Source organism: Carcharhinus amblyrhynchos, chromosome 21 (genome assembly GCF_965287045.1).
Source record: "Carcharhinus amblyrhynchos chromosome 21, sCarAmb.v2.hapA, whole genome shotgun sequence".
In the NCBI taxonomy this organism is placed as follows: domain Eukaryota; kingdom Metazoa; phylum Chordata; class Chondrichthyes; order Carcharhiniformes; family Carcharhinidae; genus Carcharhinus; species Carcharhinus amblyrhynchos.
In genome coordinates, this window is record NC_137344.1 from 35,086,313 (window position 1) to 35,158,401 (window position 72,089).

Sequence of the window (72,089 nt, forward strand, 5' to 3'; positions counted from 1 at the left end):
TGTATAGTGAAATTTTATTTCTTTCTTTCCCAGGACAAGAAAATGTGTAATTCCTTGGCCATGGTATTTATGAGGCAGGAGGGAGGGATCGGGACGTTTGAGGTATCTGGGTTCTAAGGGAAGCATGGAAATCCCAGGAATGGAGAGGTCATGTTGATACCAAGCTGGATGGGAAGGTAAGCTGTGGGGAGAACACAGGGACAAAGGCTACAAAGGAACATAAATTAAGTGAATGGGCAACAAGATGATAGATGGGGTACAATGTGGGGAAATGTGATGTCATTCACTTAGATAATGAAAATCGAAAGGCAGAATACTTTTAAAAGATGGTAACTGGATTGGAATAGATAGATGCTTGATGGCTAGCACAGATACAATGGGTCGAAGGGCCTCCTTCTGTGCAGTATGACATGACTCTAAATATTGATACTCGTTTTAAATAGGATTTTTAAAAAAGAGTCAATAAAATGAATGTTGGTCCTATAGAAAGTGAGTCTGGGGTGTTGATAGTGGAAAGTAGGGAGATGGCAGATGCATTGAATCAATAGTTTGCCTCAGCCTTCACCACAGAGGATACAAGAAAAATCCCAGAAATGGCTGAAAATCAGGAATTGGAGAGGAACTCAAGAAAATTACAATAACCAGGGAAGTGGTTCTGAGCAAATTGTTGAAGCAGAGGGTTGACGAGAACCCGGATCCAGATCAATTTCATATCCTCGAGTTGTAAAGTAAGTGGCTAGAGGGGGTCATGTGATGTGAGCGCTGGAATGGCTGCGTTTCCATGAGCTCTGTTGCTGATCATCTTCTAATCCTTTCATTTATCCTGATGTCTAGACCATAAACAGCTAATCTTAGAGGGAAAACTCTGTACTATGTCCCCAGAAGACTTTGGTTATCTTGGAACAAAGTGCTGACTAAATGATTGCAATACATTTAAATACATTTGAATATAATTTTAAAAACCCTTCTTCACATGCTCCCCTATTGTTGTATTTTCAAACCTTGCCAACGTTGGCATGGTTTGCAACAGCTTCATCCAGATGTAAACCTGTTGTGGGGGTCCCCCAGGGCATAAAGGTAAGCATAGCCTCTGGGGCACTATGCCAGGGGGCACTGCAAAGGGTGGACCTTTGCAGGAGCCTCATGGGGAGAGGTCAGGGGACATGTGTGTAAAGGGGGGGCGGAGAGAGTGTGATGCCAGTGATAACTACTTGGAGGGTGTGGAAAAAGAATGAGTGGGGAGGGGGGGAATGTCAGAGATTTTAATTCATTTGTGGGACATGGGCATCACTGGCTGGCCAGCATTCATTGCCCATCCCTTATTGCTTTTGGGTCGGCCATTTCAGTTGACTATCAATCACATTGCTGTGGCTCTGGAGTCACATGTAGGCCAGATCAGGTAAGGATGGCAGATTTCCTTCCCTAAAGGACATTAGTGAATCAGATGAGTTTTTCTGACGATGGACAATGGCTTTATGATTATAAGTGGATTCTTTATTCCCAATATTTTTCATTGAATTCAAATTCCACCATTTGCTGTGGCAGGATGTATTTTGGTGGAAGGTGGCAGGAGGGGGGGCGGGGCGGGGGGGGGGGAGGTGGGGAGATTACAACAATGACTGTTGGCGGGGGGGGGGTGACTGTTTGTAGGGGGTGATGCCACCTTTGATGGATGGTGAGGAGGAGGAGCAGATGTCAGTTTTGTTCGCGGAGGGGTAGGAGTTTGGGGAGCCCCTGAAACCTCTGTGGTGGGGTAGGAGGGGGAAGTTTTATTTTGCTCTGATCTTTAGAAATGGCAGTCTGATCCTGCCGCAACCAGCACGTTTAGGCCCCACCCCTCAATATGATGGCTTGAAACACACCCTCTGTTTTTATTTTGCCAAAATGCAACTAGATCTGATGAGAAAACCTGGTCAGAATTTTCCGGCTGTTTACAGGCCACGGTTACAAGCGAGGCTGTAAAATTTGGCACTCAGCCAAATTGCCAGTGGCAAATCCCACTGATGTGAACGGCTGTAAAATTGCGGAGCCTGTCTGTATCTCTGGAGAGAAACACGTCAGCTTTCAGTCAGATCCTGACACTTTGATAAGATTCTCCCCAACATTTTTTGGTTCTGACAACTCGCACTCGACAATAAGCTCCAGATTTCTGCTGTCAATGAGTTCGTCTTCAGGGTATATGTATTTTGAAAAATGATTCTGTTCAACCACAACATTGTTCCTTAAAATAGAAAAAGTACAAAATATGTTTCATAATCTCTCATAATAATACCATGGACATGTTTAATGTCTATTAGCTCTGCACGATGTAAACATGATTTTCAGGAGTTAAGACTGTGACTGCTCACATTTCACTTCGGGTTAATAAATTCTTTGGAACTATCTCTATTTTTTTATTCAGGATATGGAGTTTCCATACCTGACCCAAGCACAGTGATACACACTGAGCACTTGGCCCAATACTGCGTAAAAGTAGGCTCACAAAACAGAACAGAAAATGCTGGAAAATCTCAGCGGGTCTGACGGCATCTGAGGACAGAACACAGAGTCAATGTTTCGGGTCTGGATGAGTCTTTGGCAGGACTCTGTACTGATTTGTCTGTACTCATATCGAGGATCAGAGCAACTGGTGGACGCCACAAGGGCTGGAGTGCTTCATCAACCCCCCAAAACACATGTTGATTGCGTTAGATAAGTTTCTTGGAGTTTGGAGTGATGTCATGTTGGCGAGATATCTCTCCTGGGGGCACAAAGATGAATATAGCCCCTGGGTGGGAGAGGGAGATGTTCGGGCAGTGGAGGGATGGGGTGCTGGCATTGACTGTGGATGGGGAGGTTGAGGGGTGGGGGGGGTCCGCTGTTCAGCGGGAAGGGGGAGGAATGCCAGCACGGATTGCTAAGATCTGTCAGCATTGTCTATGTGGCTGGGGAGAGTTAGGGGTGAAGTCGTTCAATGTTTGGAGGGAAAGGGGAGGTGTGCTGTGTATTGGGGGAAGGGGGCATAGGCAGTACATTGCCGACTCTGATCATCTGGGGTGAATGTGGCTCTGATGGGGGTGATGGTGGGCATTGGGGGTAGGTGGGTTTCGGAAGTGAGCCCCTGAGATCTCTGTGGTTGCGTGGAGAGGACTGTTTCTCTTTGGTCTGATCAGGCCGCCCTTCAAACGTGGTGTCCCGATCTCAGTGCTGCCTGGCTCTGCCATGTGTTGAGACCATCTCTTGTTTCGTAATCTCTCATAATAATACCACAGACATGTTTAATGTCTATTAGCTCTGCATGATGTAAACATGATTTTCAGGAGTTAAGACTGTGACTGCTCACATTTCACTGCGGGATAACAAATTCTCTGGAAATACCTCTTTTTTTACTTCAGGAATTAAGACTGTGACTGCTCACATTTCACTGCGGGATAACAAATTCTCTGGAAATACCTCTTTTTTTAATTTCAGGAATTAAGGCTGTGACTGCTCACATTTCACTGCGGGATAACAAATTCTCTGGAAATATCTCTCTTTTTTTTATTTATTCAGAACATGGAGTTTCCATACCTGACCCAAGCACGGTGTATTGGGGGAAGCCCCTACAAGACAGTGTGAAACGCGGCCACCTGTTGTTTGTGACAGATTGTGGTAAGCCGGGCAGAGAAAACTGGTGTGTTTCTGTTCTCATCGGAACCGGGTTTTGGTTAGATCCCTACCAATAATTGCAACATGCCAGGAATGAATAGAAAAATAAGAGGGATGAGCAGATTGGATTGGCAATCGGGAATGAGGGAGTTATTGCGGAGTTGGGGGGAGGGTCAGCAAGGCTCGGGGTCACAGGTCAGGTGGAAGTCAGCCATTTGCTTAGAGGGAGGTATTACATCATGGACAGGTTTGCCTGTGGCTGACAAGGAGATCTACGGTTTAACAGCTCCCGTCTCCATCTCATTGCCGGGTCTCCCGAGTCCTGGGATGCTCAGCCAACCTGTGTTAAATTTAAGTCAGGTTCTGAACTGCAATGTGGGAACCAGATTTAAATATTAAAATGAACTATCCCACGACAGACATGTCATAAAAATTGGCCATGATGTGGAGATGCCAACGTTGGTCTGGGGCAAGCACAGTAAGAAGTCTCACAACACCAGGTTAAAGTCCAACATCTTTATTTGGTAGCACAAGCTTTCGGAGTGTCACACTCTCACCTGAAGAAGGAGCAACACAATGAAAGCTTGTGCTATCAAATAAAGCTGTTGGACTTCAACCTGTTTTATAAAAAATGGCAGCAGATGAATAAGTAGCAGGTTATGTTCGCTCTGTGGCATTTTAATTTTTTAATTTCCTCCTCCTGATACTTTCCCACCCATCAAGAGAGATTACATTTTCACCAGGGTGGGGACTGTGGCACAGTGGCAGAGTGGTTAGCACCATTACCACACAGTGCCAGGGATCCAGATTCAATTCCGACCTCCGGTGACTGTCTGTGTGGAGTTTGCACATTCTCCCCATATCTGCATGGGTATCCTCCAGTTGCTCCGGTTTCCTCCCACAGTCCAAAGATGTGCAGGTTAGATGGATCGGCCATGGTAAATTGTTCCTTAGTGCCCCAAGATGGGTAGGTTAGGAGGACTAGCTGGATAAATACATGGAGTTATGGGAAAGGGCCAGCTTGGGATCATTAGTTGGAGAGTCAGTGCAGACTTGATGGGCCAAATGGCCTCCTTCTGCCGTGTAAGGGTTCTAATAAAAGCCAGAAACAATATATAAAAGCACAGCAGACCATGTACTAGTTTACCCTGTGCCCTCTCACTGCTTTTGCTGTTGTTGCTGATGTTTGCACTTTCAGATTTGACCCTTCACTTCAGCTGTCAAGTTAAAACAAAAATGTGCCAGAGGTTCAGCTAGCTTAATTCAGGCCAGCCACCAACAATAAAATAATTACAGTCTTCCAGTGCTGAGCTGTTGGAATTTAGGAAGCAATCTGAATGAAATTTTAAGTCGTACTGTTAAGACTAAAACAAAACTTGTGTAAAATCTTAATGAGGCAATACAGTTTAAAAAAAGGAATTGTGGCTCAGCGGAGGCACCAATTAGATACAACAGGGGTCTGTGTACCAAACATGAATGAAGGATCAAAAAAAATAATAGCAGGAAGGTCCTTCACTGCGGAGATATACCATTCTTTGAATAAGACATCTTCAATTGGTTCACTTTTATTTAAAAAACAATGTAGTTTTATTATCACAATTTAATTGCTATGGGTAGTAGATTCACACTACACATAGTGACACCAAACATTTGCTTGACATATTTGTCATTGTTTGTGGTATTTATACTGTCTTTGGACCTATTTGGTGGCACAGCGGTTAGCACTGCTGCCTCACAGTGCCAGGGACCTGGGTTCAATTCCTGATTTGGGTCACTGTCTGAGTGGAGTCTGAACGTTCTCCTCCTGCCTGCTTGGGCTTCCTCCCACAGTCTGAAAGACATGCTGGTTAGGTGCATTGGCCAGGTTAAATTCTCCCTTAATGTACCCGAACAGGTGCCAGAGAGTGGCGACCAGGGGATTTTCACAGTAATTTTATTGCCGTGTTAATGTCAGCCTACTTGTGACACTAATACATAAACTTTTAAACTTTTTGTTGTTGGTCCTGTATTGAATCTAATTTAAGTTCTGTACTTTATACAAAATATAACCCTTGTGAGTGCAAAACCCAGTGCTTTAGGCATCCACATTTTACAAAATACAATACAAGGACTTGCCTAATTGGATCAACCAAGCGTCAATTAAGTTTCCCTTTTTAGGAGCTGGAAAGAGAAGTAATCATCAATCTACAATAACGTAGTGGGTTATGTTGGGCTTGGTTTTTGAGTAGGTTGCAGGACTCCCTTCCCTCCTGGAACAATGAACATTCCACAGTGGCTGACTCAAGGTGACAAATATATCTTTTGATCTGATACCAGGAAGATGGGTCTGGGGTGTAGCACATCTGACTTAAAATAAAATATTCTCATTGAAATGATTAAGTGATTGACAGGAAATATTCAATGAGGATTTCTATGATGCATTCAATGAAAAATGACTGACTCATCTGTCACATTGTAGCTTGGCCATTACATCATTTCATCCCAAACTCATGTACAGCAACTTCAGCCCTTGCTCTAGCACTCTTTTATTGTATGAATGCACAGGGGCGGCTACGTAGCAACACTCCTCCCGCATTTGAGTGTGTGCAAATAAATTGAGTTCATTCTATCTTGAGTTTGCTGTGAGATTATTAATAGAAATTGGATTGCATCAAAAGAAAAGGGGTTGGAAAAATATGCCACCATTTTTAAAGGGGGAATCATATGGTGAAAAGATGTTGTTTAAATTTAACCCTCCTCCTTTCCGTAACACTAGTGTTACAGAGGTGATGAAGGTGGTTCTTGCTGAAGGAGGGGATATGGCCTTGGAATCCCAGCTCAGGATCAGATAGAATGGGAGTGGTTAGGTCCTGCCCCTAGCAATAGCCAGGCATGGGGATGGAATTGGAGGCTAGTGAATGGAGGGTGTGGCAGGGCCAATGTCAATGATTTTTGTCTACCCAATAGTTAATGAAGTACTGGATGTCCAACAAGCAGCGTGACAGACTGACAGAGGGATTGACAGAGAGGCAGAGATAAGCTATTAACCTCTGAGTTACTCCTAATTTGAAGAAGTCAAATATACAATTAAACTAAATCAAATTAAGTGAGTGGTAAAATTTGAATGGTAGCCCCTTAAAGGGATACTGCCTGAAGCACATATACCAATTGAAACCACTTCACTGGATGGGGCATCTTAGTAAATGTCCTTAAAAACATGGAACACATTAGCCCCTGGAGTTATGAGTGATGCCATGGGAGATCAGTCATGGAATCCCTACAGTGCAGAAGAGTCCATTTGGCACAGGGAGTCTGCACTGACTCACTGACAGAGTATCTTTCTCAGGCCTTCTCCCTCCACCCTATCCCCACCATAACCTTGCACATTTCCCATGGCTAATCCACCTAACCTGTGCATCTTGGGACATTAAGGGACAATTTACCTTGGCCAGTCCACCTAACTTACACATCTTCGGCAGTCAGTGCTAATAGTATTTGCATTTAGATAAAATCTTATCAGAACCCTTATATATAAAGCTTTATCAGAGCCTTGCTCTCAAGGGAGCTGATTCCAGGGGTGGCAGGACTGAAGTATGAGCAGAGATTGACTAGGTTTGGATTGTTTTCACTGGAATTCAGATGAATGAGGGGGGATCTCATAGAGACTTATAAACAGGATTAGATAGGGTAGATGCAGGGAGGATGTTCCCGATGGTGGGGGAGTCCAGAACCAGGAGTCACAGTCTGAGGATTCATTTAGGATGGAGGTGAGGAGACATTTCTTCACCCAAAGAGTGGTGAGGCTGTGGAATTCATTTCCACAGAAAGTAGTTGGTGCCAAAACATTGAATGTATTCAAGAGGCGGCTAGGTGTAGCACTTGGGGTGAATGGGATCAAAGGTTATGGGGAGAAAGCAGGGTTAGGCTATTGAGTTGGATTCCATTGTGATGAATGGTGGAGCAGGTTCGAAAGACCAACTGGCCTCCTCCTGCTCCTATCTTCGATGTTTCACGAAGTCTCAAGGCAAAATGAATTGGATTTGAGCGATGGTGGTTTCCAGGCGGGTACACACACACACACACACACTGCGCGGAATGTTGTAGTGAAAAATGAACGTCCAGATGAGAAGAAGCAATGGGACCAAGCCCGTCCCAGTTAGTGTGCTGGGAAAAGGGAGTTCCCAATGACCCAGTCACACCTCATTCAGTTGGTTAACCAGCAGGATTTCCCTTGGAGTCTCCAGTTCTTGTTTCTCTGCGTATCTATAAACAATGCTGAGAGAGAGGGAGAGGAGCCGCGGCTAGGAGGAGTGAGTCACATACAGCGCCTGGCGAGCTGATTCACCACCCATCGATATTTCCCTCTAACCACTACTGAGTGAGATGCTCATGGTAACCAAGATGTTGTTTCGGAAGTCGGTCAAACAATCACCACTCCAACAACACCCCCGCATCGGATCATCACTGTTCGACTTTGTTTAAAAAAAACACTCATTTCACTGTGACATCTGCACGTTGTTTTTAACCTGTCCAGTGTCGGTTTGTTGCAGGTGGCGTACAAAATAAAACCCCCTCATCACCAGGGATCACTAAGCTGATTAAAAAAATATATACATAAATAGGAGTCACACACAGATCGGGAAACGAGACAACTTGAGGATGAGACTCTTAAATCTTGGAGATCCCAGTGAAATGCAAAATTATCTGAGCAGACAGACCCTGCAGGCAGGCACGGGCATCTGAACCAATGTGTGTGCATGCAGGCGAAAAGCCGTGCAATGAAATGTGTGGGATGCACAGAGCAGAGCAGTCTGCAAAAAAAAACTTGCTGAATTGCCAAGTTTTGGTTTTATTTTCTACATTGAGATGTTTGCTTGCAGCCCCCTGTCCTGAAATGCTGCGGGTAAGAGGGCAAATCCCCCTCCCTCTGGCTCTGGCTTTGCCGTTTGGTGCAGGTTTGAGGCTAAGTGGTGACCTCTAATGGCCTTGCCTCTGCCCACTTCACCCTCCCAGTCAGTCCTGGCTGCCAACAACTGACAGCGGCCACACCCCAGCCGCCGTACGTAATGTGGGCGTTGGTCTCTCTCGCTACTAAAGGGGCCACTTTATAACTTCAACTTTCTTCCAGCGGATTTTGCTGTTAATGTCAAGTTCTCTCTCTCCCTGTCTCACTCCCAGGCCGATTGCTAAGGATATCTGTCCAAGAGTAAGTTGGATCTCGAGCTTTTTTTTATTCTTGGTACCAAAACGACTGAAGGATCTCAGTGTGTTGTGTGTGTGTTTTTTTTATATAAGTCTAAATTTGTTGAAGTTTCCGAGGACAAGTTGCCAAAAAGTAAGTCTGACCTGAGTTTTATTTTACAATGGGGAGAAAGATCCAAAGAACTTTTCAGAAATAGTTTTTGTTTTCTTTTGGGCCTTTTTAAATCAATAACGCGTCTGAAAACGCTTTAAAACTCTGGGGAACGGGCAGAAAGTTTGTTGTGGGAGAAGGAGCGGCAGCCTTTTAATTTTAGCTGCGACGCTTTGAATAGTTGAACAGCTCGGGATGACTGCACCAACTGACTGCTCGCAAGATTCCTGTTTGCTTTTTAAAACTTAAATAAATAAATGCATTAACTAATATACTCGCAGCTTCCCCCCCCCCCTCCCCCTGAAAATATATGAATAGATTACTGTCTCATTTAGAGTCTGAGGGGAGGCTGGAACCTCTGCCCAGATGTTGCCGCTCTCGTTCAGCCGCCTATTGGAATCGATTTGACTTGTTTCACGGATCGGATTGCTTCATTTTTACAAATCGATTATTTGTTTTGGATGGTCGGTGGTGGGGGGTGGGATGGGGACTGTGTGGTTAAATGTTTCTGGTTTTGTTTTTTTTGGGGGGGGGTGTCTCCAGTCTCTTTAATGGGGAATTAAATGTTTATGGGTGTCTTGGTGGTCTCCAGTCTCTAATTGGGGGGTTAAATGTTTTTGGGGTATTTTTGAGGGTCTCCAGTCTCTAATTGGGGGGTTAAATGTTTTGGGGGTATTTTTGACAATCTCCAGTCTCAATTGGGGGGGTAAATGTTTTGGGGGTATTTTTGAGGGTCTCAAGTCTCTAATTAGGGTGTTAAATGTTTTGGGGGTATTTTTGAGGGTCTTCAGTCCCTATTGGGGGGGGCGTTAAATGTTTTTGGGATATTTTTGAAGATCTCCAGTCTCTAATTGGGGGGGTTAAAGGTTTTGGGAGTATTTTTGAGGGTCTCCAGTCTCTCTCTAATTGGGGTGTTAAATGTTTCTGGGTTTTTTTTGGGGGGGTGGTGGTCTCCAGTCTCTATTTAATTGCTTAAGATGCCTTGCCTGCTCTAATCTACACCAAATGTTAGGTGTCAAAAAAAATCCGAGTTGCTGCTTCAGTGAATGGTGCCTTTGTGGAGAACGGGCTGGGGTTGGGACGGCGGGGTGAGCGGGGGGTGGGGGGGGGGGGGGCTGCTCCTGAAATCTGGCTCTGCGGCGGATCCCTTTCCCAAAAGCCCTCCTCCCTCCCTCTGTCCAGTCAGCCAGTCCATTGCTGCTGAAACCCACAGGCTCCAAATGCACTCAGACCCCACCCGCTTTGAGAATAGCCCATTCATGGTCGGTGTAATATGCCCCACGCTTGCTTCATGCGTTGAAATTGACTCGCTGAACAGATCCCTAACTCACGGGGAAATTACAAAGAATGCAATTTCAGTGAACCCCCCTGCAAACTAAAACCAATGTTGACCTTAAAATGTTTCCAGTGTGTTTGGAACTCGAGATATTTGTGCAGACAGCAAAGGCACTCGAAACATTAAATGTGTGCAAGCGTGAATAAGGAGATATTGCGCATCGTTCCATTAACTTAGCAATGCTGTCTGTCTCTTCTAGACTTTGAACACAGTTGCTCAAAGTGATCGGTATGTTCTTTGGGTGGGTTTACTGCGAGCTTTGGGCACATACAATAATCATTGACTTGCTGTTACTTTACCGCAGTGGAAAAAAAATTAATAAAAGTACAGGGGAAAATGAATTAGTTCAGGTATAGCGCTGGTGAATGTGGTCGCAGAGTAACGGTACTCCCCGCGGTGTCAGCCAGGCGCTCCCTCTGGCGGGGAGTATCAAGCTGTCAAATGTTGCAGACACGCCCTGAGGTTCAATAAGATCACTGCAGTGGGGGGAAGAAGCGCCAGAGACCCGCCGCACCTCTTTCTAAGCAGTTCACAGGCGACTTACCTCTTTCTCTTTTTTTTTCTCGCTTTTCCCCTTTTTCTTTTTCTTTAGTTTGCAAAACTTGAAAAATCTCCAAAATGATCGTGTTGTTGGCGGGTATCATTGTGCTGCATTTGACAGTTCTGGTGTTGCTGCTAATCTCAACAATTGTTAATGTAAGTACAACAGGCTGCTTGGAGGGAAAGGGCAGTTCTGGGCTCCAGGCTGATGGGGGTACCTTGGCAGGGAGGGGAGGGGAGGGGAGGGGGTGGGGGAGAAGGAATCGGAACATGCTTTTTAAGAAAAATAATTCCAGCCCAAGATTAAATTAACTCGTCTTTTAGTTTCCAAATATATTAACTTCTGAACAAGTTGAAAGTTTGCTGATTTTTTAAAAAAAAGTTTAAGGGCGCTTGTTTATCACTTTACAGTGACTTGATGTGTACAAGTGTTGCTGAAAAGTGCCATCTATAGAGAGTGGTTCACAAAAAACAAACCCTGGGTTGCTTGTAATGAAATGGATACCCAATCTTAAATTAATGGGCTGCTGTCTTAATTTAACAGTCATCCTTTCAGTTAATCCTTCGGTGTTTGCAAAACAAACATGTGGTTTGAATTAAATTGGGTTTCCGGATGTTGATTTCAGAGTAATTTTAAAAATTAAATTTAATTGATTCCAATTTTTTTTTGTTGTTGAATGGATAATGGAATTTCACCTTCTGTGGACAATCTGTTTAATTCTTGTTCTGTTTCTCTTTTGTAGTCTTGGTGGTACTTCAGTGATTCTCATAGTTTAGATATCTGGCAGAATTGTACATGGATTGAATTTTGGAATTGCGAGTCATATACCACTAACGGTGAGTGTTTGCCTCCCCACTTCTCCCAGTTTGCAGCTTGTTTGAGAGTGGGAATCTGTCTTTTATTTGAACGTGATCACACCATAGGTCGTTCCCATTTCAGAGGTGTGCAGGTACAACGAGGTGCGCGTGGGTTTATTCCTTTCATTAGCGTGCTGTCTGAACCAGGAATGATTTTTTTAAAATATTTTCACAACTTGCTTAAACATCTCCAGTTTGTTATAAAGTGTTTGGGTAAGGGCGAGGTCCTGGCAGCTTGTGAAGTCTGGGGGCACCTAGTGGACAAGCTGCAAATGTGCATTGGAATGGGCCAGGGTTGATTCTTGGCAACGCCTCAATGCTGCAGAATCAGCACTTTGCAGCAAGGGCTGGGATTAGCCATCCATTGCGCAACGTAGGCAGAAATTCCACATTCATTCAAGTCCACTCAGATTGAATTAATTTTTTTCTAACACATTGCCTTTTTATTCAACCTTGGCTATTTAATACGATGTTACCGGGTATGGTAAATGGCCAGAGACAGCTCAGATCTAAATCAAGTTGGATATTTGTCCCATCAGTTAATGGCGCCATCACTTTCTAGATTAAAATCGTTCACCCAGTGACTCTTTAATCCAGACAATTTTGGAAAGTTGTGATGTATGAATATAATTCACATTACTGGGATAAAAACGAAGGGTTAGTGGGATTTGATTTCTCCAAACTTTTTTAAAGTTTGATTGAATCTGGGGAAGAGAGAATAGAAAAACATTAGTCAGATAGAAGTAAGGTACACATTCTCAAATAAGGTCAGGGAGTTTCCTCCCAGTATTCCTGTCACTATCTATTCCTCATTACTAAAGCACATTTCTCAAGCATGCAAAATGGCTGCCACAATTTGCTACTTACAGTTGTGATTACACTCGAAAGTACTTCATTAATTGGAAATTCAAGCCATTTTCTTTCCCTTTTAATATCACTGACTGTTTCGGGAGGGGAAAAAAAAGCAAAATCCCTAGAAGCTGATTTCAAACCCAATGTATTAGATTATGGATCAGTTGTAATTGGTGCAATCACCTTCAGGGTTGTAGATATCCAATAACAATGCAAGTTCGCAGTCTGCTTTTCTGTTTGATAGGGTTGGGGGTGGGGGCTGGTGGGTAAAAATGGTAATGTTATTCAACTTTTGATATTGAATATTGTTTTGAGAGAATGTATTAAATTGGGTGCATTTATTATCACAACCACATGATCTGAAATTAAACCACGAACATTCAAATAATTGGTGTTCAAAAAACTACAGGGATGGGATTATTTTCTTTAGAGAATCCAATCACAGAATACCCCCAGTTTCTTTCTCCCGCTACTTGCAAAGATTTTAGCTACTGTTCTTTCTCCTGTTTCTGTTCATTACATGAGACATTGCAGATTTTCTAAACTGAAAGTTGTCTGGAACAGAGAGTTTGGAGAAAACAAAAATAGGATTTCAGCTAATTTTGTTATGCTTTTTTTTCCCCTTTATCTTTGAGAAGCAAAAATAGAATGGCTATTGCAAGCTGAGGCTTGTGCTGTAACTTAATTATAGATTAGCGTGAGACAGCTCATCATGATGTAACCTCTCAGATGAATGCATCAACATTTTCAGAAGAATCTAGCGCAAGAGTACCCAATTTGTAAAGAAATAGTTTGAGCAGATTGAATTGGGAAGGAGCATTTCCTTGACTAATACAGTTTACAGAAACTGAATTGGTTCTGACTTGTAGAGATGCACATGAGTAAGTAATTAGTGCTGAACTTGGGGATTTTGGTAGCCCCCGATTTTAAAAAAAAATCAGTGCTAGTTTAGCGAAATGGCTACTTCTGAATTGTTGCTATCTGTAAAGGAATGGTATTCCTTGGTTGGATCTCTTGGTTTTAGAATCAGAGGTTACAGTTTCATCACCATCAAAATTTGAAGCCAGTGCATAAAAAGAGTTGGGAGTAACCTGAGCTGCTTTGCCAGAAACACTGTTTGAAGGTGGATGATTTAGCAGATTCGAGCAAAAATCTGACAAGCTGTTTGATCAGATTTCCCAAGATGCCGGTGCTTAAGCTCACTGCCGCATCCATCATTCCAGGCCAAGAAAGTGATCTGGCAGGGTACATTACTCAGAATAATTTTCTAACATAAGAATTACATTTTCAGTTTCAAATTAACAAAAATGAAACTAGTGAATTCTATATGGCTTAAAAATGCATTATGGGTTTCAGAAATATCATTGAACTCTTGGTGAGAACTCAACACATGGTGCAGGATGGTGTTAATATAAAGAGGGGAAGAACTGAAGCAAATCAGGAGGGATTGATTAAGTAATGCTCAAAACATCAAAGGCCTTTAGATAGCACAGCAAGTTTGGAGGAGATTTACATGACAATGCAAATATCCTGCTGTAAGCAAATCTTCGCTTAGATAATATGGTATAACCAGAAACTGCAGGGATGACTATTAAATGTAACTTGCTGCAGGCATCAGGATTTGATTGCCTGCTTGCTATTCATATGGATGCTTGAAGTCTTGCATGTTGTGCTGCAGGGTAGGTGGGAGGTTGTGTGACTTGTGCCAGCCATTGTAGGAACCAGACTGGCACCATCGGGGGTGGAAGTGGGAATCCACTGTGACCTTTTGAAGAAAAGAAGCTTTTGTAGAACTTCAAAATTGTATTAGTCTATTTAACAAAAAAGGGGGAGAAATTTTGAGCATTGGAAATATGGAAGGGAAAATACTGGTTGAAGCACAATAGCTTCATTTGTGCCGAACAGCAGCTAACATTTTGCTTGGAAAGTCATTGGAATTTTAAAAGTTAACTTGCCTTCTCTGTCAAACATTGATAGACCTCCCTCATATATCGGATATTTTAGGTTTTTACTTTTTCTATGTCATTGCCTACCACTCATGAGGATTGTGATTTTAACATTTAGTGAACATGCCTCCACCTAGGTGAAAACATTGTTGATTTGAGTTGGTTGTAAAACACAATCTGTTGGTGACCTGTGGCCTTTACTGAAATGTCCTTCTAAACTATTAGAACATCTTGCAGTGTAGTCCAAGGTGGTTCAACAATGGATATATAAAGTGAAACATGTGGGTCAGGATGGTCATGGTTTATTTAGTAAGCAACAGTTTCTATGGATCCAATCATTAGCAACATTTTATTATCATTTCTGATTTCTCTTTTAATGGCATGATTTTTTTCTGCATGCTTTGAATGTTATCAGGAATAGTTAATCAAATTTTTCACCACGCTGCGTAGCAAAGTGGCTTCATAAGTGTGTGACTTTTGGCAGATGAAACTTAAATTGTCTGGAAACAGAATTAATCAGCAATTGGAGATAAATTTGAAACATATTACAAATCTATCAGCACTGGTCTTCAGCTGTTTTTGTTCTCTTACTTTGCAAAATTGAGGGTTTTTTTAAGTGATAGTATGCAATTTGACTTGTAGGGCAGTGATCTAAACATTCCCTACAAGAAGTCTATTTTATACAAATACATGGCAGGTATGTAATTTTGCCTTGGCTGAAAACAGCCAGTCGCAGGATAACATAAAATGATTTGAAGATTTTCTTTATACCTTGTGCCTCCAGCACTCAGCAGTGCACAGTAGGACTATCAATGCTGAAAATCTGCTCCAATGTAACTACATGTAAAACTTTTAGCCTCTAGTTCTGCCCCCTCCCACCCCAGCCCCCCTTAGCACTAGACAACTGCCAGCTTTAGCCCATTGGCACCACAGTTGTCTCAGAGTTGAAAGACAATAAGTGATTTGAGCATATATAGGCTGACACATGAGTGCAGAGATTGCAATGGTCTTGAAGTTGCTGTCTTTTGGATGTTACACTGGGGCCATGTCTGCCTGTTCAAGTTGATGCAAAGGATTTTATGCTGTTATTTAGAGTAGAACAGAAGAGATCACCTGCTGTCCTTGCCAACATTTATTTCTCAATTAGATTGTCTGGTTATTTATCTAATTGCTTTTTCTGGAACATCACTATCTGCAAATTAACTAAATCAAAAATTCTTCTTTGCCCGTGAGATGTTTTCAGACATCCTGAGGTTGTGAAAAATGTTTCATAAATCCGGTTTACTTTAAGACAGGAGAAGGTCCCCTTTGGTTCTCACCTGAGGTCAGCAGTGGTATGATGGAGGCTGCATTCCCATTTGGTACTGCTGTTTTGGGCAGGGGAAAACAATAAGCTGCTACATGAGGAAATGAGAGAGGATGCTGGTGACCAGCTGGGTGTTTCCAACTGGCCCAGGTATCCAGTAAGCTCAGGTCAGAGCTTTTGACTCCCTGGGAAAATGGCAAAAATACTGAGGCGATGCAAAAAAGCAGAAATCTGGGGTTTACATTGACCTTCAAGACAAGAGAACCTGGCACTTCCTGCATCAGGAAAATTTATCCCTCCATGTTTCTCCCAGGCCTGGACACAGCTTTACAGATTATCCTGGGCTGACAGCCTAAACTATCTGCTTCACACTTCATCTGATTGAAAAACTCAATGATTGTCAGCTATTAGGCAATGTACTTTGTACACTAGTGGTGTATGTGACATTACTTCTGGATCTCACTGCTTAAAACATGATTCAGTTTATTTTTGCACACTCAAGATAGCTGATTAGCCTTCTTATTTTAAATTGGTGGTTCCTTTTAAGTGCAGCATTTGTAGAATTGCCCCTTTTTTCTAATGGAGGAGGAAAACTGTAAGAGATTTAGATGCTGTTACATTGTACTTGAGTTTTTTTAAATGTTGGTCTGTATTTTCAGAATGGCTGCAAGCTGTTCAAGCAATGATGATCCTGTCCATCATCTTCAGCTTCTTGTCGGTGATTTTGTTCTTCTGCCAGTTGTTCACACTCCAGAAAGGTGGTCGCTTTTACATCACTGGGATCTTTCAGCTGCTTGCAGGTAAGTTTAAAGATTGGCCCATGCCGTTTTCACAGTGGCTGGCTAAGAATGGTGAATAAATGAAGCTTCTATTTCCTTTCCTGTTGCAGTATGTATCATTTGTTTTTCTGATTGTTGGTCTCTGCGTCTTAGAGGCTAGATTCCAGAGTTGTAGGTTATGTGGAGTGACACACAAAATCGCTAACCTAGAAACTGAGCTAATGTTCTAGGGACTCGAGTTCGAATCCCACCACGGCAGATGGTGGAGTTTGAATTCAGTAAAAATATCTGGAATTAAGAATCTACTGATGATCATGAAACCATTGTTGGTTGTTGGGAAAAACCTATCTGATTCATTAATATCCTTTAGGGAAAGAAATCTGCTGTTCTTACCCAGTCTGGCCTACATGTGGCTCCAAACCAACTGCAATGTGGTTGACTCTCAGCTGCCCTCGAGCAACTAGGGATGGGCAATAAATGTTGGCTGCCAGTGATGCCCATGTTCCATGAATGACTATATGAAAAAACACACTTAACACTCCAGATAGATTTGCTTTGTTCTCTGCTACTTCTCTATGTAGTTCAGTTTCTGCTTGTTAGCTTATTTTGGCTGTGGTAGCAGGATAATTTGGGGAGTGGATGTGTGTTGATGAATGCTGCCATAGCATTGTGACGTGATCAGGTGTTGGTGCAGTGGAACTGGTTTTCCGAGAATGTATTCTTCTTTGTCAACCTGGAAGCTTTCCTTGAGCAAGAAAAAGCAGTCACTGCAGCTTTACAAGTTTCCGTCTCCTCATGATGCATCTGTAGACAGTCGGGTCTGAGTGGAACATTCCATGAACTAACCAATATAATGGAAAGAGAAGGAGCAACTGATCCATCGATGACTGTCCTGTACCATCACCATGTAACTGGGCATCATGATTCATTGCCACTACTCACTAGCGACTGTGCCATGATATATGTCCTATACTATGACCATGTAACTGGGCATCATGATTCCTGTGCCACCAGTCACCGGCGATGTCATTCTCTGAGAGGCATAAAGCTTTATCCGATCAAAGTGAAAACATCTTGGAAATTCTTCTCCAATTTTGAAAGACAATCAAAACCACTTCTAAAAGGCCATGGTGAATATAAGAGTGAGACCTGTCATCTGTTAATCATCCCTACCTTGGATGCTGGGATATGGGCCAGAACCAGGAATTTATTCAGCTTCTTTGAATGCTGGCAGCTGATCTGCATTACCTCCACCTTGTTGCAGAGGTTGACTCTCCGTGTGACGAACCTTCCTGATATTTCATAGGATTCTCAGCTTACGTAACTTACGTGTGTCTCTACAATGGATACAGTCCAGCCCTTGCGTGAAAACCATACAACTAGAACTAAGCTACCCTTTTTTAGATTGATATTGATATACAAGGTGAACAATTATAACTTTTCTATGACATATCTTCCCATTGTTTCATTTGAGTTTCTAATAAAAGTATTATATAGAAAGTATCAGTTTGGCCCAGTCATGTGCTGTAGCATGCTCCTAGAGATATGCTAGATGGAAAGTTAATTTGTCTTTGACAGAAAACGGTGCCATTTTAGATTATTTTTTAATAAAAGGAAGTGGGTCTGACAACTTTTTTTAATTGGTGAACATTTTTTCCTTTCCATTTTGAGCATTTCTAGGAAACACCCAAATTTAAATTTAAATCAGTCATGTTGTGCCTACTGTTGTACCATCTCGAAATAGCATGTAGATTGACAGCAAGGATGCAGCGTAAAACATGACTGGAGGATGTGTGGACTAGGTTGATTGGCCATGCTAAATTGCCCCTTGGTGACGGGGGGATTAGTTAGGGTAAATGCCTGGGGTTATGGGGATGGGGCCTGGGATGGGATTGTGGTAGATGCAGACTGGATGGGCTGAATGGCCTCCTTCTGTACTGTAGGATTCTATGATTCTAAAGTAAAGGCCAGCAGAGCTGATTAGTACTGTACTTAAAAAAAAAAAGGTTTAGGCCCCCAGAATCCCATTCTGGGTAGAACAAAAGCTGGATGTGTTTTCCCTACAATCTTGACTGCAATTCCCCCAAAAGAATTCCAAGTGTTGAATTTGTGTGTGAACTGGAGTAATTCATACTGCGTGTTTTTCAGTGGGAGTTCAGACTAGAATCTCCCAGGCTCTGTGCGTTGCAGAGGCCATCAATGTGAATATCATTAAAAACTAGGGGCAGGCCCTATTCTCACCCAGGAGGCTAAAACCAACAGGCCTCTGCGCATACGCAGTTCCCCCGCACTGTTAGCCTCCTAATTGCTGGCCAGCTTAATAGTAGCACTCATCGCCACCACCCCCCCCCCCACCCCTCCACTGGCCATTCCTGAGCCACCCTGATCTCCAGCCCCTTCCCCAGCAGGCAGACCTGCCCTGATTGCTAACCTCCCTCCTCAGTTGACCAATTCCAGTGGCAGTGGGACCCCCCCCCACCCCAATGATTGTTCCCTAGGCCACACTCCCTTGGCACTGCCCTGTGCCAAATGGGCAGTGCCAAGGTGCCCCTGGTCATGGACACTTTGCCCTCTGGACAGTAACAGGGGGCACAGGCTGGCATTATTAGGGTGCCCATGGGGTACGACCTGTTTGACTCTCTGGGGAGGGGGTCTTGGTTGACCTCCCCCTTACTTTAACGGGGTCATGCTGCTAGCTTCCTGAAAGTGGGGAGCTGCCCAACACTGGTGGGGTAGGAGATGCTAATGAACCCAAATAATTCAGTACCAAGCCCACTAATAGCATTTGGATGATATTTAAATGCTAGCCCTGCCAATTTCCAGCATAGAGCAGACCACACGAAAATCCGGCACTGGGAGATGCTTGGGGGGCACAAACGCTTGTGTGAATCCCATGCATCGCTGCCCCCACTGCGATTCTCCTGGCCTGCTGCACTAAAAAAAATGAGCACAGCTGGATGGAAGAAACACAGCTCTTGTGTTTTAGTTATCATGTAGTGGATATACTAAAATTCTGTTCTACTTTAGAATCAACAGAACCAGTCTAGTTTATACAAAATTAGAACTGTGTGTATATATGCGTGTGTAATATCCGCTAGTGGTGTGGATAATTACTAGCAACATAATTATAGAAACATGCCTGAATATAATTTCCTGTTTTGTTTTGAATGTTAAATTGAGAAATACTGCAAATAAATGAAAATCTATAGCTCTGGATTTGAATGTGCCATGGCAGAATTCTTACTAATTGATGTCTTGCATGTGAGTCTTTATAGGTTTTAATTGTCAATAATATTACTACTAATACTAGGTCAATATGAATGTTACAATAAAAACTGAAATTGAACCAATTTGACAGGCATCAAGGATTGGGTCAGGTATTTCTGGTGTTTTCCATCTAGGCTCACACTGCATAATCATTCCTTTTAAAAACTGGAACCATGTACATAAATTTATTAACACTTGCAATGAAAAGTCTGTTTATAAGTAGAGTTGATCTTGCTAGATAGTGGAAGGTCATTAAGTAGGTTGGATTTTGCTCAGGGAAATTTGACTCCATCTGATTTCATGTGTATTCCTGTTGCTCATGTATATGAGCTCGCATATAACAACAATGGTTCCATGGTCATCATCAGACTTTTAATTCCAATTATTTCATGGAATTCAAATTTCACCAGCTGCCATGTTAGGATTCGAAGCCAGGTTCCCACTCCATTATCCTAGGTCTCTGAATGATCTCAGGATGAATAGTCCAGGGCAATACCACTACACCACTGTCTCCCCAGCAACTGTCCTAGGAACAAAGGGCAATAGTTTATAGCTGTTAAACCACCAATTAACCGATAATACTAGGCGTGACTCAACAAACTTCTAAAGCTAGATGGAGACTTTTCAAAATAAGTTTTTATAAAACGACAAGTTCAAATTTTTCCCAAGTGTGGTGAATGGCAAACCAAAAGCTGAATGGATGAAGATGTGGCTTGTGAAGATTTAATAAAAAAATAAAGCCAGGACTACTACTACTCAAGAACCAGAGTCATGACAAGCGCAACATAGCTGAGGATATGGAAAAAGCAAGTCTCTGAACAAAACTTAAAATCATACTGGAGGAATTTGAGTGGATACTGGATAAATTTGATGGATGAAGGCTAATCTTGTGAACTGCTTTAGTGGAGAAATCTTAACGTCCTGACAGGAGGATTTGAAAATCATTGCTCCAATCTCAAAATGGAACATCACTCAATCAGAATGATTTAAGAAGTCCAATTGACATGGCTTTCTTGACTATCAGAATGCTTCATCCCACTGTTCCTAATCCTATTCATTTATTTTTACTGATCCTTATAAAGCTATTCATCAGTATTTTTAAGGTTTTAAGATTTCTGAAGTACCAACAGTTTTTTTCCCCAATGGAATTAATACCACATTCACATGCAAAAGTGACAAACTCGTGGATTCCTTCATTATAACTTGTGGCATTAATTAAAGGGGAATCTCCAGACTGCATCGGTTTCACCATTAGGTTGACTGAAAAATTCAATTTGTCAACTTGTTACTTTAAATCACGGATTGATCTCAGGGACTGTTGGATCCATTCTGCTGAATTTTTAGGTAACTCTCAATAACTTGAAGGCTTTGCAGATCTAGCAAAGTTCGGATAGTTGAACATTTGTATCTGTTTGTATCTCGATGCCCTTCACTGCAGTCGGAGATTCTCTGATCTTCTGTAACATTTTGGTCTTTCCTTTTTGGAAACCTGACCATTTTGTTCATGTGCTATGGCTTCTTCTTTCATCAGCCAGGATTATAGTAACTGTGTAGCAATACGAGTCCAAATTCCAATACAACACCATAATGCCCAAAAATACAGCAACAGCCTCTTGAAAGTTGACGTAAAGACTTGCAACCAAGTTGCTACAACAAGAGAATTTATTTTAACACGGTGCACTATCAAACCATTACAATGTTTACCCTGGACAATGAAATGAAAAATGGATTAGTTATTTTTAAAAGAAGGCTGTATGCAATCAACGTCAGTCAATTGCTTTTGTTGTGGTTCTGCCTATGAACGTTATAAAGACATTGCGTCGCTAGGTGGGTTAAACCTGGTTTGATGAGTTTCAATTAGTTCAATCATATCTGGACTTGAAACAAGGTGTTCAGTGCTTCAGTAAAAGGGATTCGTTTTATGTTAGCAGCTTTGTAACACATCAGGCTGACACAAAAACGTGCCTTTGCTTGCAGCACGCTATACCTCCAGCTTCCTATTGTGTACACTGCCTATATGACAACAGCAACATACACTTCAATAATTCCCTTAGTAAAATGTCCCAAGGCATCATGAGACCATAACCAAACACCATGTGACATTAGTAGCCTGAAAAGGAATTTCTGGGTCACATCACAAACAGGAAGGGAACTCTTGACTCAAATAAATAATCATTTTGTATTTCTGATCTATTTTTACCCTCCACCCAATTGCTCAACAGCTTCATAGTTATTCATTGAATCATAAAATTCCTACAGTGTAGAAGAGACCATTCCAGCCATTGAGTCTGCACCAACTCTCTGACAGAGTATCATACGCAGGCCCTCTTTTTTTTACCCTCTGAAACCCTGTACGTTTCCCATGGCTAATCCTTCCAACCTACACATTTCTGGACGCTAAGGGGCCAATTAGCATGGCCAATCCATCTAACCTACACATCTTTGGATTGTCGGAGGACACCCATGCAGACACAGGGAGAATGTGAAAACTCCATGCAGTCACTCAAGGCTGGAATCGAACCCGAGTCCCTGGAGCTGTGAAGCAGCCATGCTAACCACTGTGCTGCCTGTACGGGAAGTACTTTGGGCCATTTGAGAGAAATGTCAAAGGGCTAACAATTGTCTTTTGTCTCTTGTCTTTTTCTCACTCAGAAATATCCCAATGCAATTATTAACTTGTAGCAAGGATGTTCCTAAAATGAATTTTTTTTTAAAAAAGTACTGTGCTTAGTTGCTGTTTTTAAGCTAGACTGATCACTAAGTTGGACTTAAGTTAATGCAGTGTTTGCATTTTCCATTAATTGATCCTTCTGCAAGCCTGTCTGTTTAGTATAATAGAAATTGGTTTCAGTCTGCTTTGGGATGCCACATTAATGGCTAGCTAGCACCCTCTAAGGGCACACTGGGAACCTGCAAGGTGAAGTTACCATTTTGTTGGAGAACATAATTGTAGCGGGGGTGAGTTTAACTAACTGAGAATGTGTGTCTGTAAAATGGCACTTGAGCGTTTATGATACAAATGGGCTGGACTGAAATAACTGTACACAGTACTTTGTTACACACTGCAGTTAACTTTTGATGGTCATCCTTGATTTATCTGTGGCTCATCAAGTTCGCAAGAGTTGTTCTTGGAGGTGCATCAGATTTTTTTTTTACCAAGTCTCGGTTAATTCTTGCATTGGGTTCCTATTTCTGAAAGCAATCTTCACAAGAATGGTTACTTGGAGCATTTTTAAGGAAACTGTTACAAATCTACAAAATACTTGCAAAGAAAGAACTTGGTTCTGGAACAAATGTTCCTTCCTGCTTTGTAAGGCTGGCAATAAGCAATATATCTCTGGTTTCTATTAATTTGTTTTCCCTCCATATATGGGATAAAGGAATTTGGGAAGAGGTTTTCTTTAAGAGACATGCTACGAAATGGAGTTTTTGCTATATTTAGACTGAATGTCACACGTCATTTCCAGCTATGTTGTCCCTAATTTACATGACTAGCTGGAAGGAGTTTAGAAGAGTGAGAGGGATCTCGTAGAAATTTATAAAATTCTGACAGGGTAGCTGCAGAAAGAATGTTCCCAAAGGTGAGGGAATCCAGAAGTGGGTTCATAGTTTGAGGATAAGGGGTAAATCTTTTAGAACTGAGGTGAGGAGAAATTTCTTCACCCAGAGGGTAGTGAATTTGTGGAATTCACTACCACAGAATGTAGTTGAGACCAAACGTCTGATTTCAAGAAGAAATTAGGTATAACCCTTGGGGCTAAAGGGATCAAGGATCTGGGGGGAAGGGGTCATCAGGATCTTGAATTTGATCAAAGTGAATGGCAGAACAGGCTCAAATGGCCTCCTAGTTTCTGTGTTTCTAAGGAGTACAGTTGTAGCCAGGTTGAAAAACCTGCTCTTGACTGGATCTTCAGAGTGCCTCTCCCAACAGGTTAAAATTTTCATGGTAAGAGTGGGTTGCAAGTTACGTAAATTAATATTGAAAAAGTCCAACCCCTGCCAGAGAGCTTTTGACTGCTTTGCATTAGGGGAGTCAGTTTAGATTTGCACTGCACATTGTGAAGTGGACTCCATGAAGGGAATGGAGTAGCTTGACTGCAAAACTACTTTAGCACAAGACCCAAGTTTATGCTTTTTCATTGAATTCAAATGAGTAAAATGGATGTTCTACCTGACCTCCATCTTGAGTCAAGAGCCCAACAGCTGCAGATCTTTATCTACAAGCCCAGTGACCCAGGACCTCCTACCAGGGTGCTGCATAGTTTGCCAGGACTAGAGTTACATTAATATTTTCTCAGTGACTCATCAAACCTGTTTTTTTATTTGTTCATGAGATCTGGGCATCACAGGCTGGGCCAACATTTATTGCCCTTCCCTTGTTACCCTTGAACTTGTTAGGCCATTTCAGGGGGCATTTTAAAAGTTAACCACATTGCTATGGTTCTGGAGTCACATGTAGATTGGACCAGGTAAGGAAGGCAGATTTCCTTTAAGAATGTCAATGAACCAGATGAGGCTTTACAACATGGTTTCATGGTTATCAAACTTTTAAATCCTGATTTTTATTGAATTCAGATTTTACCATTGGCCATGTTGGGATTCGAACCCAGAGCATTACCCTGGGTCCCTGGATTACTAGTCTAGTGACAATAACACTGTGCTGCCACCTCCGCAAAAATAATAATCAATCATGGCAACACTTGTCTGTGCTTGTTTTTTATTCCATATGTGGACATGAACATCACTGGGTTGGCCAGCTTTTATTGCCCATCCCTAGTTGCCTGAGAGCAGTTGAGGGTCGACCACATTGCTGTGGCTCTGGAACCACATGTCTTAATATCAGGTTGAACTAGCCATGTGAAATAAATTGGATCTTAAAACAAAAATAACTTTTTTGTGTTACTTTGCAGGCATTTGTGTGATGAGTGGAGCAGCAATATACACAGTACAGTACCCACATATTCATGGTGAGCGCTATGCTGGCAGCTATGGATTTGCCTACATTTTGGCATGGATTGCTTTCCCTCTGGCCTTGTGCAGTGGAATCATCTACGTCATTCTAAGAAAGCGTGAATGAGCTGTCCGAGATCAGAACAATCCCATACGATGCCATCTTAGAGGAATAAAAGAAACATTACTGTTTTAATTTGAAGATGTATATAGTATCTATGGTTTAAAACCTATTTATAACACTTTTTACACATATGTACATAGTATTGTTTGCTTTTTTTGACTGAAACCCTGTTTTGCAAGCTAATTAAAAGTGCCTACAGAACATTCATTTTTAACAGTTTATTAAAAAAAATACAATTTTTTGCTGAAGCCAAATTCTGCAACAAAACTTTATTTTGAATAGAATGTTAACCAAAGTGCATGTAAAAAATCATAGCTAGTAAGCTGTTTTTAAAAGAAGTGCTGCAGCTTGTACAAATAAATTGCTAATAGCTGAATAAGTTTGAATAGTTTACTCATGTAGATATAAAACATTTACAATTTCAATGGTGCTATGTATTTACCATTCCTTGTAATGATAACCTATAGCGATCTCACTGAGAAGAGTTACTATTTGCAAGAAGGTAAAATAAATGCTTTAGTTCTACAGGATTTACTTTTGTCTAAATATTTCTGTTCGGAAGGAGATTTGCTTTAGCATTGATATGGAGGTTTGTAAGTTAATATAAGCTAGGGATGATAGATAGTGTTAGGATGGGGTGTGTGAGGTGATTTGAATGCCCAGACTGTCCAACATAATGAGGCTACACTGAGCTTTTCTTCCCATTTTATAGTCTGGTTCTGTGCTAATGGTCACTACTCTTGTCCCTGACTTTTTTTTTGGCCTCTCCCTTTTCCCACTTTTTTCGTCCCTGAAACTGTAACCTCAGTTTTCCTTCTAGCTCTGGGAAGGTGCAATGCCTCAAAAGTGCAGCTGTTGGCAGTCACTCTTTCTCTGCAGTGTGGAGTCTGGAGGGCTCTCCTATGCTAACTGCGTGAAGTACTGACAACGTTCCCATCAGTTCCCCAGTTAAAGGGGTGAGCAGTAGACAGCAGCAAATCGCAGTATGTTGGGTGCATGATATCATCACCACCACACTTCAGACTCAGCTAGTCCCAAGCTGCAGAAACCAAATCTGTGTTCCAGAACCAATTCCCTGTGTTCCTTTATTTTTTTTTTCCCCCCAGTTCCCAAATGCTAGGATCTGCAGTTTCAATGTTATTCATTTTTCATTAACTATAACTGGAGGTGTCTGAAAACTAGCATTGATAGGCTTTGTTTTAACTGTTGGAAGTATGCTATAATTTGTAATCGAAGGGGCACACTAAGGTTCTAAGTAATGTAATGTTCAGAACTAACACTATCTACACTTTGCTGGAAGTATAAATGCTAATGTATCATTTTATTGACAGTGTTCTGCCACTGAGCAGTTAGGCAAACGTGAAAGGGGACCACAAGTTTTAAAAAAAGTAATGAAAATAATTCAATGAAAATGTTTTCTGAATACAAACCAAGGTAACAATGCCTATTTGGTTCATAAGTAACATTTCTCATTATTTTGGAAGCGGAATGACATTCTACTGTGCTGTAGTAACGATTTAAACAAACCGCTTTAGTCTAAAATATATCCGTAGTGCCCATTGCATGAGCATCTACCCTAACTGTGGCCTCAAACACCATTTCAATTTTCAATGCATTCATAAGCCAGGCATTGGCAATCTTGGCCTGTGCATGTTGAACCCACCTTTTCCGATGAAGCTGGTTTGTGTTTTATTGACCTTTTTTATTGTGAGCTTCTTTTAACAGAGCCGTTGTCATCACTCTTTTAGGGACTGAAATTAGTTTCGCCTACTTTCAGAATTGTTGTTCTTTTTCAATGACGTTGACAAAAAAAAAATTTAAAAGCCACACGGGATTTTGATGTTTTGTCAGTGGTGTGAAATGATAGTGGACGCTTCTGCGAGCTTGAAATAAAGTAGTACGTGTCCTTTGCTTGAGGTTTTCAGCCATGCATGAACTTCGCTGTTTGAAAGCTGCAGGCCCTATATCAATGTGGCAATGATTATTACTTATGAATGATGTAGCTGTTATCTTTATAGCGGACACAAATGCATTGTCCTGTTTTAAAATGAAGTATGCGAAATGGGTTTGCAAGAAAACTGCAGGGTAGATACCTCACCATTCAATGTCTCCTAAAGCTGCCAGGGCTTTCTCTTTTTTTATAAACAGCCAACAAAGCCCATTTTTCTTGGACAGACACCAGCTGCACGGATTCCAGATGTCAAGACATCAGTAGCTCACTGAGAACACTGTTACTGACTGGAAATATGTGGTCAAAATGCTGCACTTGGCTGTGGGGCGCTTGAGAAGTATGAGAACACAAATATAGCTTTCAAACTTGTATTTTTTTTTCCACCCATTGTCAGTGGCTGCATCAGAACGACATTAAAAAATTAGGACTGGCAGTTTCGTTAACCGAGTAATAATCTGATGTGACTTGATACTACTTCAAATAGCTTGAGTGTAACTGAGGAAGTGCCACTGGAAATGGCTGAACGCTATTGCAGATGGCGGACTTGTACTTCAAATGAGTCTTTTCTTTGTTTCTAAGATCATTTATGGGTCCCACTGCAGCTTCAAGTGGGATATTTATTACCTTACTGTGTCAGAAGTAAAATTCTACCAGCTAGTGTGGTCCACAGCCACTATCCAATGCCAAAGTTAACCACTGTTTTGAAGGAGTTGTGGAATAAACAAAATCTGGCACTGCGCAAAAAGGAAACAATGTACTTGTGGCTATATAGCCCTTTTGATCTAATCTGAAACAAGTAGGTTACTAAATTCATTATCCCTTTGATGAAATCTGTTCTTGTTTACATAGCCCAGTATAATGAAGTATGATATAGTTCTTGTCCCGTTTGCACAGACCTCTCCTGCAGGCTTCTTTGTGTAACTGCCATCCAATGAAACCTGCAGAAAGGTTGGTGGGAGGGCGAGGGGAGGGGCGGGGTGGGATTTGTATTTGATGTGCTAACAGAAAATGCCTTATTGCGTGTAAGTACAGTCAGATGTGTTTGATGTACTTGAATAATGATGAAAATAAATAATACTGGCTTATCTGTGCAACAAATGGCCTTCTCTTACTGTGTTACCAACTTGTACAAATTATTTGCAGCTTTTCAAAGGATTCTTGTCACAAGTTCCTTCGGGTAGAAAGATAGGATGGTGAAGCCTGGTTGTTCCTGAGTTTCTGCCAATAATGTTTTCCAGGCAGTTCATTGTGATGCATGTTTTAAGTTAGATATTATCCATCACTTCATCCATACATGGTGTAATGGATTCTGCGTCACTTTACATCTGAGATACAATTGCGTTTCCCCAACTAAAGCACAAGTTTCAGCAACAGGCAGAGTTACAGTCACCTCATGTGCAGCTTTGGTGTTTTAATCTAAGAAAGGAGATACTTGCCCTAGTGGGAGTGCGGCGAAGGTTCACCAGGCTGACCTCTGGGATGGCAGGATTGTCGTATGAAAAGAGATTGAGGTCGACTGGGCCTGTGTTCACTGGCGTTTAGAAGAATGAGAGGGGAATCTAATTGAAATGCATAAAATTCTGACAGGGCCAGACAGACTGGATGCAGGGATATTGTTTCCTCTGGCTACAGAGTCTAGAACAAGGGAGTCAGAGTCTCAGGGGTAGGCCAGTGAGGACTGAGATGAGGAAAAAACTCCTTCGTTCAGAAGGTGGTGAACCTATGGAGTTCTCTACTGCAGAAGATTGGAGAACAAATGGTTGAATATATTTAAGAGGGAAATAGATTTCTAGATGCTAAAGGTTTCTAGGGGTACGTGGAAAGAGTGGGAGCCCGGTGTAGAGATAGAGGATCGGCCATGATCATATTAAATGATGGAGCAGGATAGAAAAGCCTACTCCTGCTCTTCTATGTTTCTCTGAAGTGACATAGAATCCCTACCATGCAGAACGAGGCCATTCTGCTCATCAAGTCTGCACCAACCACAATCCCACCTAGGCCATATTCCCGTAACCCCACATATTTATCCCGCTAATCCCCTGACACTTGGGTCAATTTCCCATGGCCAATTAACCTCACCTGCACATCTTTGGACAGGAGGAACGGACTAATCTCCAACTGGACTCAAAGCACAATGGCACAGTGGTTAGCACTGCTGCCTCACAACTCCAGGGACCTGGGTTCGATTCCTGGCCTGGGTCACTGTGCAAAGTTTGCACGTTCTCCCCATGTCTGTGGGTTTCCTCTGGGTGCTCTGGTTTCCTCCCACAGTCCAAAGATGTGTGGGTTAGGTTGATTTGCCATGCTAAATTGCCCCTTAGTGTCCTGGAATGTGTAGGTTAGAGGAATTAGCGGGGTACCTCTTTTGCATACCTAACAAGTAAACAAACTCAAATTAACTTAGGGACAAATCAAAAGGGGCAGCCCTCCAAAAGGAAGGGGGGGGACGGTCCGAACAGAAACCAAAGTCTAAAGGAAACTTAAAACATTAAATCAAAATGTGATTGTAAGGGTCTATACCACACCCTAGCCCCTGCGGTGCCCAGTGGGTGCGGAAGGCGTCAACTGTGCATGTGGACACCACATGCTCCCTCTCCAGTGACACCTGGCCATGAACGTAGCTGTGATACAGGGCAGGCAGTCGGGATGGATGGCCCCGTCAATTGCCTGCTGCCTGGACCTATTGATGGCGTGACTCGCCAGGGCCAGGAGCAGGTTCACGAGGAGGTCGGCATCCTGAAACGGCCCTCTCTGCACCAGGTGCCCATAGATTAGGAGCGTGGGACTGAAGTGCAAACAAAACATCAGTAAAAGGTGTTTGAGAAAACCGAAAAGGGTGTGCAATCTATAACACAGAACGTAGAAGGAATTAACGGGGAAAATATGTAGAGTTATGGGGAGAGGGCCTGGGTGAGATTGTGGTCGGTGCAAACTCGATGGGCTGAATTGGCCTCCTTCTGCACTGTAGGGTTTCTGTAAACTAAACTCAGCCACCATTGCTAAAGATAATTCACATGTTTTAGTGCTTGACACTTGACAGATGGTATTGAGTGACATTTTCAACCTTGGATCCTGCTTTCTAGGTTATAGTGATGTAACCGTGGCTTCAACTCAGTCAGCTATTGGCTACAGCTGCTTTAAGCTTTATTGGTATCCTCCGTGCTTTTGGGATGTTACATCATCACTCCATACAAGGTAGTCAATGAATTCCCACAAGCCCACAAACGCGATTGAATAGTTTATACAGGAATAAGAAGTTGGAGAATTATCAAATGGGACTGGGGCCCCATAAGAGGTTAGCATGTCCGAGGACACGTAAGCAACTTTTAATGCAAACTGCTGCATGTATTCCCATGAAGAATGCACACTGAAATCCATCCAGCAAACAATCATGTTGTTTTAACTGTTCAGTATTAGACAGAACTGAAAGCCTACGCAATCACATGTTTCAAACGTTTGGGTAATTTTATCCATGTGTGTGAAATGGATATTATTCACACGTAAAAAGAAACTGACACAGACACATATGGGCGCCATTGATCTAATGAGCCCTTCCTGCAGGAAGAACATCTGGTGAATTATACACATTAAGTGATTTTCATCATCTACAGACAACAACTGCTCCCTCTTCGATGGACACAGGCCCCACTTTCCAATCACTGATCCAAATCTGATTGGGCAAATAAACCTCGTCACTACGCACTTTCACAGATACTGGGGGAATTTTAGCAGAATTCCTCAAAGTGTCTGAGGCTCAGACAGAAACCTAGCGTGAAGTACTCCAGCTCCTCAGACCCGTTTTCTCTCCAGACTTGGAGCCTCTTAATAAAAATCAATGTGGTTTAAGTCATGACTCTGGTGAGGTGGAGGCTTTTGGATCTGGCAAGACCGACTTTACAAATGCATAAATTTATAAATGACCTGGATGAGGAAGTGGAGGGATGGGTTGGTAAGTTTGTCGATGATACAAAGGTTGGAGATGTTGTGGATAGTTTGGAGGGATGTCAAAAGTTGCAACGAGACATAGATAGGATGCAAGACTGGGCGGAGAAGTGGCAGATAGACTTCAACCCGGATAAGTGTGTGGTGATTCATTTTGGCAGGTCAAATGGGATGACAGAATATAATATTAAGGGTAAGACTCTTAGCAGTGTGGAAGATCAGAAGGATCTTGGGGTCTGGGTACATAGGACTGTCAAATCAGCTTCACAGGTGGAGGATGTGGTTAAGAAGGCGTATGGTGTATTGGCCTTCATCAATCGAGGAACTGAGTTTAGGAGTCGGGAGATAATGCTACAGCTTTATAAGGCCCTGGTCAGACCCCATTTGGAGTACTGTGCTCAGTTCTGGTCACCTCTTTACAGAAAGGATGTGAGGAGGGAGGGGGCGCAGGGCTCCCTGTGATTGGTGGGCCAACACATCCTTTAATGGTAAGTAAGTTGACTTCCAGAAGCCTTTTTTAAAATTCAGTTAGGGCATTATTATCGGCGCAGGCTTGGAGGGCTGAAGAGCCTGTTTTAATGCTGTATTGTTCTTTGTTCTTAAAGGGCTGATACATTTCAGATCCACTGTGACTTCCTAGACATTGAAATACAGAGCAGCTTTTGCAACTTCCAAACTGCGGATTTCTAAGAACTGTTTTGTCCGGATTTAACTTTAGAATGTGGAGGAATTGATGTAAAAGTCCAGTTCATCCAAAATAGTGATTTTCCTCTAGCTTCCAACTGTGAGCTGAATTATTTCAGAAGCAAAACATGATCAGCTTAGCCAAAAAGCTCTCATAAACCTCCAACTCAGCAGCCTTCAGTCTTCATGAACCTCCCACAATAGAATCATAGAATCCTACAGCACAGAAGGAGGCCATTTGGCCCATTGGGTCTGCACTGATCACAATCCTACCCAGGCCCTATCCCCATAACTCCACGCATTTACCCTAGCTAGTCCCCCTGACACTATTGTTACTTTAGCACAGCCAATCCACCTAACCCACACATCTTTTCAATGTGGGAGGAAACCGGAGCACCCAGAGAAAACCCATGCAGACACAGGGAGAACGTGCAAACCCCACTCACACAGTGACCCAAGCTGAGAATTGAACGCGGGTCCTTGGCGCTGTGAGGCAGCAGTGCTAACCCCCCATTGTGTCACCGTGCCGCCTTCCACAATTTAATTTGCTCAAACATCTGGTCAGCTTTACCCCTTGCAAAAAATAATTCTGGACTTGATGTGAATTAGTTGTAGAGTTGGTAGGTTTCTGTTGGTGTAGTCAGCAGATACATTCATCTCAGAGAAATTGGTGGGTGCAGTTACGAAGAAAATAAAAGAATATTTTTACAGTTGATTATGATTTGCAAAAGCTTTGGGAAGTATGCTATCAGGATTGCTTTCTCAGGACGTAAAGCCAATCATCCTGCCAACCATGGATGCTGAGTTTTTTTTAAATGCCTGTATCATTTTAAGACAGTGAAAAGAATTAAGCATTTTTATTGAGAGAAATCATAGAACCCTACAGTGCAGAAAGAGGCCCTTCAGCCCATCGAGTCTGCACCGACCACAATCCCACCCAGACCCTACGTCCATATCCCTACTGTGCCGCTCATGGGAACTGTTTCTCCTTATATACTGTGTCCAGACCCCTCATGATTTTGAAACCTTCCATCTAATCTCCTTTCAACTTTCTCATCGTCAAGGAAAACAGCCCCAACTTCTCCAATCCATCACACAATTTTTCTTAGCCCTGAAACCATTCTCGAGAATCTTTTCTGCACTCACTGTAAGACCTTTCTCATTACTTCTAAAGTCCAAAATTAGATGAAATATTCCAGTTGAGGCCAAATCAATATTGAACATAATTCTTGCACTCTATGCCCCCATTAATAAAACTGAGGATGCATTAATCACACTCTCAACCTATCCTGCTACCTTCAATGTCCAATGCACATATACAGCAGGTCTCTCTGCTCCTGAACTCCCTTTAAAGTTGTCCCCAGTATTGACAGTATTGTCTGTCCATGTACTTTCTACCAAAATGCATCACAACACACTTCTTTGCATTGAATTCACCTCCCATTTGTCTGCTCATTCCACCAACTATGTCTTTTCAAAGTTCTGCTCTATCCTCCCCACAGTTCACAATGCTTCCAAATTTCATATCAGCTGCATATTTGGACAGCATGGTGGCAAGTGGTTCGCACTGCTGCTTCATAGCACCAGGGACCTGGGTTCGATTCCCAGCTTGGGTCACTAACTGTGCAGAGTCTGCATGTTCTCCAAGTGTCTGCGTGGGTTTCCTGGTACTCCAGTTTCCTCCCACAGTCTGAAAGATGTGCTGGTTAGGTGCATTGGCCGTGCTAAATTCTCCCTCAGTGAACCCAAAAACAGGTGCCAGAGTGTGGCAACTAGGGGATTTTCACAGTAACTTCATTGCAGTGTTAATGTGAGTCGACGTGTGACATTAATAAATAAACTTTAAACTTGTATTTTGAAATTGTGCCCTGTACACCAAGATCTAGGGCATTAATATATATCAGAAAAAGCAAGGGTCCCAGCACTGTCCCCTATGGAACTCCACTACAAATCTTCTTCAGAGCAAGCTACATCCATTAACCACAACCCTCTTTTCCCTGTCACTCAGCCAACATCGTACCATGTTGCTACTCTCCCTTTTCAATGAGCTCACCTTGATCACAAAAGCCTGTTGTGTGGCACTATATCAAATATATTTTGGAAGTCCATGTACGTCACATCAACAGCATTTCCCTCATCAACCCTCTCTGTTATCTCTTCAAAAAACTCCAGCAAGTTAATTAAACACAATTTTCCCTTAACCAATCCATGCTGGCTTTCCTTAATGAACTGCATTTGTCCAAGTGGTGATTAATTTTGTCAAGAGTTATTGTTAATAAAAGTTTCCTTGCCACCAAAATTAAACTGACTGGTCTGTCAGTTCATCTTTATAATAGAACTATAGAACCCTACAGTGCAGAAAGAGGCCCTTTGGCCCATCGAGTCTGCACTGACCACAATCCCACCCAGGCCCTATCCCCATAATTATACCCACTCATCCCTCTAACCTATGCATCCCCGAACACTAAGGGGCAATTTCTTAGCACGGCCAGTCAACCTAATCTGCACATCTTTGGACTGTGGGAGGAAACTGGAGTACCCTGAGGAAACCCATGCAGACACAAGGAGAATGTGCAAACTCCACACAGACAGTGACCTGAGCCGGGAATCAAACCCAGGACCCTGGAGGTGTGAAGCAGCAGCGCTAACCACTGTGCTACCGTGCCGCCCATGTGCTAGTATGCTGATAGCTTGAGCTTGTCTTTACAGTCTTGTTTGAACAAAAGTACAACATTTGGAATTCGCCAGTCCACTGGCACCACCCCCTGTCTAAGAATGACTCAGACCAATTTGCACTCCACTCCAGACGGGGATATGACAATTTACAATAATGAAATACCCTTGCCCTGAAGGATAAGCCAAACTAAACACAGCTCAAAGGTAACAATGGAATAACACTCAGTGAGTGCCTCGATATAATGCCACAGCCCTTACAATTTATCTTCTGATGAACAGTTCCTGGGAAATCCACTTTGATATTTGTAAAATTCAGAAAGTACACATGCAAAATATCAGCTGGCACATTAGTTTTATTTTTGATGCTTAATATTATTCAGTTTCATAAATCAGATCAGAGATTTTAGTCCTGATGCAATTTCACAGAATTAATGAAATATTGATTATTTCCACTCATTTAAAAAACCTGCTCATTTTTCTTTCCTCATGTGGAACATAAAATGTGTTCTAAACCTGTTTGCAGCTTTCATACAACCGATTAGCGCAAGGTTTATAAGGAGGCACCTAAAGTATAATCATATTTTTCAAGGTTTGTTCTACTTAATCAGATGGTCAGTGTAGATCATAGAATTTTTACAGTGCAGAAGGAGGCCATTCGGCCCATCGAGTCTGCATCGACCACAATCCCACCCAGGCCCTATTCCAGAACCGCACATATTTACCTTGCTCATCCCCCTGACACTAAGAGTCAATTTAGAATAGGCAATCAACCTAACCCACACATCTTTGGGGCGTGGGAGGAAACCGGAGCATCCAGAGGCAACCCATGCAGATACGGGGAGAACATGCAAACTCCACGCAGACGGTCACCCAAGGCCGGAATTGAACCCGAGTCCCTGACGCTGTGAGGCAGTAGTGTGAATCTGTGTGCCACCGTGAAGCCTCTTCATAAATGAACACTTCATGTTGAGGACAAAGCGAGAGAAGAGAGACAATTATATTTGTTCTCAACACAGAAAGTGCTGGAAAAACTCAGCAGTTTAGGCAGCATCAAGAAATAGAGTGAATGCTTCAAGCCCAATATGACTCTCCTGAACTGAGATTTTAGTTATATTTTCTCATCAAATTTCAATCTTTTTTCCTCCTCTTTGCCAATACCTGGGGCTGAATTTTCACCCTAGAGGCAGAAAACTGGAGTTGGGTCTGATCATAGAATCTTTACAATGTGAAGAAGGCCATTCAGCCCATCAGGTCTGGACTGGCTTTCTGCAAAAGCACTCTGCTTGATCCCATTCCCCTTTATAATTCTTACAACCTTGCACATTCTGGGGTGATTCTCCCAGCAGCGCAGTGAGCCAGGTGACATAAGTGGAGGCCGTGTAGTTGGCTCCCTGCTGGGCACCATGGCCTTCGCATGCCCCCGGCCACAAGATTTCAGACTCGTCAGCTCCATCGCAGAAATCAGCGTGGAACTGATTATAATATTTAAATGCTGATTTGAGTTGCATTAGCGAGCCCAGGACTGAAGCCTCTGGGCCAGCTAACCTCTACACCCCTACCCTGAGTGTTTCGCTTCAGCAGGGTTGACAGTAGATCCCCACTAACAGGGAGCTACACCCTGCTGGAGTGAAGGGGGGAGGGGCTGTAGAGGGCAGTCAGGGGTAAGTGGGGGTGCCCCCTGGGCAATGCCAGCTTTTCAGTGCCAGCCTGGCCCCCTGGCACCACCCAAGGGGCAAAGTTGAAATTCTCAGGGGACACCTTGACACTGCCCACCAGGCAGTGCCCACCTTGTACAAAATAGAACGTCTACTGAAGGGACATTACGAAGCATAACTATGAAGTGAATTTGTTGGCTATGTTAAAAGTAAGAAGGGAAAGCTTTGTCCTGTAGTTTAAAGTATAAGTTGTCTACCAAAGGAACCACTTACCAAATACCACAGCTCCCTCTTTGTCCCATCTGCCCTCTTACGGCACCATGGTGCTGCCCTGGGTAGCCATGTTCAGCCTGCCATTGTGTACCTGCCTTGATCTGTTCTGAAACAGATGGCTTCTAAAACTTGCTGCCCTTTTAAATATTCCACTGCTCCACTTCCTCAAGCTCCTAATGAGCTTGTTGACTGCTTTGCATTGGATGGAGAGAGGGATTCCTGAGCCACCCTGCTTCCACGTTGTTCATTATTGCAGGTGACTTCAAATCGACACATTGCCCTGCGCTATGTATTCTCAGGACATACATCCTACAATCCCCTCCCCCACCATCCCTGCATTAATCCCCCACCCCCCACTTGCCCCAACGCTCCTACACCAAGTTTCCCCATCTCTGCTCCCATCTTCAAGGATCCTCCAAGAATCAGCCAGAAACTAAGACCAGCTAATCCAGCACCATGGTTGGACCTTGTGTCGGTCCAATCTGTATAATTCAACACCATATCATGTCAAGTATTTCGTTACTGATCTAAGCAATTCAGCATGGAGGCATTCTTTCATCAGAATCCTCTCTCTATTCCAGAATTATGTAAAGAGGCAGGTTTTTCATAAACCAGTTTGCCGGTGACATTAATTTTACACCCTTATGGTTTGAAGATTCTGTTAACGCCTTATATTTCTAAGCAGATCATCAAAGTGCTTGTGGCGTTGGCGAAAGGCATGCAGTTACACCTCAAAATGTTGTATTGATTCAGAAGTTCATTGAGAAGTACAAGCAGTGAAGTTTCACACACTCCTTCCCTTGGCTGTGGACTGCAACATTATTGGCTGGTCCTGAACTTTGTACAAATAGCTCAGAACATTGCTTTCTGGATCAGTGCTGCTGGACTGCATTGTAAATTGTTTAATTTGGCAGTCTGTCTTTCCAGTAGAGTCACAGCATCAGATTCAATTCCACAAGACACCCATTCATTGCCTTCGATAACACCCCTTTCTCTGTTGATCCAACATACAGCAGCAAAATAGGTGTTGCTCCACTGACTCACCCTACCCGCTCAGAAAGAAGCAGTGTCCTTGTATCCCATATGGAGGAAGGGCAGGATGTCTCAGCTGTATTCTGACAGATTGTGGGTTGCAGAAATGTACAGTTGAATCCAGGTCCCTGGCGCAGTGAAGCAGCAGTGCTAACCACTGTGTCACCATGCTGCTCATGAGGACCCACGATGGGTGCTCACAATCTTGAGCGGGTGTTACCTTCGAATCAAGGGACACCCAACAATTATGACAGAAACTGCAATAGTTTATCTGTGATAGATTATATGGGCGTGCCTTGAAGTCACCATACCACATGATTTATCTGACACATCTCCATTGGAGGACACTGCAGATTTATGCTACATCACAAAATGGGCGAGATGTCATTTAGCACACCCCAGCCTGTGAGTTGTTGATTCATGATGTAATCAGTTATTTCTAACTTAACCTTTCTGTATGCAATGGGCTGGATTTTGCACAGCTAATCACAGCAAGGTTCAGCCTGAGACGGCCAACAACTAAGTGATTCTTACTGTAGTTCATTATGCCCAAAATTAGGGTGGGTCCTTTTGCATTGCTCCGGAGGCGTTGTTCCTTAACCTTGCTGATTTCAAGATTAATAAGTAAGAAATGGCGATAATGAGAGTTTGGGGCAGATTTGTCATTTTAAACAATATTATCTTGCTGGAACATTTGTGCTCCCAGATGGAAAATATCTTCAGAATCAATTTGCAAATAATTGAAAACTTCAGGAGAACACCAGAATTTGAAGGCCTTTCAACATTCAGAACGGTTCTGAAGAATAATCTGACAATTGAACTTATTTAACTTAAATGACTTTCTAATATATTGTGATATTATTTTATCTGACTTTATAAAAATAAATTTGAGATTTTTGAAATGATTTTCCTCAAAATTTACTGACTTTTCAGATTTTTTTCAATCATTTTTTAGCATGCTTCTGTCATGATGTGGCAACATTGCCATTAATGTCTGGGTGGAATTTGAATAACGAATTCTGACAATAATCTGTCCAGCAAACTCCATCACATTCCAAGGCCCAATGTCATAATGATGAGGCAGGGTGATGGAAGAGAAAAGGAAGCAAATCCTGCACTCCGGATCTCAAGACCTCATGGGATATCGAACCCCCATGTGTCCAAAGGTCAGTGGGTTCAGAGCCAGCCAGCTATTCAGTCACATGAGTTTAAGTTTAAAGTTAATTTGTTATTGTTACAAGTAGGCTTACATCAACATTGTTAAAATCTGCTCATTGCCACACTCTGGCTCCTGTTTGGGTACACCGAGGGAGAAATTAGCATGGCCAATCCATCTAACCAGCACATCCTTTAGACTGTGGGAAGAAACCAGAGCATCCAGAAGAGACCCATGCAGAGAACCACAAACTCCAAGCTGGGAATTGAGCCCGGGTCCCTGACGCTATGAGACAGCACTGCTAACCAGAGCCCCCAGGTCGTCCATGACAACCCATGGTGTGAACTCACGACCCTGAGTGAGTGTTATCTTTGAATCAAGGGCCAGCCAACAATTCTGACTGAAACTGCAACAGCTCAGCTCTGATAGATGGATTCTGTAAGCATGCTTTGAATTCAACGTGCCTTGTGATTCATCTGGTACATCCCCGTTGGAGAACACTGCAGATTTATGCTGCATCATGGGGAAATCTTCCTGCCTTCCAGGAGAAATTCTTGCACTAACTACTGCGTTAAGATAGTGGAAATTTCAGTCTGATTAGCAAAGAGTAGCATTTTTTTTCCCACTGACGGCAAAATCCAGGTCATTGCATATCAATATTAATTAGGCCCTCTCTAATATATTTCATTGCTGCATCCAATCTCCTTTTGATCTTGGGAATGCTTGTTTTAAGTTTTAAATCATTATGTGGCATTAGCTTTCACTCTATTGCGATTCCTGAATTTAAAAAGCTTCTTTTCAACTCCCATTTTTGCTGGCGCTATCACAAAACTAAATCTGCCGAGGCACCCATGATCCTTAGATGTTGAGACTGGCTGAAACCCAAAAGTTTTTGATGTGTTGTCACTGGGCACTGAGCCAAGCAGCTGAGAAACAGGTTGCTCCATATAGCTGGTGTGAAGGCTCAGCAACTGGGCCGTTTGTATGTACATCAGTCACATATCTCTACTTGCTGGAAATACATAAGACCCTCCAGTGACAAGTGAACTTATTGCATCAGCCCATTAAAGCCTTATCGAAGTTGTTCCATGGTGCACATTCTCGTAGTGATGGGCACGTAACAGATGTTTTTCAGATCCCCGAGGTCAGTCTAGGTTTAAAAATGTAACTCTAGGATAATGTAAGAGCCTGAGACAGACAACAGTTCTGATGTAATTTCATTAGTGGAAATTCCGATTGGATAAAAATGACTTGCATTTATATAAAGTTTGTCCCAGAATGCTTCACAGCAATAGTGGACATGCCTGCGAGCCCGGGGTTGGACACAGGCCTTTTGGGTTAGAACATAGAACACAGAACAGTACAGCACAGTACAGGCCCTTCGGCCCTCAATGTTGTGCCAAGCTATGTCCAATCCCAAGATCAAGCTATCCCACTCCCTATAATTCTGGAGTGCTCCATGTGCTTATCCAATAACTGCTTGAAAGTTCCTAAAGTGTCCGACTCCACTATCACAGCAGGCAGTCTATTCCACACCCTAACCACTCTCTGAGTGAAGAATCTACCCCGAATCTATCCCTTCTATATCTCCCACCATGAATCTTATAGTTATGCCTCCTAGTAACAGCTACATCCACCCGATGGGATTCTGAGACCAGCCCACAAGACATTTTGCTGACTGCTGACTCATGCGCAGAGTTGCCATATTCTGCTGGTTTCCAACTGTGTAGCTTCATTCCTCCTGCTGTGACTGAAGCGATTAGCATATAAAGCAAGGGCAAATAAAGTGAGTGACATTGACTGTGAGAGCCATGCACTCTCTCTGTGTCCAATCAAGTGTAAGCGTTTCTTTTGTTTTACCACGTGATGTTGATGGCAGTTTTAATAATCTACAAATGATTAAGCATTTTCTCTAACTTGATATAAAATATTCAGCCTGTATTAAATGCGTTCAATCTTATTCAAGGGTCGTGGTTAGTGAACATGCCTGATTTCAATCCAGAGACCCACTGTGATGAAGGAGGGCCACTCTTGTGGCTTACTCACTTTTCTAGATTGCCCATCACTGCTTTACAGCCAAAGACATGTGTTGGGAGGGTTAGAAGCTTTGAAGCATCCCCTCAGTACACACTGGAGTGTCAGCTGAGAATGTTGTGAGACACCTGAGACACAACCTATTGACTCTGAGGCAATTTGAGCCACAGCTAATGCATGTCTGCTGGCCTTTCGGATGAGACAGCCACCAATGCCATGTTTTAATCTGGTTGCATGGTGAAGATCTCAGTCTCATGCATTGAGCGACAATTCTGTCTCACCTGCCAGCACCACACAATGGCCTAGATCACCACATTGTATTGATAATGACTGGCTGAACAAATGCTTATTTGGGAAGATTTTGGTAAGCAGTCCTATTAAGCCCCTACCATAAACTAGAACAAAACAAATGGAAACATTGATTATGGAACTGTCAGACTTTAGAGGTGATCTTACCTTCTCATCTCCCCTTTGTTGGGTGGGGTGAGCTGGTAAGATTGTGAGAGGCAAAAAATCGGGTTTGTGTCTGAATTCTCGCCTCTCGCAATCTTACCAGGCTTGGATTTCCGGCAAGATAGGCTGCAAGTCCGGGAAGGGCGCAAGGCTGAACTCAGTAGTTCAATCCATTTAAATGTGGATTAAGTATTATGAGTGAGCCTGGGACACAATCATTCAAGCTCATTTGCCTTAGCAGCCTTGCCAGTGAAGGTCCTCGCTGGCGAGGGTCACGTATTGTCCCAATCAATGGGGACTGAAATGTGGCGACTAGGGGATTTTCCCAGTAACTTCATTCTAGTGTTAATGTAAGCCTACTTGTGACACTAATAAATAAAGTTTCAAACTTTAAAAATTTGGCAGGTTGGATTAAAGAAAGGTTCTTTTACTATTGCACAGAGTGGTCATTGGCTGTATTATGAATGATTTGTACAAACATATTCAGTCTTATAGGTTTTTGTGGAATATAAGCATACATGTGATATATGGTTATATTCAACAAAATGTAGTTTTATTTTACACTAAAAAATGCCCTAAAAATTTAACTCGTGATGTAAATATTAACATAATAAATAGGAATTTTGCACTAAAAACTTGAATTATTTCATTATTTTGTTTAAATTAAGAATGCACTGGACGTAAACAGTGAATACAAACATTCTAAAATCCTATTTGTGATTTGCCATATCTCCACAGATTTCTATAGTCCAACACCAATAGGAACAGAGGGATGTGAGCGCCATCTAGTGGAAATTCTGGTGTACAAATGTGCTTTCTCAAAAGAAAGATGGCATGTGTAAATAAGGTTTCAAATTAATTAACAAATTACTTCTAACTAACAAGAGAATTTTATGATTATATGAGCCAGATTTCCTGGCTCCCCAGCATCAAATTGGAGGGGGAGTAAGTGGTGGTGTAGGGGGAAGGAACCCCAAACAAGTGCATCCATATTCCTCTCAGAGGTTCCCACATAAGTGTTTACCCAGCAATTGTCCAGAAGGGCTAACTTCCATTGGACAATTGTACTGTGCTGGGATTTAAATCACTACCTTACGATGGTTCAGCCAGTTCACAGAATCATAAGAGTCTACTGTGCAGAAGGAGGCCATTTGGCCCATCGACTCTGCACTGACAACAATGCTGCCTAGATCCTATCACCATAACCCCCTGACACTAAGGGGCAATTTATCATAGCCAATTCACCTAATCTGCATATCTTTGGACTACGGGAGGAAACTGGAGCACCCGGAGGAAATCCACACAGACACAGGGAGAATGTGCGAACTCCACATAGATAGTGACCCAAGGCCAGAATCAAACCTGGGTCCCTGGTGCTGTGAGGCAGCAGTGCTAATTACTGTGCCACCGTGCTGCCCAGTTTTACCCTGACAGTTTCTCTGAAAAAGTGTGAAGAAATAAAATGACTTCTAATTTCAATGTAACTCCTCAAACTCCTGACTAATCATCTCCCCAGGGTATCCCCACTCCCATAGGATTCCCCTGACCCTGGCCACATGCAACTCCTCTCTGTCCTCCACTCCCCCTTCAACCTGTGGGCCTGACAGTAAGTATCCCCTCCCTGGCCCATCGATCCGAACATACCATGCTACCCGCCTAGCTCCCCAGACCTGACCCGACTCTCTACCCTACCTACGCCAACCTCCTGCCCCAAATCAACCCGACCACACCTCCCTAGCCAATACTTCCCCAACATGATCACCAGACCTGACCACACAATCCCCAACAATCCCCCCACCCCAACCGCGCCCAACCAGCTAATTCTCATCCAATTACCTGAACATTTACCTGTTCCCTGGGCCCTTTAAATCTACTTGCTTTCCAGCAACCAGTGCGGTAAAAAAGGGGTGCATGGCCTCGCTGAGTTAGCCGGTGTTGTATCACGTTGTGGTCTTTGGGGACTCTTTCACTGCAGCTCCCACCAGTCGATCTTTCCAGAACAGTTTAATGCATTTTAAACTCTTGGAATTCCAGCAGGACATTCTTTACTTCACTGAGCGGAAGATCTGGTCCTTTGACTTCCAAACATAACAAGAAGATGATTATTTGTGCATCAGCTTTAATTGACATATTCCTTGGTTTTCTGTGGAGGAAAAAAAACAGTTAGATTCCTTTAAAGGCTGATTAGGAAAAGTAGTCAAAAGTTCGGTGGGCAAAACGTCTTTAAAAATAATGGGTGGAATTTTGCACTCTGCAAAAAAGGTGCTCAGATTTGCATTAGAACTCCTCCCACCAGCCATGGACACAGAGCCATCACCTTCTCCCCATGCCCCCATCCCCAGAAGCATCAGGGCAACGCCTGCCCCATCCAAGCCTCCCCCATCCAAACCTCCCCTATACAAGCCTCCCCCATACAAGCCTCCCCCATACAAGCCTCCCCCATACAAGTCTCCCCCATACAAGCACCAGCCTTGGGTGACTGCGTATGGCGTTTACACACTCTCCCCATGTCAGCGTAGATTTCCTCTGGGTGCTCTGATTTCCTCCCACAGTCCAAAATATGTGGGTTAGGTGGACTGACCATGCTAAATTGCCTCTTGGTTTCCCAAGATATATGAGTTTGGGGGATTACTGGAGTAAATACGTGGGCTCAGTGGACTGAATGGCCTCCTTCTGTACCATACTGATTCTATGGGGGGAGTTTTCCCACCCCGCCTGCCATGGGAATCATCGTGGGTGGGGGAGGTTGGGCGCGTGGATCATGCAAAAACCTCAGGCAGGATTTTCCAGTTTTGGAGTGAGTGCAGCTGGCCAATCCCACCTTATAATTCCATGACTTGGCCGTGCCTATTCCTGCAATGGAGTGGCTCGATTGGCAGTGCAGATTCCAGACTCATGACCCATGGCATTCGCACTCTTCACCCTCTATGGTGAAAACTGGAAATCCTCAGGATGGAGTCAGGAATCCCAGGACTATGTCCTGCCTGCCCCTTGTACTCCTCCACAGACTCTCCATGACTCCATGAAAATCCAACCCAATGTCTGTTCATTGATTTTTCATGATGTGGATATGCCGGCATTGGACCGGGGTAAACACAGTAAGAAGTCTGACAACACCAGGTTTAAGTCCAACTGATTTATTTGATAGTAAACTCACAAACTTTCGAGGTTCCCCTCTTCGTCAGGTGAATGGAGAGTTCTGGCCTCAGGCAGAGCATACATATGTACTGTTATATGTACTGCCTGAGGCCAGAACTCTCCATTCACCTGACGAAGAGGGGAACCTCGAAAGCTTGTGAGTTTACTATCAAATAAATCGGTTGGACTTAAACCTGGTGTTGCCAGACTTCTTACATTGATATTTCATCCATAAAACAGGGGGTATATTTACCAAAACATACAACTGATACATTGAGTGAGGGAAAGAGGCAAGTGGCTTGGCATTGGACAAAGCTCCTGAGCACTGCAGCTAACTTTTACTTCATTTTGTTATTAAAAACTATCAGACATATAAATGGAGATGAACGAGCAGCATGAACGAGGAGTTCCAAATTTCCAGTGAGCCTTCACATTGTCACTGCCAATGTTAGTACTTTATAAGTGCTTGATGTACATTTGGGATTGCAGCCACTATAAACTCGTCAGACCATCCTACTAACTACTATGATAAATAGGAAAGCCATCAGTTTTAGTTCCCTGTGGCTTCAGCGTCCTAACCCCACAGTTCTAGAATTCATCTCCAAATCTGTACACCTCGCTAACCCTGTCTCTGCCTCTAAGATGCTTCCCAAATCATAGAATCCCGACAGTGCAGAAGAGACCATTCAGCCCATTGAATCTGCACCGATCCTCTGACAGAGCATTCTACCCAGGTCCTCTCTCCCCATAACCCCATGCATTTACCGCAGCTAATCCACACATCTTTGGACACTGAGAGGCAATTTAGCAGGCCAATCCATCCAATCTGTACATCTTTGGACTGTGGGAGGAAACCTGAGCATCCAGAGGTAACCCATGCAGACACGGGGAAAGCGTGCAAACTCTGCACAGTCAGCCAAGGCTGGAATTGAACCTGGTCCCTGGAAGTGTGAGGCTGCAGTGCTAACCACTGTGCTATTGTGCTGCCCGGGGTTCAAATGTCCTCCTGCTTGTTTATGTGATTCAGTGTCAAATTTTGTTTGCTAATACTTTGGTGAAACATCTTGGGATATTCCATGAAATTAAATGTGCTTCACTAATACAAGTTGTTATTATTATTGTGTGTTTTGTAATGTTGAGTCCAGATAGTAACAATTCTGATTTAGATTTAATTTTTACTCGGGCATTAAATTCCTGCATCTATATTTCACTTTTGATTCACAGGTCGGAACTTTCTGACTGTTCATGTTGGTCCTGCTGAGGGTGCATCCCTGCCATGGGTTTCCAGGCAGTGAGGGGGTGCACTCAGCAGGAAATCCCAATGGCAATGGTGGGACCAGAAGATTCTGCCATCGGCCAATGTTGGGACTCCTCTGTTGCTGTGACACATAGCAGGTGCCGTGGAAAATCCCACCCACAATCATCATGGAAAATTCTGGATTGAATAAAATGTCTTTCTTTAGTGTTTGTATTTCGTTGCTAAGTACACCAGCCTAACATCCATTAATCTCTTACACCCAATTAGATTTATTGTTGTGAAGGAATTTACATTTGAAATCTGTTTTGATCAGAATTGGACAAATAAGTGAACCAAGTCACAAATATAATGATTCAATCAGGCTATCCAAAGAAATTCTAATCCAACCACTCTGTCCCCTAACATTCTGGTATTCTGATTCAACGGCATATTCCAGGGATTTGCTTGTTCCCGAGATGATTTTTGGTTTTTTTTTCAGGTTTCAGCCACATGGTGGGGATAGTGATCAAGCTCTGGTTACTTTCAGATTTTACTAAAACATTCAGCCATGGAAGTACAAATTAATCATAATCCAGATGAGAAATACACAACATTAAGTGCTTTCTTCACTCAAAGAAATCCTACATGCTTTGTGCAACATACCCCAGGGTCAACTCTTTTGAACAGAAGGGAATCTTTGCCGGTACAATTGATGAGAAAAGAAGAGGAATAATCTGGATTTTCTATTATTGGTGTAATGGACTCTGCTAATGTTTGCACAATGCAATAATACCCTTGGTATTACAATGTTGTTGCCATTTACCTTAGTGGTGTATGAATATGTGACCATGACAGTAATTGAAGTATAATTAAATAATGTTACATGTAAATAATTATGCCATTTACATGGTGCAATGCACTGCAATATAAATAGGGTAAGCACGTAAAGCATAAGCATAGAAAAAAACAAACTGAATTCTGTCAATCTTTGCTTCATCTCTTTCATCACATCAAGTGTAGAATTGGTGTATGGAATGGGTTCTTCAACAAGAATGTGAATAGAATGGAAGTGGACAATAACACAACATATGTATTACCAGGAGGATCCTAACAATATGTTTATTTTCCCAAATATAGCCCATTGGACCGATCTACCTTTGTGCCTATCCAAGGAAATCAATGATATGGATGGGAATAGTGTTTGTTTGTATGAATGCATTTTGGAACCTCAGTTCACAACTCTTCCAATTCTCATCAATTAATGACTGCGTAACTTTGGTTTCTGTTTATTGTGTTGTGAATTTATTTTAAATGTATGCTTGTTGGGATTGTTGTTCTCAAGTGCTTGGAGGGGTAAAATGTGACAGAGCTTCACCTTTTGAGATAGTGTGTTAGACACTGTTGCTGTGATTATAATCTGATAGGTTGTGAAAGAGAGTGCGAGGATTTGTGATATTGTTTGTTTAGATCAAGAAAGGAGATTTATTTTGTCTTATTGTGAACTGGAATTGGAAGCAGTTTGGCTGCTACGTTTAAGTAGCAAGAAATGGATAGATGATGATGTAATGGCAATGTCACTAGGCTAGTCAGAGGTCCAGGGTAATGCTTTGGACACAGTTTCAAATCCTACTATGGCAGCTAATGGAATTTAAATTGAATTAATAAAATTGGGAATTGAAAGCAAATCTTAGTAATGGTGATCATAGAACCATCAGTTACCATTGACCCCATCTGGTTCACTAATCCTCTTTAGGGTAGGAAACTTACCATCCTTACCTGGATGTCTTGGTGTGGGAGGAATGGGTTTGAATTTATGGGGCATTGGCATCAGTATTGGGGTAGGTGGGACCTTTTCGGGCGGGATGGGGTTGGTCTGAACCGTGCTGGGACCAGAGTGCTGGCGAATAGAGTAAAGAGGACTGTAGACAGGGCTTTAAACTAATTGGTGGGGGGGGGAGGGTGCGAGGGTAGGTGACGTTACGGGGGCTAAAGTTGAGGAGAGGGTACAGGTAAGGGAAGAGGCTGAGGATGTCCCAATAACAGAGGGAGTAGGGGGCGTGAGTATGGTTGGTGGCGTTACGGCAAATAAGGTCCAGGTGAAGGCTGGGATGAAGGCACTTTACCTGAATGCACGAAGCATTCGGAATAAAGTGGATGAGCTGGTGGCGCAGATCAGCACAAATGGATATGATCTGGTGGCCATTACAGAGACGTGGCTGCAAGGTGACAGGGACTGGGAGCTGAATGTCCAGGGATATCAAGTGTTTAGGAAGGATAGGCAGGAGGGAAAAGGGGGGGGTGTAGCTCTGCTGATTAAGGATAGCATCAGGGTGGTAGCAAGGGATGATATTGGAGCCAAGGAGCAGAAAGCGGAATCGTTGTGGGTAGAGATTAGGAACAGCAAAGGGAGGAAGACACTGGTGGGTGTCGTCTATAGACCCCCGAATAATGATCTGGAGGTGGGGCGGGCTGTTAACGCGCAAATAAGTGCGGCGTGCAGGAATGGGACAGCTGTAGTTATGGGGGATTTCAATCTACATATAGATTGGTCGACCCATGTTGGACGCGGTGGGCTCGAGGAGGAGTTCTTGGAATGCTGCCGGGATAGTTTCCTCGAACAGTGTGTGTTGGAGCCGACGAGGGAGCGAGCTATCTTGGATCTGGTGCTATGTAATGAGGCGGGTAGAATTAGGGACCTTGCGGTGAAGGATCCTCTTGGGGAGAGTGATCATTGGATGGTGGAGTTTCTGGTGCAGATGGAGGAGAAAGTGGGTTCCTGGACGCGCGTCCTTTGTTTGAACAGAGGGGAGTACGGTAGGATGAAAGAAGAATTGGCGAATGTGGACTGGGGGAGCGCGTTGGGAGGTAGGTCTGCTGAGGAGCAGTGGAGGATCTTTAAGGAGATCTTTCTTGGTGCTCAGCGGAAATTTATTCTGATGGTCAAAAAGGACAGTAGGAGGAGAGGTAATAAGCCGTGGATAACGAAGGAGGTGAAGGAAAGTGTTAAATTAAAAGCGGAGGCGTTTAGAGTAGCAAAGAGTAGTGGGCGAGAAGAGGATTGGGAGAGGTTTAAATGTCAACAAAGATTGACAAAGAAGATGACAAAGAAGGGTGGGAGAAACTATGAAGCTGGGCTTGCGCTTAATATGAAAAAGGATAGCAAGAGTTTTTATAAATATATAAAAAGGAAGAGGCTGGCTAGGGTGAACGTTGGTCCTTTAGAGGATGAGAAAGGGGAGCTAGTGGTAGGGGATGGGGATATGGCTGAGGTCCTGAATAACTTTTTTGTTTCTGTCTTCACGGAGGAGGACGTGAATAATTTGCCGGGTGTTAGAGATGGAAAGGTGGTAGGACTGGAGGGTCTTAATGACATTACTGTTACTAGAGAGGAGGTGCTTGACAGACTGGAGGGACTGATTGTGGACAAGTCGCCAGGACCGGATGGAATGCATCCGAGGGTTCTGAAAGAAATGGCGGAGGTGATAGTGGATGCCTCGGTGGTTATTTTCCAGACGTCGCTGGATTCCGGGGAAGTGCCGGAAGATTGGAAAGCGGCTAATGTTACGCCGTTGTTTAAGAAGGGTGCCAGGCAAAAGGCAGGGAATTATAGGCCGGTTAGTTTAACGTCTGTTGTAGGTAAAATGTTAGAATCCGTCATCAAGGAGGAAATAGTGAGGCATCTTGAGAGGAATTGCTTGATAGAGCAGACGCAGCACGGTTTCGTTAAAGGGAAGTCGTGTCTGACAAATTTACTGGAGTTCTATGAGGATGTGTCTAGGGCGGTGGATAGAGGAGAGCCGGTGGATGTGGTCTTTCTGGATTTTCAGAAGGCGTTTGACAAGGTACCTCACAGGAGGTTACTGCAGAAGGTCAGGGGACAGGGAGTTGGGGGTAGGGTGTTAGTGTGGATAGAGGATTGGTTGTCAAATAGGAGGCAGAGAGTGGGGGTCAATGGGTGCTATTCGGATTGGTGGATGGTGACTAGTGGAGTGCCTCAGGGGTCGGTGCTTGGGCCTCAGCTATTTACCATTTATATAGATGATCTGGAGGAGGGAACCGAGTGTAGGGTGTCGAAATTTGCTGATGACACCAAGATTGGAGGAAAGGCAAATTGTGCAGAGGGTGTGGAGAGTCTACAGAAGGATCTAGATAGGCTGGGCGAATGGGCCAGGAAACGGCAAATGGAATTTAATGTTGGCAAGTGCGAAGTGGTCCACTTTGGTCGGAATAATGGTAGGAAGGATTATCACTTACGTGGCGAAAAACTGCAGCAGGCGACGGGACCTTGGGGTCCTTGTGCATGAGTCGCAAAAACCCAGCTTGCAGGTGCAGCAGGTGGTCAGGAAGGTGAATGGGATGCTGGCCTTCATAGCGAGGGGGATTGAATATAAAAGTAGGGAGGTCTTGCTGCAGCTGTATAGGGCATTGGTGAAGCTGCAGCTGGAGTACTGTGTGCAGTTTTGGGCGCCGTATTTATGCAAGGGTATTTTGGCCTTGGAGGGAGTGCAGAGGAGGTTTACTAGGCTGATGCCGGAGTTGAAGGGGTTGAGCTATGAGGAGAGGCTGAATAAACTAGGCTTGTACTCGTTAGAGTTTAGAAGAATGAGGGGAGATCTCATTGAGACGTATAAGATGATGAATGGGATGGATAGGATAGAGGTGGAGAGACTCTTCCCGCTCAGAAAGGATAGTAGGACTAGGGGGCACAGCCTCAAGATAAAGGGGGGGCAGTTTAGAACGGAGTTGAGGAGGAACTTCTTCACTCACTTCATCTCTGGAATTCTCTGCCCGTTGAAGTGGTGGAGGCTACCTCGCTAAATATTTTTAAGACACGGGTTGATGGGTTTTTGATAAGAGAAGGGATTAAGGGTTATGGGGAGAGGGCGGGAATGTGGAACTAAGCCACGACAGATCAGCCATGATCTTATTGAATGGCTGGGCAGGCTCGAAGGGCTAGATGGCCTACTCCTGCTCCTATTTCTTATGTTCTTATGTCTTGATCCATAGTTGACCCTGAACTGCTCTCTGAAATGCCTAGTAAGGCAATTTGTGATGGTAAACAAGTGCTGGTCTTCAAAGCGATGCACACATCCTATGAAAAATATACAATAAAAATGAAGATGGTAAAAGTTAATCACAAAACCACTTTATGGCTGCTTTGGCACAAGATCGGATCAATAGTGCACAACACAAATGCTCAGTTCAACCTTAGTCTGAGTTTCAAACCCCAACTTTTATTCATCACTAATATTGTTTATCTCTGCACCATTATCCTCTTATTCTTCACACACATTCACCATAACCTGGGCCACAGATACTTCTAAGACTCACATTTTCCTCACTGATCACCTCTGCTGATTACAATAATTCCAACTGATCTAATATTCTATCACTGCTTTCTGTCCCACAACCCACAAAGTCCCACAAAGGTTTGCTTGTCCATTACCCAAATTCTTGTGAACTATCTCCAAATGCACCAAATTCAAAATCTTTATCCTTTCTTAAAAGTCCATCCACAGCCTCAACGCACCTTACATGTGCAATCTGAGTCCTCTGAGTCTCATATTCTATGTAAATTTCTCCGTCTACTCCATCATCAGTGGCAAAGCCTTCTGCTCTCAAGTCAATTCACTGGAACTCCTTCCCAAAGCCTTGTGCCTAATACCCCTCCCCTACTGCAAAAATCCCCATAAAATGTATGTTTTCTATTGTGCTTTTAATATCTTAACCAAGCTCTTCCAAGCACATCTATATGTCCATTTCTCCTCCGTGAGGTATTTTCTATGTTAAAAACTCGATAACATTAATTTATTGTTTTTACTGGGAGGTTGGCTGTTTTTTTAATGACACAGTAATTCCATATCTCAGAACCATACTATCAGAGACTGTTTAAATCCATAAAGCCATTTGTTTACCTATGGGTCCTTTATTTCTGGATTTTTTCTAATTTCCAGATCATTCCTATTCTGATCACTGTAATTGACTCCACTGTGTGGTTGGCAGATTTGAGATTAAATCACTCTGCAGTGTCTTGGGATATTGTTCAACGTTAAAGGTTTAAATAGCACAAACTAAAGTTGTTGTTGCTGTTCTAGGGACAAAAGATGTTTTTGTCTCTCATGAATGAAATAATGCTTCATTGTTACCTCAATGCTACATGTCAAACCCCTCAAACTTAGTGTAATTCAACGTTTGTGCTGATTAAGCTGACCTCAGCTTGGGTGATAATAGGAACACTACAGTTCTTTCCTCAGTGTCTTGATTTGAACTGGACAAGATCAGCTCCCTGCTCTAGGCTGCTATTGTTGGAAAGTGAATGCTTGTTGGATGCAAAGTAGGGTAGGATCACACTTATAGAAACACTGAAACTCGGAACAGGAATAGGCCATTTGGCCCTTTGAGCCTGCTCCACCATTCATTATGATCATGGCTGATCATCCAATTCAATGTCCTGAACCCCCCCATTCCTCCCACCACCATATTCCTTGATCCCTTTAGCCCCGAGAGCTATGTCTAATTTCTTCTTGAAATCGACTTAGTTGCGATATCCCCATGATCAATTGTCTAGTAAGTCTCTCGGGCTGGAGTCATACATGAGCAAGGGGCAAATGGCGGAAAGGCTGTTCCTGCTTGCGGACCCAAACCTTGGCTGGACTCAATGCCTTCAAGAGAGGAAGAGAGTAAAAAGGAAGAAAATCGCCGGAGGCGAAAAATAAATGACTCACTGGCGAGCGTTCCTCTGAGAGTTCAACCAAGAACTAATTACATGAACAAGAATACATACTTGAGTGTGTGAGTCAAACCCACAAATTGGAGATTGTGAGGTGAGAAATCTTTCTCCTATTCCAGATGTCCAGATTAAAGACAAGGTGGCATTTACACTCCAGCCTGAGTGAGCCCGCGGGAATTCTAATAGCCTAGATCCAGATGATCTCACTCTGTTTCAAATTCCTGATCCACATACAGACACTTAGGTCAAGAAACATCCGGTTCATATTTGCATTTTTTCATTTTTATTCAGTATTTTTAGATGGAAAACATATTTTGAGTAAAAAAAGACTAGTTCAGCTAATCCCCTTTCCGTTAGTACAGATGGGTTTAGTACTTCCAAAAACATTTTAGTGTTTCAATGCTTCCGTTTAATTCATCGTGAAATCAGTTTCATTAATCTAATGGAAATTTTACACAATGAGCCTATCTTATTTGAAGCAACGCTAGTTAAATTGATGATAATTACATGCAGATTAAATTAAATTTGTGATACTAAATAGGTTCAAAGAATGTTATTAATTAAGCCTGATATTTACAAACATGGTGCTATGTGTTCATCTGGCAGTAAGGATCCTTCAGTTGCAAGCAATTAAAGAACTAACTTCACAAAGTAAATCAAGGAAAAAGATTTAATACAAAAACTTCATTGCTCTCCGACACTCAGGCCACACCCTAGGCCACACAAGCACCCCACAATCCCCACCTGCTTCCTATTTATATCAGGTCAGCTGGCCATCGCAGCATATTACACTGTATCAGATTCTAATGTTATCATTGGTTACATTATAACATTGTGGCATCATGATAGTGAGTAGCGAGTTCAAGGGCTATAGATTATACACTCTCCTGCAGGATGAGTGGGGAGAAGAGGGAGTGGTGGGGTTGGAGACGGGCATTTGGAATCCAACAGGCAACTTGCTCACCACCTACCCTTCCACCCCTGCCCTCGCTGAAGTTTTACCAGCAGCAGGGATGCCACCAGTTGGCTAGCCTGCCAGTGAACCAATTGAGACCCTTCAAGAGGGCAGTTAATGACCTCTTAAGGGTCTCATCCCACCACTGGATTTCACCATTGTTGGGAGAGGTCTCAGCCAAGCTTCCAGCCTGATAGGTTCATGGTGAGGGTAGGATCCTGCTTCATGGATCAAGAAGGAGCTGGTGTGGAGCTGGAACTTTGCTGAGGATGGTCAGCACTGGGTGAGGGGGGGGAGGAGGTGTTGGGTGCACCACTAGTGGAATACCAAACACTTCAGACTATAACTCTCATTTTTATCCTTGGTGTATTTGCATGTACATAAAACTAATGAAGAATTTTAAATAATGAAACAGGGAATGGTGGAAAAACTCAACAGGTCTGGCAACATCTGAAGCGAGAGAAGATAGAGTTAATGATTTGAGTCTACATGACTCTTCATTAGGGCTGAAGAGTCAGAGACAAGTATTGGATTATATGCTGTAAAAAGGTGGGTTGGGGGGCGGGGGTGGAGCAGCTGTATAATCCAATACATTTCTGCCTCTCTTCAGCTTTGAGGAAGAGTCATGCAGACTCGAACCGTTAGCTCTATTTCTCTCACCACAGATGCTGCCAGATCTGTTGAGATTTTCCAGCATTCTTTGCTCTTGTTTCCGATTCCAACATCTGCAGTATTTTGCCGTTATTTTAGAGGATTTTAAATTACACATTGCAAAAATGTATTAATTAAACAAATATGTTAGATTAAGTAGATTGAAGAAAGCATCTGGCAGGAAAACCAGAGGAATTGGAGGCATTTAAATCTTAACATGAGCTAAATAAATACACAATGCAGGGCAAATACCTGTGCAAAAGTAGTACTGAACATGGACAGAGATATCAGGCGGAATTTTCAGGTCATGTCTGCCCTGAGGCCAGAAGTTCTTGCCTGAGGTCTATGGATATTTAATTAGTTCCATCAAATTATCAATCCACCTGTGACAATTCCCACAGCGAGTGGGTTTGGAAAATTTACTCAGTAGAATTCTAGTACCAAAACTATAACTCCCAGATCTCTGGACGAATGTGTGGCATGGTGGCACAACAGTTGGCACTGCTACCCCAAGGTGCCAGGGACCTGGGTTCGATTCTGATCTTAGGTGACTGTCTCAGTGGAGTTTGCAAATTCTCCCTGTGTTTGCATGGGTTTCCTCCGGGTACTCCAGTTTCATCCCACAGTCCAAAGTCATGTAGGTTAGGTTGATTGACCATGCTAAATCTTGGAGTCCCAAGATACATAGGTTAGCAGAGAAATACATGGGCTTACAAGGTAAGCCTGGGTAAGAGTCAGTGCAGACTCAATGGGCCGAATGGCCTCCTTCTGCACTGTAGGGATTCTTTGGTTCTATTCTGATTAATAAATACCAGAAACAATTAGTAATAATGCTCAATATTCTTACAAACTGTATTAAATTAGCTCTCTATCTGTGTTGCAGACTTTGATTGCTTCAAGCAATTATCTACAATGGAGAAAAATTCCGCAGATTCATACACTAACGATGAAAAATAGATACTTCATAATAACATTAAAACTCCCGGCTCTCAGGAGGGTGCTAAAGAATAAACTCTGTTAATGGATCAGCCTCATTCCTCAAGTGCAGCTTTAGTCGAAACCGAGATGGGAAAGATTATGTTCTGTGACAAAACGGCTAAGTGGGGAGTTTTTACAAGAAGCATAGACTCTGCATGCCTTATAGGCTTTTCAATTTATGGGATGGGAAGAAAACCAATCCCCCTTTTAAAGGAATCTCTATTTATGCAACAGCGAAAAACAAACAGCTACAAGTAGACCCTCGTTAGATTTATTCGCTTTCAGGGTCAAAGCTAATGGTCAAAACAGAGGTTGGCTGACATGATTGCAATAAGGGGCGAGTTTATGGCTCTTCCTGAGGGAAATAAGATTTTCCTCTAAAGCCAGTATACAAATCACTGTTTTTAAACTCTCAAGATCCAAGGCCTTGCAGTTGCATTTCAAGAAACTGCCCAAACGTAATTGGAGATAATGACTGACCTTCTGAAAATAATAGAGAATGGGATGTACACATCAATGATTTATTCCTAAAATCCTCTTCTTTATTTCTCATTATATAATTGTCCCTGCAGTTCAGTTTTACTTCAGCAGCTGAATTGTATTTCAGGGTCTTATTCCAATCCCAGCTGAGGTCACGTACCCACCGACTCAAAAACAGTTTCTTCCCTGCTGCCGTCAGACATTTGAATGGACCTACCTCGCATTAAGTTAATCTTTCTCTACACCCTAGCTGTGACTGTAACACTACATTCTGCACTGTCTCATTTACTTCCCTATGAACGGGTATGCATTGTACATATAGCAGGCAAGAAAGAATACTTTTCACTGAGTTGTGAGATCACTTGAGTTGTTTCATAAAATCATCCGAATGACCAATCAGAAACTAATCATGCAAAACCCATTACGCTACTTTTTAAAAAAGTATTGAAAAGTAAAAAAAATTGAAATCACAAGAATTGGTGAAGCACAGCAGTTATTCAGATTAACAGTCAGAATTTTTAATAGCCATTTAAAATGTATAATTGTTGTTTAAAGAAAATACATCATGCACTCAAGGGGCAGACCAAGATCTTACTGGCTGCAAATTTTGTCAAACATGATTAGACATGAAGCAGGTGTTGTGAAAGTTCCATAAGTTGGAATATAAGTTGTCATCTTTAATCGTTTACTGTGAAAAAATTTGAAAAGCCTTCCATGAAGTACCAGTAAGTACTTAAAGTGGTATTAAGTGCATAATTCATGAGTGCTGACTTAGTTGCTGCGTCCTGAGATAAGACCAGATCAACGTGGCTCTGACGAAGGGTCATCCAGACTCGAAACATTAGCTCTATTCTGTTTCCACAGATGCTGCCAGACCTGCTGTGGTTTTCCAGCATTTTCTGATTTTGTTTCAGCTCAACTTGTGTTGTATTCAATAAACATTTGCAAAATGTTTTGATTTCCTTTTGAAAGGACAAACCAGTTTTACCAAAAGTATAGGGGTCTTAGTTTACAGTTCACACTTAAAACAAAATCACAAGTGGTCTTCATGATCTTCACTGATATCTGTGAGAATTGCATGGTAAACACTACTAACCACTATTCACAGGCAGCACGGTGGTGCAATGGTTAGCACTGCTGTCTCACAGCACTAGGGACCTGGGTTTGATTCCAGCTTGGGTCACAGTCTGTGCAGAGTCTGGCATTTTCCCGTGTCTGTGAAGGTTTCCTCTGAGTGCTCCGGTTTCCTCCTACAGTCTGGAAGACGTGCTGGTTAGGTGCATCAACCCGAACAGGCGCCAGAGTGTGGCGACTAGGAGATTTTCACAGTAACTTCATTGCTGTGTTAATGTAAGCCTACTTGTGACTAATAAATGAACTTCACTTCATATCCCACTGAAACTAATTGAATAGAATGTTACTTCTCTTTTTCAACAATATTAGTGGATATGTGAGGGGCACCATATTTTGAAGAATGGATTAGGTTCAATAGGTACATAGCTTGGGAACTTCAAATATTGGATGATTTCTTGGAAAAATTGAATTGAAAAAAATAAAGTCAACATAGGCAGTTTCCAGTCTCTGAACAGGAGAAGCTCTGTCTTATCTTCTATTAAGATTTGAATCTTAGTTGGGTTTCTTGAAGTACCAGTTAGGAAAACTTTGGAATCATCTATCTGATGCACTAGAATGCCAAACTGCAAAACCTTAGTCAGAAAGATGAAGGAAACCAAGAGACTGGAATAAGATCCAAGCAACATTTATTGAGGAAAACAATGAGCTATCACCTCAGAACTTCTGATAGGGAAACTCAAAGTGCTACCCTGAAAAAAACAATCTTTAGGACCTCTGTAAGAGGAGGCAATATTTTGTATTCGAGTTGGTATGAAAAAAGAAAGAAGAACTATGTTAGTGCCTGTAATGTCAGTTTCACACTTTGATGCCGCACTCTGGAGCATGTAGTAGCAAAGTTTCACTTTTGCAGGAACAGGTAAAAATAATAATGAAAAGGAATGGAAAGAAGAGTTGGTTTAGCAAAATAAGTTGTAATCACTCAAAGCAGTATCATGCTTCAAATCTAAACCAATATTTTTCAGCTGTACAGTTGTGTTTGTCTTGAGAATTATTGAATGGGAAAGGTAATGGCAATAGACATCTGAACTAAAACATTCTTAGGTTATTTTTGTTGAGTTTTTGGTAATTGCAATGAATAATTGTTACAGATAACACACCACAATGGGCGGCATGATGGCACAGTGTGGACTCGGGTTCGATTCCCAACTTGGGTCACTGTCTGGGTGGAGTCTGTACGTTCTCCTCATGTCTGTGTGGGTTTCCTCTAGGTGCTCCAGTTTCCTCCCACAGTTACCGAAAGTATTGATTAAGTGCATTGGTCATGCTAAATTCTCCCTCAGTGACTAGGGGCTTTCCACAGTAACTTCATTGCAGTGTTAATGTAAGCCTAATTGTGACAATAATAAATAGCATTAAACTTAACAAATAATAGTTATGCTGTAGAATAGATCGTCATCTTGCAGAGTGACTATGGACTGTTAGATCATAATACATAGGAGCAGAAGTAGGCCATTAGGTTCATCAAGTCCACTTTGCCATTGAAAGAGATGATGACTGCTATGATAATCTTCAACTCTACTTTCCTGCCTTATCCTTATAACTGCCAATTCCGTCACTGATTATAAAGCTGTCTATCTCAGCCTTGAACTTAACAATCCAGCCTCTACAACCTTCTGAGGTAAATAACTGCACAAATTCACTACTCACTGCGAGAAGAATTTCTTCCCCTTCTCTGTACTTCTTGTATTTAAGGACCAATTTGACCGATTCTTGATTTGACGGAGTAGAGAGATGAGCATCAGGGGAAGCTGGAACTGAAAGTGGTTTTTATATGGACCTAACTGACAGTGTGAGGTAACTGGGCTTGTTGGATTTGATTTGACCTGGTCAGATGAATTATTTATTGACAGCAATGGCTTGATGTTGGCAAAACTATTGTTTCTGAGCTGATTACTTTAAAATTGTTAAGATTAGTCAGAAATAAAATGATAGATACAAATCCATTAAACTGTAGTATCACTCCTCAATGATCTAGTTGCTACTTTCAGTTGAATTTTAGAATTTATTGGCTGGTGCTCTTTGATCTGTCTGATTTATCAGACTGACACACCAATATTATAATACTTCCAAAATTATTAAATTAAAACAGTTACAATACTTAAGTGTTTTGAACAATCAAAAACTGTAAGTCTGATTTATTTGTGTTTGCTCTGCCCAGAGATGGTTATTTTTGCCCATTGTCTGCTGATCCTGAGCTATTTTCTTAGCATTTCTGTCAATGGTATTTAGCTATTGCTTTCCATTCTCTGGGATAGAGTGAAGAGGCAGGCCTTAAGTCTATCTCAGTCAGAGTGGGAATTGAACCCATGCTATTGGTGTTATTCTGAACCACATGTTATCCATCTCAGTTAACCACACCTCCACCCCATAAATCTGGTAAATTAATGCAAAATTAGCCAGCTTCAAATATTACCTTTAGTATCACATCTTGTAAAAATCCACTGCCTAAGCATAGTGGAACAGTAGTTAGTGCTGCTGCCTCAGAGCACTGGGAACCTGTGTTCAACCTTGGATCACTGTCTGTGTGGAGTCTGCATGCTTCCCCCATATCTGCCTGGGTTTCCTCCTGGTGCTGCGGTTTCCTCCCACAGTCCAAATAACATGCTGGTTAGGTGCATTGGCCAGGCTAAATTGCCCCTCAGTGTACCCGAACAGGTACTGGAGTGTGGCAACTTGAGGATTTTCACAGTAACTTCATTGCAGTGTTAATTTAAGCCTACATGTGACAATAATACATAAACTTTAAACTTGAGTGCTAATGGATGTATGTAATTGTTGCGGTGTTACAGGATCTATGTCACTCTCTGGTGCAGGTGGTTCTTTATAAATGCATTGGCATTCTACATCCCAGAAGGTGGTTGTTCAAGCTGTGATGATAAAGCATTGCCTGGTGTGGTTCCGTGGCCCTACCCTGGCATGGCAGTCACTACTGCATGTGGTGTAGAGGAAGACAATGGGCTGAGAAGGTGTACGATTCACTGGCCTTTGTGTTCACTGGGCCCTCTTCTTGGCCAGCTGAGCTTTTTGTTTCTGCTCAGATCTTTCAATGTCCCTCCAAGCAATTTGCCTCCAGAGATCCTAGCTGTCATAAACAATCTTCTCGTTTTAGTGTCAATGCCCACCATCTTCAAATCTTATGTTTAAGTGCACTTGTTGAGGAGGTATGGACATCCGGGAGGTCATGATCCAGTGACTGATCACCATACAGAACGTCTTTGGTATACGGCCATAATCCACTTAGTGAACGTGGCTGAGCCAAAACAGATGTTGTTGACTTAGCAATGAACGTATGTTGGTGTAATTAGCACGGCCTAGGACCTCTTTACAAAGTCAATCTAAGAATAGAAGAGTATGGAACCAGAACAGCCCACTCACTTTGTTCAGCTCACCTCTACTACAGAGCATGCGCAATCCAATAGATTGTAAGGTGTCTGCTTCAATTGAATAATCAATAAGAACATGAGGAATCACAAGTGAAAGAGAGCCCATTCCTTCATTAAACATAATGGAAAGGACAGTCCTTTATCTACTAGATTTGCTTACCTTTCAGTTAACAATCAGTCACACTAGTTGATGGTGCCGTAAAGACTAGCCAATTGTATCGCCAAACCAAGGAATGGGTAATTCACGCTGGAATGTTGATTTTAGTGCCACATAGTTTTTCAATATCAGATGTGGGGTGTAACTCTTGTTTCAGGTCACTGATCTGAACACATTTAGAATTTTTGGTACAAAGTGTGTGTGATCCCCAATGAGGTGGTCTCATATTACTTGGCAATTCACAAAAACTACAGCATAAAAACAACTGGCACAAGATCACCATCTTAAACATTATTCTTTAAGCTTAAGCAGATCTTGGATGCTTTAACAGAATGTGACTTAAACAGATGATATGCCAGTTGGATTGTTGCTGACATTAAACTGTGCCCAACATTTCATTTAACACTTTTATACAGAGCTCAGCTTTGTCTGAGTGGAAAACAGAGATATGGAGCTTACACCATTGAAATACTGCAGCTAACTCTATAGCAAAGAGTAATACTTCCGGCAGTTGGCAGATCTGTAAAATATGTTTGATTTTTTTCCGTGCTTGTGCAGTCATGGAGCTAATTATATTTCCTAGCGGACCTGTGACTTTGGAGCAAGTCATCAGCCCGTTAATTTAATAGTTAAATGCTTTGTTTCAGGTGTTTATCCAGGTAACAGTCCTGGATTTGGTTGTTCCTTCTACAATTGCTCACATTGAGATGGGTTTTGGGCACTAAAAGCTATTTTTTAATGACTACTGAACCCCTGTTGGGTTGTGGCCAAGATCCTCCATTCTACTGACTCTTTTATTTCGTAGACCTGTCACACTGCAGCTTTTCTACTGAATTTAAACTGAAACCAGTCAACAGAAGTACCTGTAGTGTCAAACTGAATTACTGCTGTTGTCAAGATCAAAATCCTGCATTTATATATTTCTCCTGACTTCAAAATAACCCAAGACGATTTTCATTCATGGGATGCAGGCATCGCTGGCTTCACCAGCACATGTTGCCCATCTCTGTATTGTTCTTGAGAAGGTGGTGGTAAGCTGCCTTCTTAAACCACTGCAGTCCACATATTGTAGGAACTCCTACAGTGTTGTTAAGAAGCAAGTTCTAGATTTTGGCCCAGTGACAGTGATTGGACAGCAATGTAGTTCCAAGTGGGATTGTGGATGGGCTGGGTGGGATTGTGGCTGGTGCAGACCCGATGGGCTGAATGGCCTCCTGCTGCACTATAGGGATTCAATGAAGTCAGGACGATGTGTGACTTGGAGGTGGTGGTGTTCCCATGCATCTGCTGCCCTTGTCCTTCTAGGGTACTGTGGATTTGTAAAGTGCTGCTGAAGGAGGAACAGCCATTGCAATCTTCTGAAGTGTGGGCAGCATGGTAGCACAGTGGTTGGCACTGCTGCTTCACAGCTCCAGGGTCCTGGGTTCAATTCCCAGCTCGGGTCACTGTCTGTGTGGAGTTTGCACATTCTCCTCATGTCTGTGTGGGTTTCCTCCGGGTACTCCGGTTTCCTTCCACAGTCCAAAGATGTGCGGGTTAGGTTGATTGGCCATGCTAAGAAATTGCCCCTTAGTGTCCAGGGATGCGTAGGTTAGAGAAATTAGTGGGTATAATATGTAGGGATATGGGGGTAGGGCCTGCGTGGGATTGTGTTTGGTGCAGACTCGATGGGCCGAAGGGCCTCTTTCTGCACTGTAGGGTTCTATGATTCTATGTAGTCCCTCTTGTGGTGAAGCAGTGGAATCACCTGACAGTGCACGCTCTGATATATAGAAACGTAAAGCTGCCATTGTCCTGGATGGTCATAGGTAGCTGCCCCCTTTTGAGGCAGGGAGCTGACTGCTTGTGATTTAACCTGAGAATCACCACACCTCAGGCGAGGGGCAAGGTTGAGAAAGTGGGGCCTTCGTGAATAACCTTAACCTCTACGGAATTAAACCCGTGCTGTCGGAATACGAGTCGGGTTGGACTGTTGTACAAAGTTGTGACACAATTTGATACATCAATTTGTCAGAGTAAACATACAACTTATGTCAATGTTTCAACTCAACACAATTGCTGAAGCTAAGGAAGGATTGGAGTTAGATATTCTGACATGGTGTGGTCAAGTAGAACGTGTGGATTAGCCACTGATGTGGCTGGCAACACCATTTTAGCTGCTTGGCTAGGTTTGGTTATAGGTGTCTTACATACACTCAATTCATTCAGGTAATTTGACTTCATATGGCTATAATCACAAAATGTCCATCACCATTCGCTAACCAAGCAGGTCATATTCTCCATGAATAGTTATTCAATCTTACAGCTGTCTCAATAAATAAACAAAAAGGCACAAAAGGCAGACATAAATGTCCTCTCTGCTGGCCTGGGTGCAGCAGCAGTTGCAGTCCTTCGAGGACAGCCTGCCTCTAGGCCGTTAAACTGGACCTTGTTGCCAGCCAGAACCTGGAGGCTGACTGGAGAATCCAGCTGGCCTCTGTTAATTTCTCTTAATGGACACTTAACAACCCGTGTCAGCTTCCCCCAGCAGGCGGGCAGGTACCCCCAACCACAAGCACGCCCTCCCCTCCAGGCCACCTCCACAAAAATGGCCTGTGGGCGAGATGGGGCCTCTTGACATCAATAATACAGAAAGAAAAACACTGGTGCCCCGCTACCATCACAAGAATGTCAATGAGAGCACGGCGGTGGATGCTATTTGTGTTAAAACAAGAATCAGGGATAAAATTACTGGCTGAAGGGAATACTCACCTATTCATGCAAAAGGCCCCTCAAGCCTCGGCTCCAAGAAAATTATTTTTTTTTTGTGTGGGCTTGCAGTTTTTGACTCCTCCAATGAAGAATCTGCCATTTTACAAGCGATTGGAAACGGAGGCCAGCCCATTTAAATTGTTATTGGGAACGTCTAGGATTGCTGGTCCTGTTCTTGTGTTGACTGGGAATTCCATTTTCTACTGGCAGATGATTTAAGTTGCTGTAGTTTTCGAGTGACTTGCCACTGTTTACCCACCCTGCCAGGTTCCATTTCTTTCCTCGTGTCACCGTAGAAGCTTGCATCTGTGTTTGACCCCTGAAGTAAATTATACAGAATAAGTGCCTTCTGTACAGGCAAACTGAAAAGTGTTCCTCTGTGTAACCCAATCCTCACTTTGCTTTTTCTATTCCATAACCCTTGGCCTCATAGATTGTCCTTCTAATTGACCATGAATTGCTGCAGGGCTCCACAATGGTCAACATCTGCCCTCATTTTCCTGGAGTGTCCCAGAGTGCCCATTATTCAGAGAATTAACTGCACAGTATTAATACATTGGGAGGTCAAATAAGCAATAGAACAAGTAATTTCCTGTCCGGAGTTCAGCTGATGTCTGTTAATATGGCCATCGTTATTGTAAAAGCAAAGTTAACCTCAATTAAAGGTAGAAATCAGTTGAGAAATTTAACTCTTTTTGTTTAATGATTCATGGTTAATATGAACTCAATCATAGAATCATGCAATAGATTCTAAAGTTACTAGAACACCATTAATGTGTAACCTTAAAATGTACTGGGCTGATGACACTCTCAAAGGGTCAAAACTCCTTTTGACTCTCCTACATAGATACACATTGACTCAGATGCAGTCAATATGACCTGAACAGCTTTGAAAATGCTGGAAAATCTCAGCAGGTTTGGCAGCAGACCTGCTGAGATTTTCCAGCATTTTCTCTTTTGGTTTCAGATTGCAACATCCACATCTATTTAGCTTTGTTTGAGATTTTTGTCACTCAGATAACAATGAGAAAGAGCATTTGAACAGGCCCGAGCATAGAGGACACTAACTTCAGTTTTAAAACAAGCGACCACACGGCCCTCTTCTGATTCCACTGATCATACAGGCCAATACAGCTGTAGGTTTTATCCTTGGTCTGTACTCAGTCGGGTCACTGTAAGGCCATCAAGATTTCTCTTGGATTAGGGAGGAGAAATCTCTAATCCTGGGGCGGCACGGTGGCACAGCGCCAGGGACCCGGGTTTGATTCCTGCTCGGGTCACTGTCTGTTTGGAGTTTGCACGTTCTCCCTGTGTCTGCATGGGTTTCCTCCAGGTGTTCCAGTTTTCTCTCACAGTTCAAAGGTGCGTGGGTTGGCTGATTAGCCATGTTAAATTGTCTTTTAGTGTCAGGGGGACTAGCTAGGCTAAATGCATGAGGTTATGGGCATAGGGCTTGAGTGGGATTGTGGTTGGTGCAGACTCAATGGGTCGAATGGTCTACTTCTGCACCTTGGGATTCAATGATTCTATAAATCAACCTCAGCGCTACCCTGATTGCTACAAAGAAACCTTTACTGAAAGTGGAGAATAAGGAGATCAAGTTTGCTTTATAAATTTCACCCGAAAAATTAATTACTGGAGCAACTCCAGGAAAGGAAAGAAAGGAAAGAGGAAATTGACAAGAGTAAGGGGACAGGGAGGTAAAACCAAGGCTGGGATTTTCCAATCCCGTCTGTAGTGCTTGGCGGGACTGGAAAATATTGCAGCGGTCAAAGAATCAGTCTCCCGTCAGTGGGAGAACGGGTTACGATTGTCTGCTTTCGCCTTCAATGGCGGTTTACGTTTCCCACCAAGTCAGGAAGGCCATTTGAATACATTAGAATATCATGAATGCTCATTATCAAGGCATCTTGCCAGAACCACGTCCCTGTGCTGAATCAAAGGGCCACATCAGCAGGTAGTTAGATTGTTGTACATCATGACCAGAGATAAGCGAAGTGTACCTGGCAAACTGCACTTCGCTCATGGCTTCAAGGTAAGTTCACCTACCTTGCTTTGTGCTGAGCTCACACCTCCACAGGCTCCCTGCCACATTTCCACACATCAACTTCAGGGAACTCTCTCAGGCAAGGCTTCACATCCCAGAGCAGCGGGAAGGCAGATGATGGTTTCTAATGTGCTATGGGTTAAAGGTTTGACCCGGTGGGGAGAGGGGTTAGAGAAACAGGGCATGGGCAAGGGAAGAGGCTAGAGGGCAAAGGTTTGATGGGGGCAGTGAAGACTGAGGAATGTTGAATGCAGATTGGAGGGAGTGGAGACTGGGAGCAAAGATATCGCATGGCCAAATAGTAAAGAGAGTTAAGAGCAGCAGGCAAGACAGCCAACTAAATAATATAGTACTTAAGTAGTGATCTGAGATTTAAATGACTGCCCTTGTCTCAGTCTATGGAGGGGGAGTGCATGTCAGTCCACTGTCATTAGTGCCCAGTATATTGTATGGTGCGTATGGTCAGTGCCTCATACCTGATTGTTCATGGGAGATGGGGGGAGCAGGTTTCTCTGATATAGTACTGAGTTCCAAATAGCACAAGGGAGGCATCTGCAACCTGTATATTTGGAACAGCTAGTGTAGTGGCAGGAACTTGATGGTCTCATGGTGGGGGGTCTCTATATGTCACGGTACACTATGTCTTAAAATGGGAAAGTGTAAGGTCTACACGGGAAATGAACATATCAACATCAAACAGTTCAGGGAATACCTACCATGATTACAACAAGGTTGGGTATTACAGGGGGAAGACTGAGAGTAATCGGAGGGAAAGGATCCTGAACACATTGCTCCTCTAGGGCGGTGGTGGGGTATCCACAGGGAGGATCAAAGCCCATCTGGTAATGAAACCAGAGGACCACCACTTTGGAACCTAAATGAATCTTAGCCACCAGGTTAAGATGGGAATCTCAGGACCCCCAAAAAGAATCTCATGCCTTCACAGAACATTTGTCCCAATGTCTATAGCAAAGGATGTAATCAATCAATCCACTGAATGAATAATGTGTAACTGGAATTAATGCAGGACATCCCAAGTGCCTGACCAAGCCCACCTTGTAGCAGTAAGTCTACTGACATTGGGCAAAGCAGGAGGAAGGAATACCTGAGGAAGAAGCAGCGCTCTGAAAACTTGTGATTCCAAGTAAACCTGTTGGACTTTAACCTGGCGTTGTGAGACTTCTTACATCTAAATATTCTAATTAGGCTGCTTCTCTCATATTTAATCTGCATTCCAGGTTTAGACATAGCTAGACTGGTTTCTCAGGCATTGGGAAACCTGGCGGTTAAAGGGAGATGAGGACCACTTTGTGGAAAAGTCAAGTGCCCTCACAATACTGCTTTTGATTAATGAAGAACAGGAATGTTTCCCTCAACTGCCCAACTTTCTTCCCCATCATTGGACGACCCCTCCTTAGCAAAGACGCTCCCCTGCACTGTAACAAATTGTCTCCCTCCATTGGGTTAGAAATTGGACATCCTCTCTTTTGGTTGGAAGCCCCTACTCCACCAGTCTCTCTGCCTGGTCCTGGGCTGTTGCATCTGCTGAAGCATCGAGCCCCAAGATGGAGGCAAGTTTGTCAATCAGGCTGCCTTGTCAAGGAGAAAAACCACTTTAGAATTTCACAGCACCCAAACGCCTGCCTCACTGTGTGGGGTGCAGCGATGGTGGGTGGGGAAGGCATGAACATTATTGTAGGGTTCTGGAGCGCTTTGACACTACAGTTGACTGATTAATACCTGATTAAATTCAGGCAGCTTTCCCAATCAGCTCACAAATATACATTCAATTATACCAATTTGATACTGACCGCTGCCAGATATTGTCAGTGATGACTTACCTCAGTGAATCACCTGGAAGTGGGAACTGATCAGACACCAAGATTTGTGAATGTCCTCTTGGTCCCATCTTCCCACAGAACCAGGAATGTTCTGTCCAAAGCCTGCACGACTGATTAAGTGAAATCGATTAGTTCATGATGCAACCTTGGATATAATGCTTAACCATACAAACATGATCACCATTTTTTTTCCATTGCTTCTGTTTCGATGAGTCCTGACTTCAATAGTTTCTCTGTAGAGTACTCTCCACACTCATGTTCACAACCAATCAACTTGTCTTTGTACATTTTAACTCACATTCTTATGCTGTGCTTATTTAGCCAAAGCTGATTTATTCATTTCAGTGCCATCCTCATGCTTGTCTGTACTGGCATCATGTGGAATATATGCCAGGCTTGAGGAATCAAACTCTTCCATTGGCCCAGGCTGTTCTACTGTGAATTAACAGATGAAGTGGCCAGGTATAGCCAACACATCATTTTGATTAGACAAAAGGCTTCCATTTGATATAATGCAAATGTTTGTGAAGGTATTTCAGTCCATCGCATAAACCAGCCTCCCATCCATTGACTCTCTCTGCACTTCCCTCTGCCTTAGATAAGCACAGTAAAAGTCTGACAACACCAGGTTTAAGTCCAACCGATTTATTTGATAGTAAACTCACAAGCTGGCTGGAAAAGCAGCCAGCATAATCAAGGGCTCCATGCACCCGGACATTCTCTCTTCCACCTTCTTTTATTGGGAAGAAGATACAAATGTCTAAGGTCACGTATCAACCAACTCAAGAATAGCTTCTTCCCTGCTGCTGTCAGACCTTTGAATGGATCTACCATATATTAAGTTGATCTTTCTCTACCCCTAGCTGTGCCTGTAACACTACATTCTGCACCCTCTCCTTTCCTTCTCTTTGTCTGTACAGCACGCATGAAACAATCCTTTTCACTGTGTACTAATACATAAGACAATAATAAAATATATTAACCTTTACCATAACTCTCAACATAATGCTGCCTGACACCATATTGAGAGACATTGCAAGATTACGCTAGTTCATGACGCAACTAACACAATCATAACATTATCAAGTTTCAATGCTGTTAATTCTCAATCTTGAAAAATATTGTTTAAAAATAATGACAGACGGAATGAGATGAAATCACATGGCTCCAACTGGCCACCTTCCATTTGTAACTGAGGTAAGTGTTTCCTTTATGACATTCTGCTTTTTGTTAAACGGAGAGGTTACATTTGATCATATTTCATTCCAACAGATTGACTTTTATGATGATAAGAAGCGTTTTCTAACTTGGCTTCAAGAGTCTTTAGGAAAGAAATAAATATGGAAATTACGAAATGAAATGTTTTCCAGTTTTTGAAGCACTGGCTGGTTTTTTTGTCAGTCAAAGCCTCTTTACCCAGCTCCTAGTTTACATTTCCCATTTTTCCATAATTTATTGCTGTCAGATTAGAGACAACTTAAAGTGGCTGACAACCATGAAATACTAGAATGTGAAAAATGGACAAAATGAATGTTCAAAAAAAAGGATGAGGTGGCCAAATGAAAGGCTTTCGATTGTATTGTGCCATCTGTCTGTTATCATAACATTAGCTTCAGAAACAGCCTGAAGCTACGCGCATTCGCAGCTCTCCGAAACAAAGGGAACAATTTTGGTGGAAATTTAGTGCATTGTAAAAGCAATCCCTGTCAACTTAGTAAAAATATTGCTAAAATCGTAAGGCATTGTTAGTCAAAGTGTCCGGTGGACAAGTTTTAAGAAATCCGTTAAAAGGTGCCAACACGTCGTTTTGTTCGGAGCTGGTGCTGTTTCTAACATTTTCAGGCTGCGCTTGTGGGATTTTGGTGTGAAGTATTCCTGGTATAATCTCATACACTGCGCTCTTGTTCCCAGTTGAGCTGCAGGACCCTGCATTAAAATGGAGATTTGATTAGCAGGTGTTGCAAGTGCCATGGGAACAATAAAGCAAAGAAACAAAAAAAAGTTAGACTTTTTTTTATCCCCCCAGTTAGGAAACGTATACTGTGTTTTCCCAGCTGTTCCCCTGTCAGGGGTTTTGATTTTTTTTTCCCTGTGATATTTCTGGGTTGCCAGAAAGCACTGAGACACATGACTTCACCCACATGAAGATTAGTCTTGGGAAACGTATGGGTAGATGCACTTAATGTGCGTGGTGGCACATGGGCGGCACGGTGGTTAGCACTGCTGCCTCACAGCGCCAGGGGCTCGGGTTCAATTCTCAGCTTAGGTCACTGTCTGTGTGGAGTCTGCACGCTCTCCCCAGATCTGCCTGGGTTTCCTCCGGATGCTTCGGTTTCCTCCCACAGTCTAAAAGATGTGATGGTTAAGTGGATTGGTCAGTCTAATTCTCTCTCAGTGTACCCAAAGAGATGCCAGAGTGTAGGGATTTTCACGGTAACTTCATTGCAGTGTTAATTTAAGCCTACTTGTGACACTATTAAATAAATTCTAAGCTTGATTGCCCCTTTAAGGACAACAGACGAAGAATCATAAAATCCTACAGTGCAAAAAGAGGGCCAATTGGCCTATCAAGTCTTCATGAGTCACAATCCCACCCAGACCCTATCCCCATAACCTCATGCATTTACCCTAGCTAGTCCCCCCTAACACTAAGGGAGTGAGATTGGGTAATCACCCCGAGGGGTGGAGTTCCTCTTTTAGGCAGAAGACACTCTGAAGACATGTAGAAGATACGTAGGGACTGGGGCTGTCAGCCTTCATGCAATTACTCCTTGCAGATAAATACCTTCTGTGTCCCTGACGCAGTCTGGGAGCATACATCATTACAATATGACATAAAATTATTGTCTACAGAGAAAGGATAATTATCAGCTGTAAGTGAACCATCTAGGCATAACTGAACAGTTTTATATGACATTATGAACTGACTGAATAAAGCTAGAGCAGCATTATTGAGGTAAAATAATAAAAGGAAAGTCTTGCATTGGTATTGCATGTTCCATAACTTTTTCACAGCCAGTGAAGTTCTCCTGAAGCGTTGTCAATATTGCAATGAAGGAGCTGGAGGAGCCAATCTTCTCGCATTGTCCCACAAACTGTCATGAAATAATGACGAGCTAATTTACCTAAGTGATGGTTTTTGAGGGATAAATATTGGCCAGGACAGCTTGGATAACTCTCCAATACTCAGGGTGGTGTTATAGGATCTTTTATCATCCAAGGGGACCTCAGTTTATCATTTTATCCATAAGATGGCATCTACACCAGTGTAGCACTCCCTAGGCAGTGCACTGGAACTGAAATGGGGCTTGAACCCTCAACCCCCTACCTTCGAGGTGATCGTGCTAACAAACTAAGCCACTGATTAAACAAGCAAACTTATACTTCCTGCCAACTCTTTGTAATTGTGGATATCATTAGATACGTTGAATTAGAGGGTTGGTTTTGACCTCCTCTCACTGTCCTGCAGTGCTTGTTTTTAACATGGTTGTACAATGCAGATAATATGACATAGGTGGAACAGCAGTAAACTTAAAGTTTATTTATTATTGTCACAAGTAGGCCTACATTAATACTGCAATGAAGTTACTGTGAAAATCTCCTAGTCGCCACACTCCGGGTACACTGAGGGAGAATTTAGCGTGGTCAATGCATCTAACCAGCACGTCTTTCAGACTGTGGGAGGAAACTGGAGCACCTGGAGGAAACCCATGCAGACATGGGGAAAACATGCAGTGTCTGCAAATCAGTAACTCAAGCTGGGAATCGAACCTGGGTCCCTGGCACTGTGAGGCGGCAATGTTAACCACTGTGCTGCACTCTCAAAAAAAGGCTCTCAAACTACATATGATTACGATACAAAGCATTGTAGGTATTTTCTTTAATAAATCTGGTAAATAAATTGTCTTATGAAAAGCATTAGGAATATGCACGATTAGGAACATGCTACACAGTTATAATTAATTCAAGATGAATAACAACCTAACCTGCATGAGAGTAACTTTTGTTTAGGTTGGGCCCTCCCTATCATTGGTGAATGATGATGATTAAAAGCAGATCTCAATTACCAAAGACAGTCAGCAATGAGGCTGAAGTGATGTGAGGAGAGAGCTTTGTGATTGCAATCTGTGAGAAAGATTTCCCATCACGATTAACATTCACATGCCTGCCATGCATGGTAAGATCAGAAATGCATTCCCAAAGAATGCGTTTACAATTTCACAAGAAGCGATGATCAGAGGATGTCCAAACATACTTCTGAGGGCGACTGGCAAATCTACTCCACCATGTTGTCACAACAGGGCAATGTTGGGGGTGATTTTCCGTCCCCGCCGCACTTGACACAGATCCCAGAATGTGCGGGTCAAAAAACAGCTTTGCGCCCAGTGCTGAGCAGTTTGCAATCGTCCTGACCCCTTTCTAATGGCATAAACCAGATCGCGCTCAGAATGGACATGAGGCTAATTAACATATTTAAAGTAGTATTTAAATATGCACGGCCATTCAACTCCCAGCTCACAGGAGCTTCCAACCTTTGCACCTGGCGCGAGAATGGCATCAGCAGTGCTGGGCGCAATGACCACACTGGGGGTTCAGAGGCCAGTGAAACCCCCGGGGCTGTCAGATACATGGCCAGTCAGTGCCCATAAGACACCCTAGCAGTGGCCAGCAGGCATCTAGGCAGAGTTGACCAGACACCCTGCCGGTTGAGCACTGCCAATGGGCGAAGGGCAGTGTCAATGAGGTGGGGCCTGAGTGGCAGGTTATAACAGGGGGCTTGTGCAATAGGTGCATGTCGAGGGTCAGTGGGGGAAGCCACTGGGAGGGCCCTGATACCCTTATGCTCGTGACCCATGTAGGGGTGGGTCTAGGGGAACATGCCACCGATGGGGGAAGGGGGGGGGCGGCGTGAGGCGATGTCTGTGGTGGGGAGGGGTCTCCCAGTGCAATAAGATCAGGGTGCCCAGTACTCTGAAGCTGGGCTCACCGGCCTGTTTAGGCCACACCTCCTCCTCAACCCCAGTATTGACACACAATTTACCATTCTCCCAAAGAGTGACAGTGTAGGGGGATTGCGTGCAGAGGGCGGCTGAGACACCAGTGCGGATCTCTCCAGTATTGTCATCATGGTAACACTTGGGGGTCAATTCTCTGACCTTGCAGTACTTCGTGCAGATCGTGCTGATCCTGGAGAAAAGCGCGCAGGCCTAAAACTCAGTCTTGCACCCAGTGCCAAACTGTTGGCAATTGCCCCAGTCTCTTTCTAATGCACGAGCTGGATTGCACCCAGAAAGGGCACAAGGCCAATTTGCATCAGATTGACTGGATTTCAATCTTATTTGTGATTGATCATTTGTTTCCAACTGTAATGGTGCCCCCTCTCTCCGATGGCCACACCAGGGGGCTCAGAGGCCATTGCAGCTCCCAAGTGGCTGGGAGCATGGCCAGGTGATGACCATTGGGCAGTATCCACTTGGCAATGGCCACCAGGGAGCCTGGCAGTGCCAGTGGGGCACTGTCAGTGAGCCGGGGCAGGGCCAAGGCAGTGGGGGCCTGAATGGGAGCTATGACGGGGGGTGGGGGGGGTTGCGCTATGCAGGGGAAATATGATAGTGACAATGTCGGGGGGGCGGGTGGCTATGACAGGGGAGTTATTCAGGGTGTTTATAACAGCCAGGACTATGCAGCAGGCAGTACAGGGATGGATCATGACTCGGGTCATGATGGGGGCGCCATGCCGGGGGATCGCCATGGTGGAACCATTCCTAATTCCCCTTTCAGTTGAGCGGCCTGCTTGCCCATTTCAGAGTGTTGTTAATATTCAACCAGATTGC

At 43.0% G+C, this 72,089-nt stretch overlaps 1 protein-coding gene across 1 annotated transcript; it reads left to right on the top strand.

Annotated features, from left to right (window-relative positions):
- The first annotated feature begins 8,688 nt into the window (after window positions 1-8,688).
- On the top strand, window positions 8,689-25,447 carry pmp22b (peripheral myelin protein 22b). Its single transcript, XM_080209026.1, has 5 exons — window positions 8,689-8,812; window positions 10,888-10,991; window positions 11,579-11,672; window positions 16,457-16,597; window positions 24,754-25,447. Exons 2-5 carry the CDS (start codon window positions 10,914-10,916, stop codon window positions 24,918-24,920), a joined length of 480 nt encoding a protein of 159 aa, XP_080065152.1. The 5' UTR covers window positions 8,689-8,812; window positions 10,888-10,913; the 3' UTR covers window positions 24,921-25,447.
- Window positions 25,448-72,089: the final 46,642 nt, after the last annotated feature.

Coding starts and splice junctions, on each gene's coding strand:
- pmp22b (XM_080209026.1), top strand. CDS start 10,914: ATGATCGTGTTGTTGGCGGGTATCATTGTGCTGCATTTGACAGTTCTG. Junction 10,992..11,578: donor TAATCTCAACAATTGTTAAT/GTAAGTACAACA, acceptor TCTCTTTTGTAG/TCTTGGTGGTACTTCAGTGA. Junction 11,673..16,456: donor CGAGTCATATACCACTAACG/GTGAGTGTTTGC, acceptor CTGTATTTTCAG/AATGGCTGCAAGCTGTTCAA.